At 44.5% G+C, this 72089-nt stretch overlaps 1 protein-coding gene, 1 long non-coding RNA gene and 1 pseudogene across 2 annotated transcripts; 2 read left to right on the plus strand and 1 right to left on the minus strand.

Moving 5' to 3' along the window:
* The first annotated feature begins 9340 nt into the window (after window positions 1-9340).
* LOC138919896 (olfactory receptor 2Z1-like) lies at window positions 9341-10283 on the plus strand (annotated as a pseudogene).
* A 9946-nt stretch (window positions 10284-20229) lies between these two features.
* LOC100070143 (cytochrome P450 4F3-like) lies at window positions 20230-36571 on the minus strand. Its single transcript, XM_070246080.1, is given in 14 exon segments — window positions 20230-20486; window positions 20868-20950; window positions 21130-21194; window positions 21291-21424; window positions 25738-25867; window positions 26017-26083; window positions 27075-27264; window positions 27266-27343; window positions 28146-28267; window positions 30107-30234; window positions 30325-30378; window positions 31721-31833; window positions 31835-31863; window positions 36031-36571. Coding segments are annotated over 14 exon segments (1569 nt in total). The 5' UTR covers window positions 36229-36571; the 3' UTR covers window positions 20230-20308.
* Window positions 36572-63243: 26672 nt separating this feature from the next.
* LOC138919794 (uncharacterized) lies at window positions 63244-64906 on the plus strand. The gene is made up of 3 exons (XR_011430357.1): window positions 63244-63337; window positions 63502-63688; window positions 64723-64906. It is a non-coding gene; the product is annotated as an uncharacterized lncRNA (long non-coding RNA).
* Window positions 64907-72089: the final 7183 nt, after the last annotated feature.

Below are 72089 nucleotides of genomic sequence, written 5' to 3' on the forward strand. Positions count from 1 at the left end.
ACTAGTTTTATGAATATCTCCTTTAAAATGCATCTGAAAATTCAGATTCACAGATTAATTTCCAGGGATGCATGGGGCATGAAGCTCATCTCTGCTGACAGACCAAGTCAGTGGATTCAAGGGAACTCCCGGAGGCTCCATTCAAGGTCAGAGAAGGGCCGATGAATTTCAGTTGAAGGGTTTCTCAATCTTGGAACCATTGAAATTTGGGGCCAGATAATTCTTTGTGGTGGGGCCATTTGTGCATTGTAGGGTATTTAGCAGCATCCCTGGTTGTTACCAACTAGATGCCAGGAATGCCCCCAATTGTGACAAGCAAAAATGTCTCCAGACATTGCCCATGTCCCCTGAGCAAGAAAAGGCAAAGTCACCTCTGGCTGAGAGCCTCTGCGTTAGAGTGAGAACAGGGGAATGGCCATTTCAGAAGAGCACAACTGAGAAGGAACTTGATGAATTTTTGCCGTGCAGCCGGACAAGTCTTATAATGTTGAAAAACCTCAACAAAATGGGCCAATATGTATTGAACAGTCTTGCTATCTACAGACACTGAGCTGAGCACCAGGCATCATTATCCTACCATACAAAGGGATTTTTTTTTTGGCAAGTCTTCTCTCTTGTTTTATTTTAATGATTTTATTTTTTCTCCTCAATTTCCATACCCCTTCCCATCTCCATCATAGGAACCTTCTTTAACATGTTTGGTGTCTGCATTTGTTATATGTATATTACCTTACAAAATCTTCCATATAGTTTTGTGAACACTTTTTGTTGTTTTTTCTTCAGTTATTTTATTGAGGTCACAGTGGTTTATAACATTGTGTAATTTCAGGTGTACATTATTATTTATAAGCTACTGTATAAACTGCATCGTGCTATGCACCAATAGTCTACTTCTTATCCATTACCATGCATATGTGCCCCTTTACCTCTTTCGTCCACTGCCCCCCAACCACTTCGCCTCTGGTAACCACTAAACTGTTCTCTTTGTCCATCTGTTTGTTTATCACCACATATGATGGACTCATGCAATGTTTGTCTTTCTCTGTCTGGTTTATTTCACTTAACCTCATATCCTCAGGTTCCTCCCATGTTGTTGTAAATGGGACGATTTTGTCTTTTTTAATGGCTGAATGGTATTCCATTGTGTATATATATATATATACGCCACATCTTATTTATCCAATCAACTGTTGATGGACACATGGGTTGCTTCCATGTCTTGACTATTGTGAATAATGCTCCCACGAACATAGGGGTGCATAAATCTCTTTGAGTTGTTGATTTCATGTTCTTTGGATAAATATCCAGTAGTGGGCTAGCTAGATCATACAGTGTTTCTATTTTCAATTTTTTTGAGAAATCTCGAAACTGTTCTCTATTGCAACTGCCCCATTTTGCATTCCCACCAGTTCTGTGTGAGGGTTCCCTTTTCTCCACATGCTCTCCATCATTTGTTATTTTTTGTCTTGGTAATTATAGCCACTCTGTCAGGTGTAAGGTGATATTTTATTGTAGTTTTGCTTTACATTTCCCTAATAATCAGTGATGTTGAACATATTTTCATGTGCCTGTTGGTCATCTGTATGTCTTCTTTGGAAAAATATCTGTTCAGATCCTCTGCTCATTTTTTGATCAGGTTGTTTTGTTGTTGTTGTTGAGTTGTAGTTCTTTATATATTTTGGAAATTAAAACCTCAGATATATGAGAAATATATGATTTTCTCCCTGTTAGTGAGCTGTCTTTTCACTTTGTTCCTGGCATCCTTTGCCTTGCAGAAGCTCTTTAGTCTGATGTAGTCCCATTTGTTCATTTTCTTTTGTTTGCCTTGCCTGAGTAGACATGGTATTCGAAAAGACGCTACTACGACTGATGTCAAAGACTGTACTGACTATATTTTCTTCTAGGAGTTTTACGGTTTCAGGTCTTACATTCAAGTCTTTAATCCATTTTGAATTAATTTTTGTGTATGGTATAAGGTAGTGGTCTACTTTCATTCTTTTGCATGTGGCAGTCCAGTTTTCCCAACACCATTTATTCAGGAGACTTTCCTTTCTCCATTGCATGTTCATGGCTCCCTTGTCGAAGATTAGCTGTTCATAGATGTGTTGTGTCACTTCTGGGCTTTCAGTTCTGTTCCGTTGATCTGTGTGTGCTTTTCTGCCAGTACCATGCTGTTTTGATTACATAGCTTTGCAGTATATTTTGAAGTGAGGAATTGTGATGACTCCAGCTTTGTTCTTTTTTCTCAGGATTGAGAAAATGTATCTTTTCTTGTTCCATACAAGTTTTAGGATTCCTTGTTCAATTTCCGTGAAGAATGTCATTGGGATTCTGATTTGGATTGCGCTGACTGTAGATTGCTTTAGATAGTATGAACATTTTAACTATGTTTGTTCTTCCAACCGATGAGCATGGAATATCTTTCCATTTCTTTATGTCTTCCTCTATTTCTTTCAATAATGTCTTATAGCATTCAGTGTATAGATCTTTCACTTCCTTGGTTAAGTTTATTTCTAGATATTTTATTCTTTTTGTTGCAATTGTAAACAGGATTGTATTCTTGATTTCTTCTTCTGTTAGTTCCTGAATAGTGTATAGAAATGCAACTGATTTTTGTAAGTTGATTTTGTACCCTACAACTTTGCTGTAGTTGTTGATTATTTCTAATAGTTTTCTGGTGGATTCTTTAAGATTTTTCTATATAGAATCGTGTCATCAACAAACTGCAAGAGTCTCACTTCTTCTTTTCCAATTTGGATAACTTTTATATCTTTTTCTTGCCTAACTGCTCTGACCAAAATCTCCAGTACTATGCTGAATAAGAGTGGCAAGAGTGTGTACCTTTGTCTTGTTGCTGTTCTCAGAGGCATGGCTTTCAGTTTTTACCACTAAGTATGATATTGGCTGTGAGTTTCTCACATGTGGCCTTTATTATGTAGAGGTCCTTTCCTTCTATACCCATTTTATTGAGAGTTTTTTATCACAAATGGATTGTGTATCTTGTCAAATGCTTTCTCTGCATCTACTGAGATGATCATGTGATTTTAGGATGTTGACCAATCCCTGAATCAACACTTGATCATGGAGTATGATCTTTTTAATGTATTGCTGTATTCAGTTTGACAATATTTGGGGGCTTTTTGCATCTATGTTCATCATCAATATTGGCCTGTTGCCTTCCTTCTTTTCATTGTGTTTGCCAGGTTTTGGTATCACAGTAATATTGGCCTCAGAGTGAGTTAGGTAGCATTCCATCTTCTCCAATTTTTTTGGAATAGTTTTAGAAGGATATGTATTAAATCTTCTTTGAATGTTTGGTAGGATTCTCCAAAGAAGTCATCAGGTCTTGGACTTTTGGTTTGGGGGAGGTTTTTTTGTTTTGTTTTGTTTTAAGAAGATTAGTCCTGAGCTAACATCCATGACCATCTTCCTCTACTTTATATGTGGGATGCCACCCAAGCATGGCTTGACAAGCAGTGCACAGGTCCACACCCAGGATGTGAACCAGCGAACCCCAGGCCACAGAAGTGGAATGTGCAAACTTAACCCCTGCACCACCAACCCAGCCCCATGGGAGGTTTTCATTACTGTTTCAGTCTCTTTATTCATGATTTGTCTATTCTGATTTTCTATTTCTTCTTGATTCAGTTTTGGGAGTTTATATGAATCTAAGAATTTATCCATTTCTCTTAGGTTGTCCAACTTGTTGAAATATAGTTTTTCACAGTATTCTTTTGTAATCCTTTGTGTTTCTCTTGTATCCATTGTAATATCTCTGCTTTCATTTCTAATTTTATTTCTTTGAGTCTTCTATCTTTTTTTCGTAGGGAGTCTGGCTGAGGTTTCATTTATTTGTGCTCTAATTTTTATTATTTCCCTCCTTCTGCTGACTTTGAGCTTTGTTCTACTTTTTTGAGTTCTACTAGGTGTAGTTTAAAATTACTTATTTGAAACTTTTCTTGTTTGTTGAGGTTGGCCTGTGTTGCTATGAATTTCCCTCTTACTACCAGTTTTGGCGCTTCTCATAAGAGTTGAGATGTTGTGTTTTCATTTTCATTTGTCTCCAGGCTTTTTTTGATTTCTCCTTTGATCTCCTCATTGATCCAATGGCTGTTCGGTACTATGTTGTTTAGCCTCCACATACTTGTGACTTTCTCAGATTTTTTCTTGTAGTTAATTTCTAGTTTCATAGCATTGTGGTCAGAAAAGATGCTTGATATGTATTCAATCTTCTTAAATTTATTGAGGCCTGCTTTGTTTCCCAACATATGATCTATGCTTAAGAATGTTCCATGCGCACTTGAGAAGAATTTGTATTCTGTTTTAGGGTGGAATGTTCTACATATATCTACTAAATCATTTAATTTAAATCCACTATATCCTTGTTGACTTTCTGTCTGGATGATCTATCCATTCACATAAGTGGGGTGTTGAGGTGCTGTGACTATTATTATATTGCTATTAATTTCTCCCTTTAGGTCGGTTATTAATTGCTGTACATGCTTTGGTGCTCCAGAGTTATGTGGATATATATTCATAAGTTTTATGTACTTTTGGTGGAATGTCCCTTTTATTATTATATAATGCCCTCTTTGCTTCTGTCTTTTTTTTATCTTGAAGCTGGCTTTGTCTGATGTAAGTATGGCTACACCTGCTTTCTTTTGTTTGTCATTTGCTTGGAGCACCATCTTCCATCCCTTCACTCTGAGCCTCTGTTTGTCTTTAGAGCTGAGATGTGTTTCCTGGAGGCAGCATATTGTTGAGTCTTGTTGTTTAATCCATACAACCACTCTGTATCTTTTGATTGGAGAATTCAATCTATCTAAGTTTAGTGTGATTATTGACATATAAGTGCTTAATACTGCCATTATATCTCTTGTTTTCTGGTGGTTCTATATTTCCATTGTTTCTCTTGCCTTGTATTTCTGGCTACCATTTCAGTTTGGTGGTTTTCTATGATTATTTTCTCAGTTTTCTCTTTATGAATTGTGGCTATGCTCTGATTTGTTGTTTAGCTGTTACTGTGAGGTTTGTATAAAAGATCTCATAGATGGGATAGTCCATTTTCTGATAACCTTTTCTCTCTATTAGCCTAAGCAGATGTCATCTCATTTCTCTTCCCTTTCAGAGTTTTTATTGTCGCAAATTATCATTTGTTGTGCTGTGAGTTTGTGACTAAATTGAAGTGTTTATAGTTATTTTTGATGCTTTCCTTCTCTTTATCTTTTATGTTATAATTTAGAGTTGTCTAACATGTTCTGGTGGAAAGCTGCAATTTTCTGATTTTGTCTGTCTGTTTATCTCCCTGCTCAAATTTTTGTAGATCTTTGGCTTTTGTTTCAGGTAGGAAGGCTTCCTTCATTATTTCTTGCAAAGGAAGATCTAGTGGCAATGAACTCCCTCAGCTTTTGTTTATCTGGGAAAGCTTTTGTTTCTTCATTGTATCTGAAGGATAGTTTGCGGGATAGAGTATTCTTGGCTGATAGTTTTTGTCCTTCAGTATTTTTAATTTATCATTCCATTCTCTCCTAGACTGAAAGTTTTCTGTCAAGAAATCTGCTGAAAGCCTGATAGTGATTCCTTTGTAGATTATTTTCTTCTGCCCTGCTGTCCTTAATATTTTTTCTTTCTCATTGACTTCTGCCAGTTTTAATAGGATATGCCTTGGAGAAGGCCTTTTTGCATTGATGTAATTAGGAGTTCTATTGGCTTCATGTATTTGTAAGTCCAGTTCCTTCCCCAGGTTTGGGAATTTCTTGGCTATTATTTCTTTGAACAATCTTTCTGCTCTCTTCTCCCTCTCTTCATCTTCTGCAATACCTATAATCCTTATGCTGCTTCTCCTAATTGAGTCAGATATTTCTCAAAGAGCTCCTTCATTTTTTTGAAAATCTTGGTTCTCACTCCTTCTCCACCTGAAGCATTTCTACATTTCTGTGCTCTAAACCACTAGTTCTGTCCTCAATAAAATCAGCTCTATTTTTTTAAGGAGTCTAGATTATTTTTTATCTCTAATTTGATTCTTCCTATCCAGAATCTCTCTTTGGGTTTTTTTACTTCCAATCTCTTTGGTGAAGTATTTCTACTGCTCATTAATTTTATTCCTGAGTTCATTGAACTGTCTTTCTTATTTTTCTTATAACTCATTGAATTTCTTTATGAAACTATTTTAAATTCTCTGTCATTTATATTGTATATTTCTGTGACTTCAGGATTGGTTTCTGGAGACTTGTAATTTTCCTTCTGCTCTGGATTGTTACAGTACTTTTTCACGTTTGATGAACCAATCCTTTCCTGGCACATTTGTGATAGTATAAGGTTGCAGATTCCAATTGCTACCACTGAGGGGAAGCAGGAGCTATGTTTTCTGATCCCACACCATCTGCTGAAAGTTGTGCAGGTACAGTTTGTGCTCCTGCAGGCCAGGATGTTGTTCACATGGGTGTACAGGTCTGCACTCACCTACTCTTGCAGTCGCAATGGGTCACATTCCCACTGGCAGGGCTGCAATGACACAGTGGCTGCTCCCCGAGGCCAGGATGATGTTCATGCATGTTCACAGGGCTGCCACCACTTCTTCTTACAGTCATGCTGGGGCGCATGCCCACTGGCAGGTGGTACAGCACAGTGTACCCTCCTGTAGGTGAGGATAGTGTTCATGTGCAGTCTGGGCTGTCCCAACCTCCTGTTAGAGTAGCAACACCTGCTATGTGAGATCCTGAAACCTGGCTTGCTGCTGCTATCCTGGGGATCCAGTCCATCCACCTTCAGAAGTATAACTGTGTAGGTCTCTCAGGCATCCTGTTGTGCTGTGTGGGTATCCCCGATCAGTCATTGAATGTTCATTTAGTTTAATTTAGAGGGGCAGAGACAAAGGGAACAGCTCACTCTGCCATGTTGCTGATGTCACTCCTCTGGAAGGGGTTTTAGAAGTCATCCAGTCTGTCTTTTTTAATGTTTACCCTTCCTCTACCATAGGACCACTAGTTGTGAACTTAAATCAAGAAATTACCATGTGGTTGTCATTGTGCTAAGCTCTTGAATTCATTATCTCATTTAATGCTCATAGCTACTCCTGTGAAGAAGGTGTTATTTATCCCCATAGACAGATGAGAAACTGAGTCCCAGGAAGATTGAATAATGCACCTGAAGTCACAAAGTTAGGATGCAGCTGAGTTGGCATTCAAATCTTGCTGTAAGCCCAGAGTGTATTCTCTTAACTATATGCCAAACAATCCACACACACCATATTGCTTCTCCTTGAAATGACCTTTTTCTCTACCTGCCTAAAAAATGACCATAGCTGACTTTCAACACAGCACAAATGTCTCCTCTTCTGAAAATCATTTCCTACTGTCCTACCCCTACAGACAGACTTGGGCACTAGACCACATTGGAACCCCCAGCTCAATACACATGTCTTTGTTGCATCCCTTTTCATGCTGTCGTAAAGTGATTTGCTTATCTACTTGCACCCCAACCAAACTCTAAGTTCCTTGAGGGCAGCACTAAGAGCTCTTTGTGTTTCCACCCCACACATCATTGAATGAATACAACAAACACTACCTCATGAAGCTCTCATTCCATTTGGGGTAGATTTCACTCTTAAAGAATTCCATGTCAGCCAGAACCATAATTGGCCTGACTCCTTCCCACAGGTGAAATGAGATAGTTACGGCTTCCCTCTCCTTCTTATAACAGTTTGATTCTGAGAGCAGCTCTCACCGGTGCAGAGAGGCCTCCCTCAACCACTTCATCCAAAGATGGTTTCTCTAGTGACTTCCTATAGGATCTCCCTGCTTATTTCTTTGTATTTATTTCTAGTAAAAACTATTTGTTTTACTTGTTTCCTTGTTTCTTATATCTCTCATGAGAGCAGTGACCTTGTCCATCTTTTCCACCACTGTGTCCCTTATGCCTCCTTCAGTGACTGGCACTTAAGAGGAACTTAATTTTCTTTGAATGAATGAATAAATGAATAGTTGTGGACAGGATAATGAAGGACCTTGATGTGATGGGAAATCTGGATAGGCAGTCATTTAAGAAAGCCTTCAATGTCAGCTTTAGTGTGACATTGAAATGGGCAATACAGAGAGAGAGAGATGGAGAGAAGGCAGCAGTCAGCAGTTAGGTAAGGGAAAAACCCTTGGCCAAGTTTCATGATTACAGGAAATCAAGTCAGAGAAGCTGAAAGACATGCAGGGTAAGTGTGATCAATGATTTGGGCATCAGAGGGTCTTGAGTAGACACCCGCTCAACACTGACCCTTCTTGGTCTCTAAGTAGCTCACTTCCTTTGCACATCCGATAAAGCAGACCTCTTCTGGATCTTTCCAAGGTAGAACCCTCCTGGTCTCAAAAGGCTGGCTCCTCTATAATTCTCTATACACTTCTTTGTGCTTCCCCACTGATGATGGTGACAGATGCCACTTTGGCCCAGAAGTTCTCAGTGTTTGAGGTGATGTGTGTGAATAGTATTCCAGGGCAATTTGAGTTTCCCTGGAGGTCACATTGAAGGTAGGAAGGTCAAGTATCAGTATTTTTGGTTAGGTGGGGGCAGTCCCTCCGATCCTTCAGACATCATCCTTGTCCACTAATTGATACTGCCGATTTAATACTTAATACACATTAATAAAAATATTCTCCACTCCCACCCTATGAAATCAAGCCTCAGAAAGAGGTCTGATATTCTGAATAACTTGTCCCCCACACCACACCCTTTTGTTTCCAACCTCATATGTCTCTTTATGGTATAGACACCTTGGGTCCACATCCTAAATGTCATCCCACCTATGACTCTTACCAGTCATTAGCCCTTCCTTTCTCTCATTCCAGAATTTGGAAATGATAATTTCCTCATGGTTTGGGACTTAATTTTTGATCCAGCCTCATCATCCCCGATCATCTTTGGCAATTCTCCAACTTCATATTCTAGTCTCTTCAGAATCCCACTTCTGATTTCACCTCAAGGCCTCTAGCATGAGGTGTAGTCCAATATACCACTGGGGCTGACTTGCACTGTCTATCTTGGGGACAGGTGGTTTAACTGCAAGTGGTGGTGGATGGTGTTTGCCCGAAGGGTGAAAACATGACTTTTATTAATAAATGACAAATGCAGACATCAGTTTGCTGTTCCTCATCTCCCGACCAGAGCAGACATAATGAATCAATCATGGTACGTTTTCCCTACTGAACCTGAATGTGCTCAGCATGGTTCTCAAGAGACTCCAGGCAGCCATTATCAAACGACTGCAGTTCTCATTTGAGATGAACCTAACCCCCAGTGAGATTCCTTGCCAAATATCCAGTTCTTCTTGCAGATGAATGACACTTCCTAGAGGATGAAGGAATCAAATCAGTCTGTGACCTCGACTTCACTCTCATGGGACTCTTCAACCACTCAGGACCACATCTGGTCCTATTCTCCCTTGTGGTCACCATATTCACCGTGGGCCTTCTGGGTAACGCCATCCTGCTCTTACTGGTCTGCACAGACTCCAGGCTCCACACCCCCATGTACTTCCTGCTCAGCCAACTCTCCCTGTTGGATGTTGGCTTTCCACTGGTCACCATCCCCAAGATGGCAGTCGACTTCCTGCAGGGAGAGAGTTCCATCTCCTTCAAAGGTTGTGGAGCTCAGATGTTCTTTCTGATGCTGATGGGTGTCTCTGAGGGTGTCGTGCTATCCCTCATGTCTTATGACCACTATTTTGCCGTGTGCCACCCCTTGCATTATCCCTTACTCATGAGACGTCAGGTCTGCCTGCTCATGATGTGCACCTCCTGGTTTTCAGGTGTGCTTGTGGCGTGCATCCAGACTCCCATCATCCTGCATTTCCCCTACTGTGCCTCACGCGCTGTGGACCACTTCTTCTGTGAACTGCCTGCCCTGCTGAAGCCCTCTTGCGCGGACACCTCAGCTTATGAGTTGGCGCTGTCCATCTCGGGGGTGCTGAGCTTGCTGCAGCCCCTGTCACTCATAGCCACCTCCTACAGCCAAGTGCTGGGGGCTATTCTGCGAATGCACTCAACTGAGGCCCGACACAAGGCCTTCACCACCTGCTCCTCACACATCCTGTGGTGGGGCTCTTTTATGGGGCAGCTCTGTTCATGTAGATGGTGCCAGGTACCTACCAAAGCCCACAGCAAGACAATGTGATCTCCCTCTTCTACAGTCTTGTCACTCCAATACTCAAGCCCCTCATCTATGGCCTAAGATATCGAGAAATTTGAATGGCTCTGGTCAAGGTCCCTGGCAGAACTGGCTTCAGATCAAAGAGATGACCTCAAGGGGGATGCTGGGTTGTCGCAGGGACCCTCTCTTACAGTAGAAACCTCTTTTATTCACAGTACAGGTGAAAGATGTACTATAACCAGCTCCCTTTCTCTTCCCAGGTTCACTTCTTATCTTGTGGATTTATAGAAAGCGAACATAATGACCCCAATCACTTAAACAAAGCGAGGGGTGTTTTTTAGTCTTAAACAGAAGGAATTTTTTACTAGAAGAAGGCCAACCCAAAAGCAGAGATGAACCCCAGCTTCTAGATATTTTGGCCACCTATTAGAGCCCTTCCTTACACTCCATTCTTATACATTTCATCACAGTGAGCAATGAGTCTGGGATCCAAACCTTGAAATAAAGCAAGAAAAAGGATCCAGAGGCTGTTACTCTGACAGTGATGCTCAGAGAGTCCCTGACCCTGATGGTTCTTAGCTGTGTCTTTGTTTGAGTCATAGTTTTAGATTTTACAGAAATGGAAGTCTGTCACTCAAGATGACCCTAACTGGTCAGTCCAAGTATATGTTACTTTTGCTGCCTCAATTATTATAGAGCAGAGATGTAAGATGTTGAAACCCACTCTTAACTGAACGTCAGGGCTGTCTAAGATTAGATACTGCCATTTTTAAACTTCTATAATCATCACCAAAAGGCACAAGAGTTAAGATTACTCAATTAATGATTTCCAGGGAATGATGTATCCTAATTCTTTATCTTTCAGAGATAGTTCTAATGTTTCTTTGGATTAAGAATTAGAGCCATTTCTATCCATATGAAGGTTGAGTTTACATGTCATCCTAAGCATTTTGAATGTCAAGTGCCAATCTTTGCGTGGGAGTATTGTGCGTGTTGAAGAAAGGGGTTGTTGAGTGGGGAGTTTTATTTTTTTATTATTTTATTGAGGTCACATTGGATTATGCCATTGTGTGATTTCAGTTGCACATTATTATATATCAGTTTCTGTATAGACTGCATTGTGCTCAACACCAATGGTCTAGATTTTATCTGTCACCATACATATGTGTTTTTTTACTCCTTTCTCCCATCCCCCCCCCACCCTCCTTCCTCTCTGGTAACCACTAATCTTGTCTCTTTATACAAGTGTTTGTTTATCTTCCACATATGAGTGCAATCATGCAATATTTGTCATTCTCTGTCTAGCTTATTTCAGTTATAATACCCTCAAGTTCCATCCATGTTGTTGGAAATGGGATGATTTTGACTTTTCTATGGCTCAGTAGTATTCCATTGTTTGTGTGTATACATATATATGTGTGTGTGGTATATCTTTATCTTCTTTATCCATTCATCAGTTGGTGGGCACTTGTGTTGCTTCCACGTCCTGGCTATTGTAAATAAAGTTGCAGTGAACATAGGGATGCATAAAACACTTTGTATTATTGATTTCATGTACCCAGTAGTGGGACAGCTGGATCATAAGATATTCCTATCTTTAATTTTTTGATACATCTCCATTCTGTTTTCTACAGTGGTTGCATCAGTTTGCATTTCCACCTGCAGTGTACGAGCGCTCCCTTTTCTCCACATTCTAATACTTGTTATTTCTCACCTTGTTAATTATAACCATTCTGACGGGGGTGAGGTGATATCTCAGTGTAGTTTTGATTTGCATTTCCCTAATAATTAGTGATGTTTAACATCTTTTCATGTGCCTGTTGGCCATCTGTATATCTTCTTTGGAAAAATGTCTGATCAGATCCTAAGCCCACTTTTTGATCGGGTTGTTTGTTTTTGTTGTTGAGTTGTATGAGTTCTTTTCTTCATTGAGGAAAATTGGCCCTGAGCTAACATCTGTGCCAATCTTCCCCTATTTTGTAGGTGGCCTGATGAGCAGTATGGAGGTCTGTGCCCAGGATCTTAACCCGTGAACCCCGGGCCACTGAAGCACAGTGCATGAACTTAATCACTGTGCCCCCAGAATAACTCCTGTATGAGTTCTTTATATATTTTGGAAATTAACCCTAGTCAGACATATGATTTGCAAATAATTTATCCCAGTTGGTGGGTTGTCTTATCGTTTTGGTCGTGGCTTCCTTTGCCTTGCAGGAGCTTTTTAGTCTGATGTAGTCCCATTTGTTCATTTTTTTTCTTTTGTTTCCCTTGCCTGAGTAGACACAATACTCAAAAAGGTGCTGCTAAAATCCATGTCAAAGAGTGCACTACCTGTAGTTTCCTCCAAGAGTTTTATGGTTTCAGGTCTTACATTCAAGTCTTTAATCTATTTTGAAGTAATTTCTCTGCATGGTGTAAGGTAATGGTCTACTTTCACTCTTTTGCATGTGGCTGTTCAGTTTTCCCAAGACGATTTATTCAAGACTTTCCTTTCTCCATTGCATGTTCCTAGCTCCTTTGTCTAAGATTAGCTGTTCATAGATGTGTGGTTTTATTTCTGGACTTTCAATTCTGTTCTTTAGATCTGTGTGTCTGCTTTTCTGCCAGTATCATGCTGTTTTGATTACACAGCTTTGTAGTATATTCTGAAGTCAGGAATTGTGATGCCTCCAGCTTTGTTCCTTTTTTCTCAGGATTGCTTTGGCTATTTGTGATCTTTTGTTGTTCCATACAACTTTGGGCTCAGTTTGTTCTTCAAGCTCTGCTAGCTGTAGTTTAAGATTACTTATTTGAGATTTTTCTTGTTTGTTGAGGTAAGTCTGTATTGCCATAAATTTTCTCTTAGGACTCCCCTGCACATCCCATAGGAGTTGATATGTAATGCTTTCATTTTCATCTGTCTCCAGGATTTTTTTTATTTCTCCTTTGATTTTGTCATTTATCAAATGTTTCTTCAGTAGTATGTTGTTTCTTCTCCACACATTTGTGACTTTCCTAGCTTCTTGCTTGTAGTTGATTTCTACTTTCACAGCATAGTAGTCATAAAAGAGGCTTGGTGTGATTTCAATCTTCTTAATTTTATTGACTTGCGTTGTTTCCCAACATACGGTCCACCTTTGACAATGTCCCACATGCACTTTAGAAGAATGTATATTCTGCTGTTATGGGATGGAGGGTTCAATAAATCTATTAAGTCCATCTGTCTAGTATTTCATTTGAGGCCACTTTCCTTGAATTTCTGTCTGGATGATCTATCCATTCATGTAAGTGGAGTGTTGAGGTCTCCTACTACTATTGTGTTGCTATCAATTTCTCCCTTTAGGTCTGTTAATAGTTACTTTATATGCTTTGCTGCTCCTGTGTTAGGAGCATATGCATTAATAAGTTTTATGTATTCTTGCTGGAATATTCCTTTTATCATTATATAATGCCAATCTTTTTCTGTCACTGTCTTTTTTCTCTTGAAGTCTGCTTTGTGTGATATGAGCACAGCTACACCTGCTTTCTTATGCTTGCCATTTGCTTGGAATATCATCTTCCATCCCTTCACTCTGAGGCTCTGTTTGTCTTTATAGCTGAGATGTGTTTCCTGGAGGCAGCATATGGTTGGGCCTTTTTCTTTAATCCATGCAGCCAGTGTGTGTCTTTGGATTGGTAAATTCAGTCCATTTACACTTAGAGTGATTACTAATATATGAGGGCTTAATCCTGCCATTTTATCTCTTGTTTTCCAATTGTTCTGTATTTCCATTGTTTCTTTTCCTTTGTATTTCTGAATACCATTTCAGTTTGGTGGTTTTCTGTGATGGTTTTCTCAATTTTCTGTTTCTTTATGACTTGTTGCTCTGCTCTAAAATACTTTATGGCATTCACCATGAGGTTTGTATAAAAGATCTCGTAGACAAGATAGTCCACTTTCTGATAGCCTCATCTCTCCATTAGCCTATGCAGGTTCTATGCCTTCCCTCCTGCCCATCTATGTTTTTGTTGTCACAAGTTATTCTATTTTGTGTTGTGAGTTTGTGACTCAATTGACGTGTTTAAAGGGTTTTTGTTTGTCTGTTTGGCTTTTTTGTTGAGGAAGATTTGCTCTGAGCTAACATGTGTACCAATCTTCCTCTATTTTGTATGTGGGATGTCGCCACAGCATGGCTCGATGAGTGGTGTGCAGGTCCATGCCCAGGATCCAAATCCACAAACCTGGGCTGACAAAGCACAGTGTGTTAACTTAACCACTATGCCACTAGGCCAGCACCATGAAGTGTTTACAGTTATTTTCCATGCTTTCTTTCCCTTTATCTTTTATGTTATACTTAATTACTTGCTCTCCTGAAAGAGAGCTACAGTTTTCTGATTTTGTCTATTTATCTCCTTGCTTAAACGTTGTAGACCTTTGCCTTTTTGTTTCAGGTATCATAGCATCCTTGATCATTTCTTGTAAGGGAGGTCTAGTGGCAATGAACTCCCTCAGCTTTTGTTTATCTGAGAAAGCTTTTATTTCTCCACTGTATCTGAAGGGTAGTTTCGCTGGATAGGATATTCTTGGCTGAAAGTTTTTGTCTTTCCCTCTTTTGAACATATCATTTCATTCTCTCCTACCCTCTAAGTTTTCTGATGAGAAATCGACTGAAAGCCGGATAGGGGTTTCTTTGTGGGTTATTTTCTTCTGCCTTGATGCCCTTAATATTTTTTCTTTCTCATTGACTTTTGACAGTTTAATAGTACATGCCTTGGAGAAGGACTTTTTGCACTGATGTAATTAGGAGTTCTATTGATTTCATGTACATGTATGTCCAGTTTTCCCCCAGGTTTGGGAAGTTCTCAGGTATTATTTCTTTAAACAAGCTCTCTGCTCTTTTCTCCCACTCTTCTCTCTCCAGGATACCTATCATCTTTATGTTGCTTTTCCTAATTCTGTCTGATATTTCTCAAAGATATTCTTCATTTTTTTAAAATCTTACTTCTCTCTCATCCTCCACCTGAAACATTTCTAGATTTCAGTCTTCAAGGTCACTAATTCTCTCCTCCATATGATCTACTTATTTTTTGTGCTTTCTACATTATTTTTATCTCATTAATTGTATCCTTCATCTCCAGAATTTCTCTTTGTATTTTTTGTAGAGCTTCAATCTCTTTGGTGAGGTACTCCTTCTGCTCATTAATTTAATTCCTGATCTAACTGAACTGTCCTTCTGAGTTTTCTTGTAATTTGCTGAGTTTCTTTATGACCGCTATTTTGAATTCTCCATCAGTCAGGTTGTAATCTTCTGTGACTTCAGGTTCTGTTTCTAGAGAGCTGTCATTCTCATTCTGTTCTGCCAAGTTACTGTAGTTCTTCATGATTTTTGATGATCTAAGTTCTGATGATGGTTTTTGATCCTCTGCTGGTGCATTTCTGGTAGTAACCACCTTTTCTTATTTGAGTACAGTTTTGGTTACTTTGGTTCTGGTCACCTGGGTCCCATGGTCCTCCACTGGGTCTCTGCAGGTTCACACACTGCAGTCCCGTACTCCACCTGTGTTGCTGTTCCTAGGATGTCTTGGGGTGCTGGTTGCACTTCTCCCAGAGGTGCTGCATTCACTGGTGTCACTGTTCTTGGCAGGAGCCTGGGGACTCAGGAACTTGTGTACAGCTGCTGCTGGTGGTGAAGGTGGTGCCAGGGATGCCACCACTGGGGACAGGGTCCCTGGTTCTGCTGTGCTTCTTGTTACTTCTGGTCAGACTCCCCCTGCCATTGTTGGGCTGCATTTGCTGTTCCTGCCTCATCTACTCATGGTTGTGTCTGTAGGATGCTCTGCATTTGCACCAGCCAGGCCACAGCCACTCAGCGGAGTGCCTTCACTCAGGCAGGTTAGGCCACCACAGTTGGGTGGCAGGTCCTGCTTGCAGAGGTGGGGCTTCACACGGGCTGAGCCACCACCACTCAGCAGAAAGCACTCAACAGGCTGGGCCACCATGGCACAGTGAGCACGCATGCAAAATTTTACTTTTTGTAAATTTTGTATATTTACATACAATGTTAAGATCAGGCCAAGTATAACTAAGCACATATGTTACTTTACATAAATATACTATGAAATGATATAAAAAAAGAAAAATGTTTACCTAAAGAAGAAGAAACTGGGAAAAGGACATATGGAGGACCAATAATTTTCACTGTGCATATTATGTTTTTATGTGAGTGAATGTATTCCATGTGAAAACTATTATATTTAAGAATTTAGGCACCACTGTCTCATCTAGGAATCCTGGAGTGCTTCCCCAGTTGATCTGATGCACCGAGGGCTGACATACACCTTGGAGATCACTTCCTTTGTAGGTTAAGGCATGCCTCTTATGCCAAGCTGACCAAATTCACCCCCACTCCACCACTCACTGAGTGACCTTGAGCAAGTGAGTTAATTGCTATCAGCATTTGTGGTGGGGAGCTGAACTATTGCCTTCTCCCTTCTCAGTGGTCTACCTCTGTTGATAGGACCAAAAACATCAGTATCTGCAGAGTCCATACACGTTCTATGAAAGGTCTTTGACCACACCCACATCTTACATAAATATCTGGGTATCTAGTGCTCTAAAAATGAAATTTGTACACGAAAAGTTATTTGATTAAGAACACCACAATCTATAATCCATAGCATATCTCAAGCCATCAATGTACACGATGGCATGATGAGAGTTCTTGCAAAGTGAGGCAAACTTTTGCTATTTTCAAACATGATTCCATTTTAAAAAGTAGAGAGTGGCTTCACACTTAACACTTAAACATTTTAAATACCAAGATGATCATTTTTGTGTCACGGTAAGATAATGTAATGTCATAGAAAGATGTTCACAATATATTATTATATGAAAAACCCAGATTAACAAATATATATGTGTATATCAAATGTATATAACGAATATATATCATATATATGAGAAAATATCATGTTTTGGTGGAGGTAAAATTCACGTAACATGGAATTCACCATTTTAGCCACTTTTAAGCACACAATTCTGTGCATTTAGTACATTCAGGATGCTGTGCAACCACCTCCTCTATCGAGCTCCAAGACATTTTCATCACCAAAAACCAGGCCTCATCCCTATCAGCAGGCACTCCCCATTCCCCCACCCTCCAGCCCCTGAGAAACACCAATCTGCTTGCTGTCTCTGTGGATTTGCCTATTCTGGACATTTCACGTAAATGAAATTGTACAATATGTGAGCTTTCGTGTCTGGCTCATTTCACTTAACATCATGCTTTCAATGTTCATCCAAGTTGTAGGTTGTGTTGGTGCTTCATTCCTTTTTATGACCAAATAATATTCCTTCCTGTGGATGAACCACATTTTGCTTCCCATTCATCTGTTAATGGATATTCGGATTATCTCCCAAACATCCAACTTCTGGCAATTGTGAATAGTGTCACTGTGGACTTTCATGTGCAAATTTTGGTTTGAACACCTGTTTTCAATTCTTTGGGGAATATACCTGGGCGTGGGTCATACGGTAATTCTAGGTTAAATTTATAGAGGAACCACCAAACGGTTTTTCCTCATGGCTGCATCATTTTACGTTCTCACCAGCAGTGTCTGAGGGTCCCAATCACTCCACATCCTCATCCACACTTGTTATTTTCCCTTTTTTATTTTCTTGCCATCCTAGTGGTTGTGAAGTGGTATCAATTGTGGCATTGATTGGCATTTCCCTAGTGGCTGTGATGCTGAGCAACTTTTCATGTGCTTGTTACTCAACCAGTCCAGGCCCTCGATCTGTGGGCTCCTGACAGCCTCTGAGACTTGTACCCTGTACCCCCGGACCCGCTGCAGCCTGACAGGAGCCAGTCCTGGGGCGGCCACTGTCCCAGGTGCTGAAGGAAACACCCTCACTCCCACCCGGTCCACATTCCTCTCGGTATTGCAGACCAGCGACCCCCGCTTCCTGGAATGTCCAGACTAAAATGAAGTCCGGGTCATGCTTCTCTGAGTAAAAAAACCATTTTCACTTCCTAGCTTCAGGCCAGCTTAGCATTGAACGCCCTTGTAATTTCTCAGGCATAACTATGGATATTTTGGACTCACTGAATCTTCTAATCATACTTCTCTTCAACAGCCGGTTGCCACATTCCTCAAAACTTAAATGTAACCTTCAAGACTTTAAAACATTTTAAATTTTAGGATGGGATACAAAAAGAGGGTCGAAAGGGAGGAAAGTAACCCTCACTGAGTACTGATGCCCACCAGATATTGACCCAGTCATGCCGCACATGCTTGCTTATTCAATCTCCACAGCAGTGCGGTAAAGTGCCTACTACTTCACAGGAAAGGAATTGAGGCTCAGAGAGAGAAACAATTCTCCACAAGCCACACAGCTGGTAAAGAGCAGACTGAGATTGTGACATTGGTAGTACAACTCCAGGGTGTGGTTGATCCAGGGTCATTTGACCCTGATGGCATCGAGGTGTCTGCTCCACCTGCCCCAAAGAGTAGTCTTGTCCTTGTGACCCAAGATGGAGCTCCAGTCACCACCTCAATGGTCCACGCAACAGGAAGGAGGAGAGGGGAAGACTGGACAGGGAGAGCATCTCAGCTGTCTCTTCAAGAAGGTTCCCGGAATTACTATGTAGTCTTTGACTTCTCCATATGGGACACGGTACAGTTCTTTCACCAGTCTACCTTCAAGAAAAGCCTTCAGGTATGATTTGTGTTACAGCCTGCCATGCACATACCTAAAAACAAAGGATTCTAAGAGAGCAAAATGCATATCCTGATACACAATTAGCAGTCCCCGAACAGGCCATCCTGTTGACTACCAAAACATCCCGTGTGTACCCTTCTTCCTATACAAGGAACACACTCACAACATCCCAAGGGAGTCAAACCCAAAGTCCACCTGCTGCCTCCATTCAGCCAAGAGTCCAGAGTCTGGGTGATGTGCAGGCCTCCCCTTAACCTGCTGTGGGCTCTTATGGCCTGGAAATCTATACGCTTAAAGGCAACCACCATTCCTACTACATGCAAGAGTGGAGTCATAACTGGACCAGGACCACTTAAAATCCCAATTGAGACTTCTGTTTTCCATGAATGGAAAGCCAGGCTACTTGGATTAAACTTTCAGGTTTCTAAAAACAACTCTCAAAGCTGGATACCTTCCCAGTTTCTTAAATGAATAACGACCTGAAAAGACAGTAAAGAATTAGGAAGACACTACTCAAATGAGAACAGAAACCCAGAGATAAAATGAACATTATTCATTTTATCACCCTGGAGGCATTTCTCCAGGCAAGAAAATGTGAATCCCTGTTTGGACGTCCTCATAGTGGGGAGAGAAAAGGCAGAGCCCAGGGAGAGGCCAGGAGGGGAACGCTCCTCACGTTGGTGGAGACCTCACAAAGCTCCACCCTCAGTGTGACAGCAAATGGAAGAGGAGGAGCCTGCAAGTGTCACTTCGCCTTGACTTTAATCTACCTGGTGGCCTTGGGCACCACGAGCCTTGAACTTCATTGAACTTCATCCTCACCCAGTAGGCCTCCTAGGATTCCTCCTAGAGAAAGCTGCCTTCTTCAAATTTGATGGATATTATTTCAAATATGGCAGCCACTACCCAGGCAGTGGTAACCAGGCACACAAGAACACTGACCCTAGGAGTGAAAACCAGCAAAAACAGCAGACACTGCAACAGGGACAGACAACACAACACACTATAAAGCATCCGGCTTGTCATGTTCAAGTCAACACAGTAACCAGAGATACATAGTGAAGGATTCTGAGGTGAGGAAAGATTGGGTATATTAGGAGATGGAACCGAGGTCAGAGTGCTCAGAGAACAGGTTCTCCTCCCTGGCTCAGAGCCTCAAATGTGCCCCTTACGTCCGTCCACCACCCTGGCCCCATCCTGCTCAGACACCTCCCACAGCTCCCTACTGCCCACAGGATGAACTCCCTCGTTGGTTTCTAGAAGAACCCTCGAGCGGCGTGGGGCCCTGTGGTCGGCGGGAGAGGCAGGCAGGATGTTGGACTCAGAGACACCGGCCCCGCCTCCACCCACCACGTCCCCTCCCCATCCTCCGCAGCCACCACCGCCCCCTGCTGGCTCCCGATAGGCTGGGGCAGAGGTGACAGCACAGATTTATTCCTGGGAATCTGCACAGTGAGGTGTGGGGTCGGGGTGGATCCTGGGTCGGGAGGCCGTGGGTCACTGGGGGCCCGCGCTCAGTGGCTCCACCCGCAGCCACAGTCCGCCCTCGGCGCGCAGGATCAGCTCCGGCTTCCAGCGTGGCTCCTCCCCGGCCGGCAGGACGCGGAAGCGCAGCAGCGTGAGCACGAGGACCACCTTCATCTCCGTCATGGCGAACGTCTGCCCGATGCAGTTCCTATGGGCAGGAGTCAGGGCTCGACGGCGCCCGGACCCTCATCCCCGCACCATTGCGCCGGAACCTGTCCTGGGAACCCCATCCCCACCAGAAGGCAGAGAGAAGCCTGGACCCCCCACGAGGGCTTGCACATCCCCTGGGCCTGGCCCACACCTCAGCCCGAGCTCAGACCAACAGACAGGGGGCAGGGGCTCTGAGCACACCGCGGACCCCAGGCCCCAGACCATTACCCATAACCTCCTGGGCGGCAGGGAAGGAGAGTTGGAACTCTGACCATCTTCAGTTTTCCCCTTTTCCCGCCCTCACAGTCATGTTGGGATCTCAGTCCCAGACCCCCGCCCCCATCAACACATCCCCACCTCAGATGCCTGCCACCCTCACCTGGGCCCCGCTGAGGAGGGAATAAAGGCCAGAGGTGACCTCTCCTTGGTGTTTTCTGGGTCGAAGCGAAAGGGATTATAGACCTGGGGGCGAGGCCAAAACAGGGCTGCTGGGTGGGGTCTCCCGGGACCGCCAGCCTTGGAGAGTCAGACGTATGTATGATGGGGGGAGGTGATGTCTGATTTGCCAGGTCAGAACACTGCGCCCTCCCCTGAGTCCCCTTAGAGGAGCAGGCAAGGATGAGTGTTGGGGGAGGCAGCACCTCAGGGTCTGGCCACACGGATGGGTTCTGGTGGGTCCCGAAAATACTGATGAGGCAGATAATACCTGTGGGAGAGAAAGGGCCGGTCAGAAAGAGGTCCCCTCCTGGCAGACCGGCCCCTCTTCCTGCCCAGATGCTCATCCCCTTGACGTTGAGGGCACCTTTGGGGATGACCCGGCCATCTGGGAGCACAATGTCCTGGGTGCAGCATCGGGAAATGCTCACGGCGGGGGGATGTAACCACAGACTCTCCTTGATGCTCATGGTCAGGAAGGGCAACTGGGCCAGGCCGTCCCTAAGGAAACCCCCGAACAATTATCCAGAGAGCCAAGACAGAGACCCCCCAGCCCTCCTCCTGCCCAGGTAGACCCTCTGTCCCTACAACAACAAAAATTTCCAGATGGATCACACATCTCCAAACTCACTAAGTTGTGCACATTAAATGTGTACAGCTTTTTGTATATTACCCATACCTCAATACAGTGGTTTGAAAATAAAAGAAAGAAAAGCAATATTACACAGTGCCAGACAGAGAAAATTTAGTCAGATATTTTTAAAAGCTTTTCTGAGCAAAACACAGCATCCAAATGTCAACCATGAAAAGGTTTACAAATTGGCATAAAAATAAAATATTCTCTACGGCAAGAGACCAAAATCAAAGGCAGATAAGTAAGAAAGAAGCAACAGAAGCAGATCCAATGTTTTCCTCTTATTTATCATCGTACTAGAGATACAAGCTAATGCAATTAGACAAGGGAAAAAAGGATGTAATGCGGTTTGAAATGTGGGGGTAATTGTGTCATTTTTGTCAGAGAGTGATTTTATGCTTAGAAAACAGAAGAGAATCCACTGGAAAATTTTATAAACAGTGAAAATTCGGTAAGGGGGCTGAATTCTTTTTCTTCAACCCCTTTCTTGTTGTGCTGTGATTTGAATTTTTAATAGCTGATACAGTTAACTGGTTCTACATTGGAAAACTACAACATACCGTCCCTATGGCCCAACACCACTCATTACACTCCTCACAGTTTGCTGAGATTATTTTTTTATGTATCCTTCTAGAGTTGCGATTTTTGCATCTTAAAAAATTACATAGTCGAGGGGCTGGCCCCGTGGCCGAGTGGTTAAGTTCGCACGCTCCGCTGCAGGCAGCCCAGTGTTTCGTTGGTTCGAATCCTGGGCGCGGACATGGCACTGCTCGTCAGACCACGCTGAGGCAGTGTCCCACATACCACAACTAGAAGAACACACAACGAGAAATATACAACTATGTACTGGGGGGCTTTGAGGAGAAAAAAGGAAAAAATAAAATATATTTAAAAAAATTACATAGTCAGGTTGTAAACTATCATAATCTCAATAAAAAGTTAAAGATAATTATATAGTAGCATACTATATATTATACACTGCTCTGTATCTTTTTCATTTAACAATATATCAATCTCTTCGTGTCTGTCTCCTGGGATTTGTGTCAAAAATACGGCCTTCCTGGGCCAGCCCCAGGGCATAGTGGTTAAGTCCAGCCTCCTCTACTTTGGCAGCCCTGGGACGGAGGCCAGGATCCTTGGCGGGGACCTACACTACTTGTCAAGCCATGCTGTGGCAGCACGCCACATACAAAATAGATGAAGACTGGCACAGAGGTTATCTCAGGGCTAATCTTCCTCAAGCAAAAAAAGAGGAAGATTGGCAAGAGATGCTAGCTCAGAGCGGATCTCACTCACCAGAAATAAAAAATAGCACCTGCCCCACCCTGGAACTATAAAACAATTTTCCATGGTTTCCTCTGGAGCTTTTAGACTCTTTTATTGTTTATTTTCAATCTTTGATTCATCTGTATCTTATCTTGTTATGAGATGTGAGAAGCAGGTTGAATTAACTGTTTTCCAGGTAGCTTCCCAGTTGTTCCAAGAGCTTTAATTAAATGATCGTGATTTTTCCTACTGACACAAGACTCACTATTTGGCATTTACTCTGTTCAGTAGGCACAAAATTTATATACATAAATGATTGGCTTTTCTATGTAGAAATAACAACCAGTTAGAAAAGATAAAAGAAAAGATGATAATAATAATAATAATAATAATAATAATAATATAAAATCTGAATTAAACAGCGATGAAATGAAATCTGTATATTCCAAATGAATTTATAAACTTCTCTCAGTCCAAATAGAAGATATGATTCACTGTAGCAACAAAAGATTCTAAGGGTTATAGTAACAAAATATGCAAAAAATCTCTATGCAAAAACGTTCGACTCTATTAGGTGACTAAAGATATTTTGAATATCCAGAAATGGATATCCATTCCACACTCTGGGATAGTGTGTGTTAATATTGTGCAATAATCCGTTTTCCACAGGCCAATCATACATTCACGTCAACCAGCAGAGTATATCCAATTCAAATGAAAATCCACCTGACCTTTTCAGAAACTTGGTAAACGTACTCTAAAAGTTTTCTTCTAGAAGAATAAAAGGTCATGAAGAGCTGGGTCAATTTAAAATTGAAAGATGAAAGAGAAGGAACTCTACCAGATATTAAGACCTATCACAAACAGGCAGTACTGAAAAAAAACAGTGTGGCACCTCTTCAATGATGGGAAAATAGACCCATGGAACAGAATAGAGAGCTCAGAGACAGACACGTGAATAAGTGAAAACTTCACATCTGGTAAAGGAAGCCCACAGAACCCTAGGGTACGCATGGAGGGAATGTCTGCAAAAGAAAATTCTGACAAGTTTGACTTTATGAAAATTAGCCAAAAGTACCCAAATAGATGTAAGGTGCAACACGTGAGTTTAGTTAACAATACTGTATTACATATTTGAAAGCTACTGAGAGAGTAGATCTTGAAAGTTCTCATGACAAGAAAGAAAAGTTTGTAACTGTGTGTGGTGATGGATGTTAACCAAACTTACGGTGTCAAGGATAACACTAGTCTTCTCTGTAATGTCTCGTTTAGTGCCATAAGAACTTGTTCTCATCATCGTTTATCTCATTCAAAACTACTTTTCCAAAACTCATTTTTTGTAAAAACGTAGAGAGTTCAAAGTTACACTTTCAATGTGCAGTCCTGAACTCCCACCTGGACAGAGACAGAAAGAGAGGAATCATATAAACGTGGAAATAAGGATAGATGTCTTCTAAAAGGAGGTACAGGAAATTCTTGACGGGAGTTGTTGCCAGGGTGTGGATAAAGAAGGAAGTTCATTTTTATTATAAACTCTTTTGCACTCTTCTTTTTTACCAAGTGCATAATTTTGGTTACGTCTTGGATTAAAAAGAATAAAAGTATTTCCCTACCTCACAGGACCGCTGTGCTGAGCAGGACTTGGAGTGAACACTTCCTCCAAAACGCCTGTCCAGTCCAACGTCTCCTCACCATCCCCCAGCCCCTGGCCTGGCTCAGGCCTCGGATCTCCTCCCTGGGCCCGATCCTACAGCTTGTCCTCTCCAGTAGGCCCCCCTAGCCCTAGAAATCTCTCTCTGCTACCCAGATCTCACCTGTCCTCCTCCTGCTCAAACACTTTCCTTGGTTCCCCATTGCCTTTGAGTTAAAAATTGAGCCCTTAACATTTCACTAAAGTCTTCCACAACCAGCCTCTCCTGCCATCTCCCAGCCTCATCATCTCACCATGAGTTAGTCTCTCTCGCTCTTTCTCCCACCCTTCCCGTCTCCTTCCCTTCCTTTGTCCCTCCATCCCCCACTCTCTCTCTCCCTCTCTTGCTCCCTCCTTCCCTCTCCTTTCTCTCTCTCTCCTTCCCCCTCCTCCCTTCTATCCCTCTCTCCTCCTCTTTGTCTCTCTTTATCTTTCCCTCTCTGCTACCTTCCCTCCCCTTCAATTTTCCCCACTCTATCTTCTTGAGAGAACCGCACACAACTACACCCAAATGTCTACTGATCAGCATTCAAGGTCTCAGCTGAGAACTCTCTACACCCTCAGTCTTGCCTGTCCTGCTCTGAACACAGGCCCTGCCCATGTGGACTGGGAGTGTCCTGACCTGGGACGATCCCCCTCCAGGCTGGGAGCTCCTGGAAGGCACAGGCCAGGCCTGGGTGCTTCCCAGGTCTCCAGGACACAGGATAGGGCTGGGAAGAGTTGGGGATGGCACAGAATTGGGGATGGGCAGGCAGTGTGGCAGTGTTTGCCTAAAGGGGACTGGATGGATGAAGGTGGAGGTGTTCGTGGGCAAGAGTTGAGTGACTTCAATCCTCAGGTGTCCCCTGTGAACCCTGGACTGAACAATATGATAGGAGTTAGGAGCCCAGCAAACATCCAGGTGGTGCAGATGTTTGAAAGAATGTGATTTGAGAGAGAAAAGTAAGGGAGCAGAAAGGAGGTTCACTCTCTGAACATGTCCTGAGGGGCATGATCTGCCCTCACACATTGTCACTAGTTCACTCAGCCACCCAGATCTTCTACTCAGAAGGCTTTTCCCTGTCCTTAACGACCCGCGTTGGGTACCTGACCCCACCTCTGGGCTCTGCTCCTATTCCCACTAAGCAAAAATCACAGAATGGATGATAAGACCTTCCCACTCCCAGCTGGGGAGCAGAGCCAAGGAGAGGGTTTCAGGAACAGACCATGTGCACCTGCACTCACCACTCAATCTCTTTAGGCTCGCGGTCCCTCAGGAGCTCTCGCACCTCCTGCCGGCAGCACTCCTGGTGCTCTGGGTGCCTCGTGAGGTTGTACAGGACCCAGGAGAGGCCGCTGGCTGTGGTGTCATGTCCTGAGAGGCAGCCAGACAGCTTTGGGTCTCTGGGCGGCTTCAGCACCCTGATTAATGCCCTCAGGGAGGATGGGGGACTATGGGCTGGTCCAGGGTCCACCAACCAAATCCCTGGAATAGAGAGACCCCTTCCACTTCTGTATTCTCACCCGCAAACATAAAGCTTTCAGCTTCAGCTCGGATGTCCTCATCTGACAGTTCCTTCCCGTCTTCATCCTGGAGAGAAAGCAAGACCCCCCACATCACCAGTTCCTAGGGGCCCTGAGGCAATCTCTGAAGCTCCATCATCCACCCAGGACCCCAAGCCAACCCTGCACTCCTGGACCTCCCTTGGTCCCTATCCCCAGAGGCCCTACCCTGCAGGCCTCCTCCTTGGCATCCTCGCCTCCTCTCTTGTCCCTGGTGGGGCAAATTGATGATCCATGAACATTTCCATTGTCCTACGTGATGAGGGGTTTCTGAGAAAAATTTATTGGCAACCCAGGCTGCAGGATGATTGACTGGCAACTTGCTTTGGAAGTTAGAGATTGACCATCGCTCCAGAGCCATTTGCTCACATTCTGGGAGATTCCTTATCTCCCCTGGAGATAACTCTACAGAACCTACAAAATTTGCCTTCTCACTGAAGATCTGCTTCTATTCCAGAACATCCCGTTTCTCCTCCTCTCCTTGTCTCTCTCACCATAAGGAAGAAAGGACAGATGAGTCAGCCCTCGTAAGTTCCAAGGTTCATACTGTGGGGACACCTCTCTCATGATGCAAGCATGGTGGCACGCACAGGCAAAAGCATCATGCCACCCTCAGAGGAACTTGGGAATGGGGAACCACAGCCACACTTCTTCTCTGGCTACTGTTACTGCTGTGGGCAATTCGTGGGCTGCTCTGACCCAGGCTTCTGAGGTATATATATGTGTAGTCTAATATATATATATTAGACTTAATAAGTTAGTTATATGTCTATCTATATATGACTAATGTATTAAGTAAAGTCCCAGGCCCTGCCCAGCATCAGTTTCAGACTCAGCAGTCCCCCGGAGCCTGCATTCCACACAGTCATCTCTAAAACATACTCCTGACCCATCCCTCCCTTCCTCAAGCACCTTCCATGCCTCCTCACTGCCCTCTGGATCAAGTCCAAGTTCGCCTATCTGACATTTGAAATCAAGGTCCATCGTCCCTCGTGAATTCAGGTCCCAGAGAAGCCCACCTTGGCCAGCAGGAGCACATCGATGAAGTCCAAAGTCTTGACCTTAGCTTTGGTCTTGAGGAGGTCATCAAGACCCTGATCGGGGAGGGTGCAATGCCACTCCTGGATGATGGCATCTGTGAAGTCGTGCACCAGGCGACAGGCCCTACGGAAGCACCGTCCGTCAGGGGTGAGGTGGTACAGGGAGTCCATACAGGAAGATCTGCACATTCCGCTTTGTCACAAGGGCACTGAGCTCCAAGATGGAAGAAATATATTCACTAGACTTCCTGCAGGATGCGGGCATGAAGAGAGGCAACGACTTAGCTCACCTGAAGCCCAGGAAGCACCTCTCACCAGAAACCAGGCCCTACCACCCATGGGGAAACTGAGTCTCCTGAAACAGATGGCCCCACAGATGGATGGTGGGGATGATCCAGGAGACATGGCTCTCCAGTCTTTCTTCTCTCCCTGCTTCCTAGTCTCTGTGAGCTGCCTCCATGTGCCAGGTGCCCAGGGCACAGCTGAGACATCACGCTTCTCTCCTCTCTCTCCTACCAGTATCTGCCCTTCTCCTTCCAAAGCTGTCCACACAGCTCAGACCTTGTCCTCTTCCAACTGACAATGGACCTAGACCCTCCTGAGTGTCCATGCATCCAGTGTCAACACCACATGTGTCTACATGACAGTCTGTCTTCTCTAGAGTCAGACGTCCAAGCTCAGCTTTGACCATGACCCTCATCAGCTCAAACACCTTCCATGGCTCCCTGGAAACCTCAGGATCAAGTTCATAGCCGTTTGCTTGGCTTTTGAATGTCATTAAGATCTACCCCAGCCTACACCTCCAACCTCGCTTCCCAGGCATCTCCTCATTGTTGCACACGCTCTGCTCATCCTAGCCTCCAGTCCTGTATCAAACATTTCTACCTACCCAAAAGGATTGCTCTCTGTTTTTTCCCTTTCCTGCACTTTGGTGTCCAGCTTGGACCCTTCTCACCCAGGAAGGCCCTTCTGATTGTCGGGGTCAGTCCTCCCTCCATCTATTCTCTTGCATCTATGGCCCATGTTCCCAGGCCCTGGGCAAGGACTCACTCCTCGCAGTTGCTGTCGAAACTGAAGACACATTTCTGCAGACTGTCGAGGGTCATGAGGCTGATGTGCTCAAACATGTCCAGATGGGCACTGCCCTCTGAGGCCAGGCACTTCCACTTGGCCTGGACACAGAAGGGGCAGAGGTGGGGCTGGGATGGGCCTCCCCTGAGCCCCGCCCCAACCCAACACCAGGATGGGCTCCCCTGACCCGGCCTCTTGGCCCCAGGCACCTGTCCCCTGGAGGACCAGGCATGAGTGCTAGTAGACACTGTTACTGTGAGGACATGAAGACCCCACAGCTGGGGGTCAGGAGACCTGTGTTCCAGTCCTGGCTCTGCCTGCTACACTCTGTGTGCCCTTGGCCAGCTCACTGCCTTCCTCTGGGCTCCACTTGTCAAATCCTCAGTGACAGGTCTGATAACATGCTTTGTTGTCAGACAAACCAGGTTGGAATCCCAGCTCCACTTGTTAGCTCACTTGCCGTCTGTGTGAACTCGAGCAACTCCCTAACCTCTCTCAGCATCAGTTTCACCATCTGCAATGGGGAAAAAGAATCTCCACCTCACAGGGCCGTGAAAATTAAATTAGACAGCACACATCATGGAATTGCCATGTAACCTCTGGCATATAGAATGTGCTCAATAAATGCTAGCTTTCATCATCTTATTGTTATAAATTGTCTAGGAGACTGTCCCCTATGTTGGTAGCGGTAGTCCTCCATGGGCCCTGAGCACCCTGCACATTCTTGCTGGGTATGCCAAAAACACAAGGCCCTGATGTTCTTTACCTGGGCCATTTCTCAGAGTTGTGTGTGCAGCAAACAATGTGGAGGGAAGAGGAAATGTCTCCCCCTGGGCAAATATCAGGCTTGCTTCCACTTGCTATGAAACTCACACTGTCCCTAAATCTAGTACTCCTCTTGTGCATTAAAACCTACTGCATGAGCAGGCATCCATGGAAGCCCACCTGCGCCATCCTCATGGGATTTGGTGATTTGGAGAAAGAGTGCAAACTAACAATAGGCACACGCCACTTGCTGAGCCATGAGTTGTAAAGTAAGAGTAAACTGTCCGTTGTCTGTGATTCAGGAGTCTCGTGTCTTCTGGCAGGATCCACAAAACAGTAATGAGCTTACTTGTCAGCTTGCAAGTATGGAAAAGTCCCAGGCACTTCACAAAACCCCCACCTCCAATGCTTCACCTCCCTACAACCACCCTTTGCAACATGACTATGAACTTCCATGAGCAGGAGGAGCCCAGTTCACCACCCTTTCATTCTTGACTTGCTTCAGCCAATGTGATAAGAACGATGAGTGATCATCCTAAATCTAGAGTTCAATAGGCATTGCAGCTTCCTCTCAGCCTCTTGGAACCCGGCCTCTGCCATGTGAACAGCCTGAAATGCTTTCTGGAGGGAGGGAACCACATGAGAGGATTGTCCCAGCTGAGAGCATCGTAGACCAGCCTGCAGCCAACCAAGCCCCAAACACATGAGAGGACTCAGCCCAGAACAGCAAAGCACCTGACCCACAGCTGATCACGGATACGTGAGTGACCCCATCCACATCCAGAAGAACAAGCTCACTGACTCGTAGACTTGTTAGCAATAATAAAACCTTATATATTGATAGGTGGTTTGTTACTCCATATTCAGGACTCAACATGCAATATTCATCACTATCATCAACAGTGTCTCAGGATTCCAAGGCTTCTGAGAGGGAAACATAGAAACTAGCACATGAGCACCTACTATGTGCCAGGGACGTGAGTCCATTACATCATGTTGACCACCCTGCAACGTGAGGCTCATTATCCCCAGTTTACAGCTGAGGAAACCGAGGCTCAGAAAGGAGAAGCAATGGCCCCAAAGCTACCCAGAAGAGCCAGAATTCCAGACAAGATGCCTCTGAGCCCCCATGGCCCCCGAGGCTCCAGGTAGGACCTTGGGTTCAAGAGACTCACATGCATGATGTTCACACTGTCATTGAAAATCCTCACGTAGGACTTCAGGATGTTGAAGTGGAAGGCGGGTGTCAGCAAGCGGCGGTGCCTGCTCCACTTGTCACCACCACTCAGCAGGAGCCCATCCCCTGGTAGGGGCAGCCACAGAGAGTGAGCAAGGGAGGGCCTTCCACTGGCCCCCAAGGTTGTCCCCAATCCCCTCACACGCAGTTACTCACCCAGCCAGGGCTTCAGGAATCTGGAGAAGATCATGTCTTTGGGTGTGATGGCAGCTGACATGAGAGATAAGCCATCAGGGGCCATGGAGAGGGGGAGGGGAGGGACTTTTGAGGCAAGGTGGAGCCCCAGCCAGGGGTCTGCTCTCCCCCTCCAGGAGCAGCATAGCAGGAGTGGGGCAAGGGCAGACAAAGCTGGGAGGAGCGGCGAGGCAAAGGGGGCCAAGACTAGGCTGCAGCACAGAGTAGAGCAAAGGCAGAGCCCACAGACACACCCCTACGTGCTTAGATGCACCCCAACATGGCACAACACACTCCAGCATGGCTCGGCATGGCTCCTAAGGGGTCCAACATGTTCTAAACACCCGAGCACAGCCCAGCACTCTACAAAATGCCTTCACAGGGACCTAGGACACTGTGTCTACCCAACACTCTCTCAGATCTCCTGGGACATCTGACATGGCCCCATCATGCACTAACATGTCCTGACATGAAACAACATGCATGACATACCCTCACATCACACAACATGCTCTGACATGGACCTGAAGATAACCTCAGTGTATCTCACAGATAGGACTGAAATGCAGTCCCATTAATGTTACAGACGTGGACCAGACATGACCCAGAAATATGCTAAGACCTGCCTCAGACAAGACTCACACAAGGTCTCAGGCATTTCTCAGAAGGACCGAGGTCCCAGACCTCAGACAAACCCCAAATGTGGCCCAGACCTGACCAGCAGGAGAACCAAACAATCTCAGGTGGCAACAGACAAGACCAGACAGACTGCAACACACCTCGAATGTCCTTGGCCACAGCCGAGCCCCAGACATGACTGAGACCATCACCATTTGATCCGAGGAGTAAGCATATACCCACTGTAACCAAGTGTAACATATACCAGCCATAACCAAGTGTAACATACACCAGGTGTAACCAAGGGTAGCGTAGATCAGCTGTGACCAAGTGTAACACATACCAGGTGTAATCAAGTGTAACATACACCAGCTGTAACTGTGTAACCAAGTGTAACATATACCGAGTGTAACCAAGGGTAACATAGACCAGCTGTAACCAAGTGTAACACATACCAGGTGTAACTGTGTAAACAAGTGTAACATACACCAGCCGTAACAAAGTGTAACATGCACCAGCTGTTACTAGGACCCAGGTGGAAACGCAAATGTGACTAGACATGGCCATACAGCAGACATCACACAGACACAGCCTCGGCGTGAGCAGACACGACCAGGGGTCATGCAAGTGAGGATCCAGGTAAGACAGAGGTAGTGTCCTCTCCACCACAACCCCTCCTGTCTGCACCAGGTCACCTGCCCAGCTGGAGGCAGCACAGAGACCTCAGCAGCAGGCAAGCTGTGGTCAGCAGGATGTCTACCTGGAGCAAAGAGCACCAGCTTGATGCAGGTGGGGTGGAAGATGCAGATGACCACATGCCAGGGCCCCACCCACCAGCAGCACACGTCCCCATAGGTCCTCGCCAGGCCCTGTGTACAGGAGACCTTCCTCCAAGCTCTGAATCTGGAGAGGAACAAAGAGGAACAGAACCACCCTTCCAGGTGGCCAGAGGGAAGGACCTGCAGGGCAGAGACCCAGACCTGAGCCCCGTGAATCCCACCCAACGGCTCATCCTCCTCCTGGGATTCCTCCCCACACCTTCCATACATGACAGCTGAAGTCCCTCAGTTACAGGGACACAAAGGGTACTTCCCCATTTGAATCCCAAATCCGTGTTCACCTGACTTCTCTACTATCCCCATTTTCCAGATAAGGAGACTGAGGCTCTGAACAATATGAAGTCACTTGCCCACAGCCTTCCAGGTCGTAAGTGGTGTGCCTGAGACCTGAGCCCAGGTCTGTCTGAATCCAGGGCCTGAGTTCTTACCCATCAAACTGCCTTGAACCCCAGAACAATAGCTCTGAGAACCCTATGCCTGCCGATCCAGGCAATCGGAGTCACAGTGACTGCATGAGGAACTGGTCCTGTGACCTAAGCAGGCAAACTAAAGTGAGTCCTGCAGCTCTTCCTGGAACTGTTGGGAATAAGCTTGTGTTTCCATGGGAGCTGGGCTTCTGGGATTCATCTTGACCAGCGTGAGAGTGAAGCCATCACAGAGGGACACAGAACTATCAGACGAAGACCGACTCCTGATGACACTGTCTGAGACCTGGATCCAGCCACGCCTGAAGACAAGATCCTTGGCCTGAACAGTCAGTCAGCTCCCTTTCTTTGCTTAGACCATACAGGGTAGACATTCTACCACTCACAGCTGAAAGAGACCCTGGCAGCCAGAGAGAGCTGGGGACCTGCCTAGAGTCACCCAGCCTTTTGGTATTGGAGCCAAGGTCCCTGTCGGCTGCTGCCTGTTCCCCTGTTCAGCCTGGTCCATCTGGAAGTGAGAAAGGCAGCGGGGCAGCAGAAGGGAGCCTGGCTGGGGTGGGGTCTGCTTGGGGCGATTCCTGGGGCCTGGAGCAGGAGGGCCATGAGCTTGAACAGGACAAGCCACAGGAGGGAGTAGAAGGAATCAACCCATCAAAGGTGGACATCATGAAAATAGCAGCCCAGATTCTGCACCAGCCTCAAACGCTCAAGCTCTGGCCTGGGGGTGGGCGGGGCCGAGGCCAGGCCTGGCAGTGGGCCTCAGATGCTATCTTGCCCACTGTACCCCTCTGCCCTCTGCTTTAGAAAATTTCTGCTCATTGTTTCAGACCCAGTTACAGAAGCCCCTGCTCCAGGAAGCCTTCCAGCCTGACCCAGCAGAGACCTTGCTTCTCCTCTGGGCTGCCTCACTCCTCGCCCTCCAGCCCATTCCTCACCACTCGAGGTCGGGGATCTCTCTGCCTAGACCTGTCTTCTACAATTGGGGATTCCCCTAGAACAAGGCCTTGGATTCAGGACTCTTGGGGACCCAGGGGTGCCCAGGACAGCAGGGCAGGGGGCAAACAGCAGTGGAGGGAGGAGCAGTGAGATGCAGGTTGGTGAAAACAGGAAGGAAAGAGGAAGATGACTGAGTGGCGGAGGGTCAGAGGGCCGGGGTCCTGAAGGGGCTGCACAGAAGCTTGGAGGGAGCAGCTAGAAGCCCTCGGTTGTGCCACGGCGCCACCACCACAAGCTCTGCATGGGTACCTGAGGCACTGAGGACAGTCCGGACCATGTCAGGGTGGCATAGAAAGACAGCAGGCATGATGGGGCCCAGCCAGGTCACAAACCCCTGGGGGTAGTTGGCCACCAGCTGAGTTACGACTCTCATGCCTTGCTCAGTGGGGGTGACCTGCAAGCAAGGAGGGGCCGTCACTCCCCAGAAGCAGCCACGGCCTCTCCCCCTGCCGCCTTTGCTGTGTCCAGATTCTGCAGGGATGGAGGAATCCCTGCTTCCTCCTGCTCCTTTCCTCTCAGGGCAGGAAGGTCCCTGAGGCCTCTCCAAGTCCCAAGGGTGCAACCCAGGGCACAGGGAGAAGACACGCTCTACACATAGAGTCCGACCTTGGCTCCAGAAGACGGATTTCCCTCATCCTTGGAGGGGTTGCAGCCACGGGGCAGCCACAGGGGGAGGTGCTCAAGGGGGAGGTTGGTGGGCAGGAGGGTGGACTCAGGAAGACCCAGGGGCTCATTCTCACATCCTTTTAAAGTCCTGACGTGTCTAGGGGGTCTCTGGTTGCCCCAGTGGTGATGGGTTTGCAGACAAAGGATGTAGCAGGCCTGGCAGACCCCAGAGAACACATGTCAACCCTGCGCATCAGTCAGAGGGCAGCTCCCACCTCTTCTGATGGCCAGGCTCTGTGCACACAGCTTCGCGCCTGTCCCGCTATCTCTCAGAGTGTGGTGTCTGTCTCTCCATCTCTCACTGTGCATTCTGTCTGTCTCTCTATCTCTCACTGTGCATCCTGTGTGTCCCTCTATCTCTCACAGTGCCTCCTGTCTGTCTCTCTAGCTCTCACAGTGCATCCTTTGTCTCTCTAGCTCTCACAGTGTGTCCTGTCTGTCTTTCTCTCTCTCACAGTGCGTCCTGTCTGTCTCTCTAGCTCTCACTGTGCATCATGTCTCTTTCTATCTCTCACGGTGTGTCCTGTCTGTCCCTCTATCTCTCACAGTGCATCCTGTCTGTCTCTCTATCGCTCACAGTGCATCCTGTCTCTCTGTCTCTCATAGTGCATCATGTCTCTTTCTATCTCTCACAGTGCATTCTGTCTGCCCCTCTGTCTCTCACAGTGCATCCTGTCTGTCTCTCTGTCTCTCACAGTGGGTCCTGTCTGTCTCTGTTTCTTACCTTGCCTCCTGACTGTCTCTTTTGAATGGTGGACACACACATAAATAGTGCATTTTACAAGTGAAAAAACTGAGACCATATCCTCTAAAATGGGAACTAGTGGAGGGTTGGCTCCTGGTAAAGTGTCCTCTCCAGTCCTTCAGGATTCCCAAGCCTGACAAATACCCCCGATGCTCCAGGCAGTTGAACTTTTCACCTCTGACCCCTCCCTGCTCCCATGGATGCTGAGGCAAACACTCAAAGCACTTCAGCGAATTGACCCAGAGAGGAATAGTCACTCAGCCAAGGTAACACAGGGAGAGGGGCTGGAGGTGGGAAGAGTGTCCATGACCAGCCCCCATAGCTGAGCCCTCAGAGCAGAAGGCAGAACAGCAGGAATCACAGCATTCCCGCTGCCCCCAGAGCCCAGAGAACATCCCAAGACACAGAACCCCAGGAATGCCTCACGATGAGTTTGGAACATCCCCATTCTGAACTTTGTCACGAGAACAGTGAAATCACAGGAAGTGCTCACCTGAGATGCAGCTCTTGCCCCGGGAAGGGAAGGAAAGCTGCACTCATCCCTCAGCTGGTCCAGGGGATGGGAGGAGTGGGCAGTCAGCTCTGTGGCTGTGAAGGAGAGGGGCGAAGGCAGTTTCTCCAGCCAGGTCATCAACACTTCCTGTGAGTAGCCGCTGTCCACCCGCCCCTGGGCTGACCCTGCCATGACTGCTCCCAAAGCTGCCATAGAGGTGGAGATAGATAACAAGTACTTGGACAATTAATGTTTAATTAAGCATGAGCAGGGCCAAGTGAAAGCTGAAGGCCTGGGTGTGGGCAGGCAGTGGAACAGGCCTCTGAAAGGGAAATGAGTGGCCTAGTTCCTCCAGGTTGGACAATGGGGCCCATTGGGACATCTTGGAGGGGAGAGTCAGATGAGAGGAAGGGATGTGGAGCTCTGCCCAGTGGGTGGAGGTGGGGAGGCCATATCTAATTCCTGTGGGGAAACTGCAGCCCAGCGTGAGCAGACTCAAGGAAACGGGCCAGGCAGAGTGGACCCTGGACAGTGCCCCCAAGGCCATCTCTAGCTCAGCGGTGGAGACTGGGAATGCCAGGGGTCTCGCTCTGTGCAGCCCGCCCTGGGAGCCCCTCAGAGCTGCACTGATGGATCCAGAGCAGGCTTGGGGTGGGGGACAAGGACGTGGGAGCCCCTCAGAGCTGCACTGATGGATCCAGAGCAGGCTTCGGGTGGGGGACAAGGACATGGGAAAGGCGTGGGATGGCAGAGCAGAGGAACGAGTGAGTGAGCAAGGAGGGGCTGCCTGGGCCCCCCTCTCACTTCTACTCTCCTAGACCCCAGCCCAATCCTGAGCCCCATTCCCAATCCCTCAGGAAGTCTACCCACCCTGATGCCCCAGACCCCTCCTGCTGCCACACTCACCAGGCCCAGGTGACCCCAAAACCAGTTCCGTTTGGGGGGTTGTGGGAAGCATTGCAGGCGGTGAACAATGTCATAGAAGGTGTAGGTCCAGGCCAGGATGCGGGCCAGGAGCCAGGAGGCCCCGACCAGCAGCAGGAGCAGCCACGGGGAGGCTGCCACGGGCCCAAGTCCCAGCCAGGACAGGCTCAGCTGCGGCATCCTGCAGGGCACACAGGGTGGAGGGCGAGCTCCTGGGGCTCAGCAAAAGCGAGTATTGGTGAGCTCTAGGCAGAGACAGACAGCTCATAAAGAGGGCAAGGACTAAGGGTGTGAGGAACAGGACAGGGAGAGGCAGGAATGGTGAGGGCTGGGGCCAGGGCAGGGGGGGCTCAGAGAAGGGCTCAGAGAGGGGAGGAGGTCCGTGGAAATCCAGAGGGAGAGGAAGAAAGAGACAGAAAGACAGACAGACAGAGACACAGAGACAGACAGAGGAGAAGAGATAAAGAGGAAGAGAGACAAAGGAGGAAAGGCCCAAAGGGAATCAGTGGGAGGCCACCAGAGACTCCAGTTACAGGAAGTCCAGGTCTGCTTGCTCCCTGGAGCCAAGCCTGCCATGGGCAGTGCCCTCCCCACTCCAAGCCGGCACCTCCTTCCCTGGACCCCAGCCAGCACCTCCTGTCTGCAGCTGCACACAGCCTTCTCTCCCCTGCTCCTGGGAAGTCTCAGCCCCTGGGCCCTGACCTGGGGAGGCTGGCAGGGCCAGGCTGGGCCAGCCTATCTCCACCTGTCTGCTTACTTCCTCCCCACCTGGCGGGAGGCCCAGGGGGAGGTGGGGGAGGGGAGCCAGTGTTGTCAAGAGGGGCTTATGAACCAGCTCAGGGTCACACAGTGTGGATGCTGGATCCTCAAGACTGAGCACCTTCCTTGTGGGGTGGAGTGGGCAAGTTGCGGGGCGGGCAAAGGTGACTCTGGGCCCCAAGTTTACAGCTGCCCCTGCCTTTCCCAGTCCAGGGTGTGGGAGGTAAAAGTTTGCAATTGAGAGTTCAGGTGCCAGGTGAGCAAGGCCAGGCCAAGCCTTGTCCCCACACATCTCCTGGGCTCTTGTCCACGTGAGGGGCCAGGTGGGCATCATACACCCTTTCTCGATGCAGAATCAGGAAGCTCAGAGAGAGGGAGGCTCTGGCCCCAGGACAGCACAGCCTGGCAGGAGTTCAAGACCTGCCCCCAGGCAGCCCAGGGCCTGCGTTGAGACATGAGTGCTGGGAGTAGGAACGAAGACACAGGCCTCCTGGGGGTTACCCACACCAGACTCTGGGGTAAGGAGTCCCATCAGGCAAGGGCACGTGGAGGAGTGGGGGATGAGGCTGCAGGGGGCCATGAAAGCACTGGGTGCAGACAGCGGAGGGCAGAGCTGAGAGAGCCTGGGTGGAGTCCTGCCCGTCCTCACTCTGACCGTGGGCTGTGCCGGCCCTCTCTGGGCTCAGGGTTCCATCCAGGAAATGGGATGTCAGATGAAGGCCTGAGGGGGGCAGAGGAGGGTTCCACAGGAAGGTGAGAAGGATCAGGAGCCCCAAAAAGACAGAATGAAGGGAAAGGGCCAGTAACTAGTCCTTGTGCTACTGTGTGCCAATACTCCACATAAAGTAGACCTACTCTGTGCAGAGGACAGTATGTAAAGAAGCCTACCATGTGCTGGGTACCTCAGAAAACATCCCTACAGCCAGTCAGGAGCTCTACATAAGGCACACCTACTGTGTGGCACGTATGCTATATAAGGGCATGTACCATGTGCCAAGTACTCTCCAAAAAGTGTGTCTACTGTGTGCCAAGTGTGCTACATAAATCCTGTCAACTGTATCCCAGGTGTTCGACATAAAGCATCCCCACTGGGTGTTGCATGCTGTATGTAATATACGCCTATTATCTGTGTCAGGTACTCTACAGAAAGTAAACCTACTCCATGCAAATTACATAAAGCATGCCTACTGTGTGTCAGGTACTCTTCAAAATGTGTACCTACTATGTGCCAAGTACTGTACATAAATCCTGTCTACTGCATGCCAGGTGTTCTACATATAGCATGCCTACTGAGTACCAGGTATACTACATTGTGTGCCTACTGTGTGCTGGGAACTCTACATAAAGCATCCCTACTGTGTGCAGGGTACTATATGTGAAATGCTCCTTCTGTGTGTCAGGTGATCTACACAAGGTAAAGCTACTGTGTGCCAGATGTCCTGCCAGCAGGATAAAGCATCACCCTCCCCTCAGCTCTCTGGGCCAGCCCCCTGGGATCAGGCAGAGAGACCCAGGCAGTGCATCTGCATGAGGGAAGATGCCTATTTAACTGAAGAGTGAATGGAGGCACAGAGGGGGCAAGCCTCAAGCCCAAGTTGCAGGGCTGGTCATACTCCCAAGCCCAAGCCTTTCGCTCTGCCATGCTGCTCCACCCCTACTCGTAAGGGACAATGCCCTATTAATCCAGGGACATTTGTGATGGTGGAATCTCAGGCAATATGGTGATCCCTGTCGTTGTCGCAATCCAATGTACACGTCAGGATAGATGTGGAGGGGGCTGATGGCCACTCTGAGTTTATTATAACCAGCGTTTCAATAATACATAGCTTACATCTGTTAAACATACACAGGTGTTCTGGACAAAGTAATTAGCGAATGCCAAAAATTCTTAGTGATTTCTCAAGGAGCCCTCCCTCGGCCTCTGTTTTGATATTATCATGTTTTTGCTGTGCTCGTATATTTTTATGTCGGAGCATGCAAGGCCTCCTAGGCAATGGCCCCTCCTGCTCCCAATATCGATATCGTGTCTCCATCTGTGCCCCCGGGAGACCACGCCTGGCTTAGGTTGCCTCCCCTGGAAGTCTTACCTGTCCTTGGCTAACTGGCCTTCTCACCTCCAGGTCACAGTTTGTTGGCAAGCCTTTTCCAGTGATTATTAACCCTTCCTGAGTCAGGGGCAGCTATATTTCTCCCTTTTTTGTTTTTTAAAGCAAGGAAGGCGTCATGATGTGCTGAGGCCAGAAGGCCCATCATAACCAGTGCTTGCTTTTGTTGACTTTGTTTTTTCAGGGAGCACAGCAGATGTAAAACATAAACTATTAACATGGATAATATCAAAATCACACCAGCATTAACAAATATGCATAAATTGAGGCCAGAGAACCAATTGGAGGGCTCTAACCAGTGTAACCCATTTTCAATGTCTTGAAATATTTTTTGAGAGAACACCTTATATACTTCTTGTAACTACCTCTCTAACCGAGCTTGTAGCCCAGTGATGTCATTGGCCAGGAAGGTATTAAACCCCCCCTGTAAATGTTTTTTATTTCTTGCCAAGATGTCAGTGAGCTATCATACAGTAGGGGGGTAACGCATTGCATGGTAAATTGCTAGGCACATTTTAGTTTCATATGCATATTTAATGCATCTTGCTGCTCTCCCAGCCACTCTACTGCTGCCTCTAATGCCTGCAATTGTGACATTAGCCCTTTATCAATATCCACATGTGTCTGTACATTTACCAAGATGGACTCTACCTTATGGGCTGTTTGAACACTGTTAACCAAGGCAGTAGTAGCTGGAGTGGCCGATGCAATGATAATCACCGTGGACACAATGAAAGTGATTAGCATAGCCAAAAACCACTTAGGGCGTAATTTTCTCTTGGACTCAAGGAGGATATGTAGAGCATGCTCTTCAGACCATGTCCGATTTAGAGAAACAGGTAACCAAATATGTGCTCTTCTTTTTAACACCATTACGTAGGTCACATTCAATGAGGTTACATTATAATGTGTTAAACAATCAGAATACCAATATGGGGGAGAAATATTAACCACATACATACCAGAAGATTATTGGATAGCAGGGACACTGTTTCCCCATGATAACACATAAGGATGGGTGGTACAAATCATAACGGTATCAGAAACATTTTTGACCAGTGTTAGTAAATAATTGCCAGTTTCACTCCCATATTTGCCATGGGACAATTGTCGTGGTATAAAAGGCAACCCGATCTTCCATATTCCTTTGTGAGGGGGCTGCACACTGCCTCATTGTAAGATAGTTGTAAAAGGGGTCCAGATAGGCCATGTTCGCTCCATGTTATAGGTTTCTGACTTGATCTGTTGAAGGTCCAAGTATGATTGTCACTCAAAAGATGTCCATGAGGTCCCCAATTCAGCACGTTGGCCCCAAAGATGTTGCCCTGCCTTGGATATGCTGTACGGCAAGGGGACCACTGTACTGAGTAATGTTTGTAACACCAATCAGTTTTTGGATGGCAAATTGGGATGGAAGGAACTTGTGTGACATTACTTTTGTCTTTGTAAGATGTTGATATAGCAGTAATGTATGTCAGATTGGCTTCCTGTTGTCCTTTCTTAGGTTGGTAATACAAATACATTTGTTCCTGAAAGGTGACACATGTTGTGCTTTTGTTTTGATAAACCATACAAAAAGGCAAATCATTAGCATACATTACCAGAGGTTCTTCTCCCTTTTGGTGCAGGCCTGTATGTTGTTGTGGGGGTACCCTGGTTCCTCCTGTCCAATCAGAATCATTAGAGGACAAAGAGGGATCGGCATGCCACCAAGTAAGCAGAGTAAAGAGAGGAGGATTAGGAATAAAGGCCCAATATGTGAGATTCTCATGCTCTGAAATCACCTCAACATGTATTGGAGAAGAAAAGAGGAAAAAGAAAAAAACTGATTTACTTATCCGTTTGTCCATTTTCTGGGAATTCCACAACAGGCCTTGCATGTTTTGATGGAATCCACTCAATGTCTTTATCCGTCAAAACACAAAGAGCTCCTCTCTTCCCACATTTAACCATAAAAAAGCCCTCCCAGATATCCGTATAAGGACGTTTTAATCCACACTTTGCCAAGATTTTGTGTTGAAACGGATGTGTGTAATGCTGACTTAGTTGGGCCATATGGATCTGAGTTTGACCCATATATCTTTCTGCAGCTGATGTGCCATCCTCTGCTAGGTTCAAAAAATTTAAAGTAAATCAGGCGTGATTGAGAATACCTTCGGATCATTCTTATAATATTCATTTCCCCCTTTCATTTTTTGTAAAGCAGTCTTTAGCATTCTATGACATCACTCAATAATAGCTTGTTCCGTAGAACTATAGGGGATGCCAGTTTTATGGATGAAAGTTTAAAACGGAGGGCAAAAGCGGGACAGCATTAGCTACATAAGCGGGATCCGTAAGAATATTCAAAGGAACAGAAGGAAAGGTGCACAGGGCTAGATACACAGCTGCCAATTCTGCAATTTGAGTAGTTGAATGTCCATGAGAGACTGGTCTGCCAGTCACTATTAGCAACCCAACCTATACCAGTTTTTCCGGTTTTCCCGGAGCAGTCAGTGAAGCGGAGTTTGTGTACAAAAATGAATGAGTGGATGGGACGGGGATTTAAAAGAAATCTCACCCATATAAGATTGCAAAGCCATTTGTATTTGTGAATTGATCATCATATCGTCACCAAATTGAGAAGATGTGCAAGGTAAAAAAATGGTCTGAGGGTCAGCACCTAGCAATTGTAAACACCGTAAACGTCCCCTTTGAATAACCTCCGTTATTTCATCAAAATGTGCATAGAGTACCTTAGCTGGTGTGTGGGGCAATTATATCCACTCCAAGCATTTTATAACCTTGCCCGCTTTTTGAAAGAGGATACCAGGAGGACTTTTAGGTGTGTTTATTCACATAAAAGCATAAGGGAATTTCCGGATCAAAGTGACTTAAGAATTGGGAGGTTAGAGCCTTGTTTGCTAGGCTTAGTTCTTGTTTTGCCTCAGGGGTAGGAGTGTGCGTAGAAGAGGGGGAAGAGTCACCATGTAGCAAGGAAAACAAGTGACTCAGAGAATGTGTCAGGATGCCAAGAAAAGGACGTATCCAATTGATATTTCCTAAAAGCTGTTGCAATGTAACTAATGTTAAAGTATTGGGTATGGAAATAGAGGGAATGCATGGCTTTACCAGGTGTCTATCAATCATTAATCCTAGAAATTTCCAGGGGGAGGTAAACTGTACCTTATCTTGCACCACAAGCAGGCCTTTGCCTTTTAGCAATTCAATTAATTGTTGGTATGCTGTTAATGATAAATTTTTAGTTGGCGCTGCTAATAAAATATCATCCATATAATGGTAAAGTTGTATAGTAGGGTATTTGCTTTGAAAAATTAATAACACATCTCCTACTAATTGTTGGCATACGGTGGGACTGTTCTTCATGCCCTGAGGTGAGACCTTCCACCAATATCTCTGGGGGACCTCTTGATTGTTATAAACTGGGACAGTGAATGCGAACTTTTCCCTATCAGCGGTGCACAAAGGTAGAGAAAAGAAACAGTCTTTAATGTCAATAACAACAATTTGCCAATTCTCAGGTATTAAAGAAGGGTTTGGCAATCCCTTCTGTAAAGCCCCCATAGGTTGCATGACAGCATTAATTGCCCTCAAGTCCTGGAGTAATCTCCATTTTCCAGATTTCTTTTTTATCACAATACCTGGGTGTTCCAGGGACTAGTTGAGGGTTCAATATGGCCTAATTTTAGTTGTTCCTGTCCTAGCATCTTTAAAGCCTGTAAGTTTTCTTTTGGAAGGGGCCACTGATGTATCTATACAGGCGTGATAGTTTTCCATTGAATGGGTATGGGAGGAATGTCAATAACATCAGTGGCCCCTAGGAAAAAGGCTTAACATTTAGAGATAGTTTCCATTGAGAAAGCAAATCTCGCCCCCATAGGGAGTATGGAGTTGGAAGAATGTAGGGTGTAATTAAGGCAATTCTGTTTTCAGGTCCTCCGAACTTGAGTACGTGATCACTTACCTCAGGCATCATAAGCCCCCTTACACCTTTTACAGATGCAGAGGTTTGATTTTTAGGCCAATGGGGAGGCCAAGTTGGCGAGGCTATAATGGTTTTATCGGCCCCCATATCCAGGAGCTCTTCAAAGGGAATCTCCTGTATGTATACTGTAAGAATGCACCAATTTAATGTTAATGACTGTATCCAGAAAGCACCGTCGGCAGTGTGGCTGAAGCCACTGGCCCCACTCTTGGCAGTGGAGGCATGAGCAGGGGACAAGTAAGGTATTAATATCAACCGAGCTATCCTCGTAAAAGCTTCTATCACATAATAACTAGATGAACGGACCATGATTTTTATTTCACGTTGATAGTGCTGACTATCAATTACCCTGGGAATGATGTTTAAGCCCTTCAAAGCTGAATTAGAGCGTCCCATTAATAACCCAAAATGTCCTGATTGTAAAGGTCCCCATACATTGGTAGGAACAAGAAAGGTTTTGTCAGCCCAATCTATGACGACTGTCTCTGAGGCCATGAGATCCACTCCAGCACTTCCTGACAAGGCCAGCACTAAGTCATTCACATAGAGTTGGCCTGATTGAGAGCTCCTCAAACTTGGTTTTTCAGGGCACTGGGGAGTGTGCCCCATTTCAAGTTTCCCGACGCCAAGTCATGGTTGATTAGATTACCATCTACATTAATATTAGAGCGACATTGATTCGCCCAGTGGAATCCCCTTCAGCACTGAGGACATGGTTTAGAAGGTGGCTTTTTAATATCGGCTGGCCCCGCTTTACCAGGGATATCTTTTGGACCGGACTTGGCATTGTTTTGCACGGTGTCTAGGTCTTCCGCACTTAAAACAGGCACTGTCAAAAAGCACCTTTGGGCAGCTGCAAAAATGCTGCCACCATTACTTTAGCCACGTGACTATGAGTTCCTATTTCCTGACAGGCTCGCAGCATATCCCCTAAGGTATGAGTTCGCCCTTTAAGGTGAGACATAGTAGACTAGCAATCAGCATTAGCATTTGCAAAGGCTACTTTCAACAGGATAATTTGAGCCGCTTCAGGATGAGCTATTTGTCTCTCAATTACCTGCTGGAGACGGTCAATAAATTCTATGTATGGCTCCTTTGGCCCTTGACGGACATTCACAAAGGAATTGGTGGCTCTGTCTGCCCCTGAAGGGGGAATTGCCTTCCAGGCTGCTAATGCCACCTCTGAACATTGTCTAGGCAACATTCCATCTGCCTCAGCCTGTGCTTGAGGCATCTCATATTGGCCGACCCCCTGTAACATGTCAGCACTGATTGGGAGAGGGGGGTTTAAAGATAGATTATCCATAGGTCGGGATACAGATATCTCGTTATACTCAGACTTGAAAAGGGTATATTCAGCATACGACAAAAGAGTATTTGCAAGCAAAAGCCAATCACAGGGTAGCATACAATAACTGGCTCCCAGTGCCTCTATCATCCCAGTGAAAGGTGACTGCACTCCATTCTCTCTAATGCTCTTTTTCAGCTCCTTAAACACCCAAAAAGGAAGGGATTTATGTTCTCTTCACCCATGATTGACCATTATGGGGAAAGCACGAGAAAAACATCAGGATCTCCATGATATAGTCCTTCCCAAAGGCAATTATGAACCACACTATACTGCCTGGAATCAATATACGGGGCTGGTGGAGTACAAAGAGGAGCAGTAGGCAAGACAGGAGGGTTCTTGAAGGCGAAACGCCTCTCTAAAGGAGGGGGCAATGGTAAATCATCATCATCTGAGGACGTTTGTTCAAAATTTGTCTGAGATTTACTAACGGCCTTTTTAAAAGACTCTCATGGTGGTGAGCAAGGTGGAGGGGGTAGTGGTGGCGCCTCCTCAGCTTTGCCTGAAGGGCGCTCAGGTGAAGAGGCCGATCTTTCCTCATCTGATAAATCCGACAAAGGGAACAGCGCAGTACGTACTGTTCCCCAAGTCGTTAAGATATGTACATCGTTTAAAAGGCCATGCTCAAAGCCAGACTTTAGTGCCTTACCAGCCATTTCCCACAACTCAATGTCCAAGGTGCCGTCCTCAGGGAAGCAGGGGCAACGTGTAGATATTGCCAGCAATAGCCTCTGTAACTCGGCGGGAGAAAGTGAAACTGAAATCACCTTCAGCAGCTGGTGAAGTGTCTTAAAGTATAACTTCTGCTGGGTCATCAATTGTTGGCCCATCGTTCTCACGGCAGACTGCCGAAAGGCGGTTGAAATTCCCCCATATCATTACACACCAACAATGCCGCTGATGTTAGATCACGTCGGGATCACTGTATGTCAGTGTTGCAATCCACTGTACACATCAGGATAGATGCAGAGATGGCTGATGGCCACTCTGAGTTTATTATAACCAGCCTTTCAGTATATACATAGCTTACATGTGTTAAACATACACAGGTGTTCTGGACGAAGTAATTAGTGAATGCCAAGAATTCTTAGTGATTTCTCAAGGATCCCTCCCTCAGCCTCTGTTTTGATATTATCATGTTATTGCTGTGCTCGTATGTTTTTATCTTGGAGCATGCAAGGCCTCCTAGGCAACAGCCCCTCCTGCTCCCAATGTTGTGTCTCCATCTGTGCCCCCAGGTGACTGTGCCTGGCTTAGGTTGCCTCCCCCTGGAGGTCTTACCTGTCCTTGACTGACCAGCCTTCTCACCTCCGGGTCACAGTGTGTTGGCAAGGCTTTTCCAGTGATTATTTACCCTTCCTGCATCAGGGGCAGCTACAATCCCAGAGGGGACATCATAAGGCCCTGTGTCACCACAGATCATCCTCCCAGATCAAGGAGGTGCCACGCAAAGGATCTAGTTCTTCCCTCCTGGGCCTCCCCTGCTCCTGTCCAGAAGTGCCCAGTGGGATGGTCTCAGGTGAGGAGCTCGAAGGATGGGGATCCTGGCAGAGCTACTGAGCAGGAGAGTGGGGGAAAGACAGTCTTCCTGACACTGGTGGGGTGTTGGGGAGACCCCTAAACTCCCTCTCCCCTTCACACTGGCTGGGGGATTCAGGTCCTAGAGCCCTCAGTGCAGTGGGGTGTGCTGTGCCCCCCAGAATCTCCTCCCTCTCACTTGGGCAGACCCAGGTGCTGGCAGGTCCATCCATGTCAGGATCAGGGGGACAAGGTCATATGATGATAAACCAGGCAGAGTCCTGGGACACACAGTAGAAAGAGCCCCCAGTGCCCAGAGGGGCTCAACTCACTGTGGACCTATTGTGTGCCAGGAATATGCAGGCAGCCTAGAGCAGGAATGGTGGCCACTACCAGCATTCTAGTAAAGAGAGTGGAAGGTGGAAAGTGCACACTCTTAAATACAACCAGAACAGCTTAGATCCAAAGCAACCCCAGCCATGCCCAAATAAGAAAGATGGTCACTGGGACAAATGCACAGACAGAGGATCTATTCATCAACACCATGGAGAAACTACAGTAAAACCACAGAAAGCAGAATGACAGCTCCTCAAAAAATAAAATTGAAGTCAAAGACGATTATAATCTACCTCAAGAGAATTCAAAATAGCTGTCATAAAGAAACTCTTTGAGTTACAAGAAAAGTCAGATAGACAGTACAATGAGCTCAGGAATAAAATTAGTGAACACAAGGAACACTTCAACAAAGAGTTTGAAACTCTAAAAAGAAGCCAAACAAAAATTCTGGATATGAAGAACACAATTATGAGGAATAAAATGATGTAGAAGGCATAAACAGTGAAGCAGACGTTATGGAGGAGAGAACCAGTGAGCTAGAGGATAGAAACCTACAAATGATCCAAGTGGAAAGGGAGAGAGAACTAAGAATTTTAAAAAATGAAGGAATTCTTTGTGAAATACCAACCCAATTAGGAAACATAACATAAGGAATATAGGTATCCTAGAGGAAGACAAGAAGGAGAAAGGAGCAGAGAGTATATTCAAGAAAATAATAGCTGAGAACTTCCCGCCCCTGGGGTGAAATTGGACATACAAGTACACAAAGCTAATAGAACTCCTTATTAAATCAACGCAAATAGGCCTTCTCCAAGGCATTTAATATTAAAACTGGCAAAAGTCATTGACAAAGAAAAAATACTGAGGGCAGCAAGAGAGAAGAAAATAACCTACCAAGGAACACCTATCAGGCTCTCAGTAGATTTCTCAGAAGCTACCTAAAAGGTGAGAAGAGAGTGGAATGATATATTCAAAATACTGAAAGACGGAAACTATCAGCCAAGAATACTCTATCCAGTGAAATTATCCTTCACATATGACAGAGAAATAAAATCTTTCACAGACAAACAAAAGCTGAGGGAGTTAACTGCCACCAGACCTGCTTTAAAAGAAATGATGAAGGATGCCCTCCCACCTGAAACAGAAAGGCAAAGGTTTACAAAGCATTGAGCAAGGAGATGAATAGACACAAAAAATCAGAAAAGTGCAGCTGTATGTCAGAATAGGTTAGCAAAGATTTAATTATAATATAAAGGATAAAGGGAAAGAAAGCATCAAAAATAAACATAGCCACCTCAATTTGGCCACAAAGCATCAACACAAAAAGAATGATTTGTGACAACAAAAACAAAGAAGGTGAAGAGGAATGTAAAGGAACCAGCTAGGCTGATGGAGATAAGAAGCTGTCAGAAAATGGACTATCCCATCTATGAGATCTGTATACAATCTTCATGGTAACCAGAAAACAAATAATGAGAGCAGAGTCACAAATCATAAGTAAAGAGGAAACTGAGAAAAACATCACAAAAAAACACAAAACTGAAACACAAGGGAAAACAAACAGTGGAAATATAGAACAACCAGAAAACAAAAGCTAAAATAGCTATATTAAGCCTGCACAAATCAATAATCATTCTAAATATAAACATGTTGAATTCACCAATCAAACGACACAGAGGAGTTAGATGGACTGAAAAACAGGAACCAACAACATGCTGCATCTGGGAAACACATCTCAGCTCTAAAGACAAACACATTCTCAAAGTGAAGGGATGGAAGATGCTACTCAGGACAAACAGCAAGCAAAAAAAAGCAAGTGTTGCCACATTTACATCAGACAAAGCAAACTTTAAGATAAAAAAGATGACAAGAGATAAAGTTGAGCCATTATATAATTATAAAAGGGACATTCCACAAAGAAGACATAACACTTATTAATATATATGTACCTAACACGGGAGCACCAAAGTATAAAGCAAATATTAACAGACCTAAAGGGAGAAGTTGACAGCAACACAATAGTAGTAGGGGATCCTAAGACCCCACTTATGTCAATGGATAGATCATCCAGACAGAAAGTCAACAAGGAAACAGTGGCCTTAAATGAAACGCTAGACCAGAAAGACTTAATAGATACACATATAAAACATTCCATCCAAAAAGAGCAGAAGACACATTCTTCTCAAGTGCACATGGAAAATTCTCAAAGATAGACCATATGTTGGGAAACAAGCCAAGCCTCAATAAATTTAAGAAGATTGAAATCATATAAAGCATCTTTTCCAACCACAATGCTATGAAAGTAGAAATCAATGATAAGAAAAAAGCTAAAAAGTCACAAATACGTGGAGACTAAGCAACATGCTACTTAACAACTGCTGGATCTATGAAAATGAAAACACAGCATGCCAAAACTTAAGAGATGCAGCAAAAGTGGTACTAAGAGGGAAGTTTATACCAATACAGGCCTCCATCAAGAAACAAGAAAAATTGCAAATAAATAATCTTACACCGTACCTAAAAGAACTAGAAAAAGAAGAACAAATGAAGCCCAAAGTCAGTAGAAGGAAGGAAATACTAAAAATATGAGCAGAAATTAATGAAATACAGACCGAAAATACAGTAGAAATGATCAATGAAACTAAGAGCTGGTTCTTCAAGACGATAAACAAAATTGACAAACCTTTAGCAAGACTCCCTAATAAACAAAGAGAGAAGACTCGAATAAATAAAATCAGAAATGAAGAGGAGAAATCACAATGGACACCACAGAAATACAAAGGATTATAAAAGAAAATATTATGAAAACCTATATGCCAACAAACTGGATAACCTAAAAGAATTGGATAAATTCTTATCATCATGCAACCTCCCAAAACTAAATCAAGAAGAAATAGAGACTCTGAATAGACCAATCACAAGTAAAGAGACTGAAACAGTCATCAAAAACCTCCAAAAAAATAAAAGTCCTGGGCCAGATGCCTTCTCTAGTGAATTCCACCAAACATTCAAATAAGGTTTAGCATCTGTTCTACTCAAACCATTCAAAAAATTAAAGAGGAGAGGATGCTTCCTAACTTGTTTTACAAGGCCAACTTTACCTGGATACTAAAACCAGACAAGGACAACACAAAGAAGGAAAATTACTGGCCAATATAGCTAATGGACATACATGCAAAAAGCCTCAACAAAATATGATCAAATTGAATACGACCATACATTAAAAGGAACATACACCACAATCAACTGGGATTTATTCCAGTGATGCAGCAGGGGTTCAACATCTGCAAATCAATCTATGTGATACACCACATTAGCAAAATGAAGAATAAAAATCACATGATCATCTCAACAGACGTAGAGAATGCATTTGACAAGCTCTAATAACCATTTATGATACAAACTCTTGATAAATTGGGTATAGAAGGAAAATGCCTGAACATAATAAAGGCCATATATGAAAAACTCACAGCCAACATCATACTCCATGGTGAAAAAGTGAAAGCTGTTCCTTTAAAATGAGGGGAAAGGTGAGGAAGATCCAACATGGCGCCGTGAGTAGTCCTCTTTGTCTCTCCCCCTTTGAGTCTACAATTATTTGGACACTTATCGCTTGACAAAGGATATCCAGACAGCATCTCAGGACGTCTGAGACACCCACGCGACTATACATCAGAAGGCGTACGGACTTTCCTCCGGGAGGATGTGGAAATAGGTGAAAACTCTCCGACCCCGACGAGCAGCCTAGTACCCGCAAGCGGCTTTCTTCCAACGGACACTCCCAGAGGATCTACACACATCTAGGGCAGGAGCGAGCACACAACAGAGGAGCGACGGTGGAAACAGGTGACAAGAACCCTACCTAAACCCCCCGCAATTACTCCTAAATGCAGAGGGAAACTTTGGAGTTGCACACCTGAGCCCGCGGCGAGAGTCTCTCCCCGCCATTGGCGGGGAGACCCCGCCTGGTGTTCGTGGTGCCCGGAGGGTCCCAGAGAGAGTCGCGGAGGGTACAGAGGTCTCCCAGCTGCCATTGCCCGCCCTGTGGGAGTAGGGATTGCCGGAGATCTCGGAGAGGACCGGGGCTGGGAGAACTTTCAAAGGCTGGCTCTGCGACCCAGAGGGGAAGCACCAGAGGTCCGCCCGGGCAGCAGACAAAACTCTCTGTCTGCCATTAGCAGAGGGGCCACGCCCAGCATTCATGGCTCCAGGAGAGGCCCGGAGAGAATCCCAGAGGGCAGGGCGACCCCCAGCTGCCGTTGCCCGCCCCGTGGGACTAGGGATAGCCGGACATCTCGGAGAGGACTCGGGCTGGGGGGAGTTCCAGAGACCCAGCTTCGTAGCCTAGGGGGAACCCTACAGGCTCACAGCAGCCTTAGGGAAAGCCTCTGCACAGCACCAGTAGAAGGCACCCAGCTGCCAGCCACAAGGTTGGAAGACCCCAGTGCAAAAGCACCATAGCTAGGTGAACTAACCACAGACTGTAGAAGATGCCAATAGCTCTCCTGCAACCCATAGAGGACAAGTGAGATTTTGTGGGTGCTGACAGCAACGGAGCGACAAATATAAGTGATCCCACCCCTGGCCGCTGGAAAAGCCCATAACACCATTGCAGACCCCAAGGAGAGAGAACATCTAGGTGGGCTGCAACAGTAGGCACCAGCAGCCTGAAGCCCCCCTGTGACGGCCCCCACGGCAGAGGAGGGAATCCAAAGGGCCACTGTGGCTACGAGGAGGGGCCCAGGCACAGTTAGCAACTGCGGACAGGGTTCCTGGTTGGTGCAGTATAAACAGCTGCTCCCCCACCGCAGCAGCTGAAACAAGTGAAAGGAGCAACTAAACTCTATCTCCATGCGGAGGCACAAATCAACAATATCAAGCAATATGAAAAAATACATTAAATCTCCAGAACAGAAAGAAAGTAACAAATACACAGAAAACAATCCCAAAGAAAATGAGATATATAACCTAAATGATGATGACTTCAAAACAGCCATCATTAAGATTCTCAATGAGTTAAGAGAGAATTCTGACCGACAACTCAACGAATTCAGGAGCTATGTCACAAAAGAGTTTGATATGATAAAGAAGAACCAAACAGAAATATTGGAAATGAAGAACACAATAGAGGAGATTAAGAAAAATCTAGATGCTCTGAACAGTAGGGCCGATAATATGGAGGAAAGAATTAGCAATTTGGAAGATGGCAATATAGAATTGCTGCAGGCAGAGGAGGAGAGAGAAGCAAGACTAAAAAGAAATGAAGAAACTCTCCGAGAATTATCAGACACAATTAGGAGATGCAACGTAAGGATTATAGGTATACCAGAGGGAGAAGACAAGGAGGAAGGGGCAGAAAGCCTATTCAAAGAAATAATGGCTGAGAACTTCCCAAATCTGGTGAGGGAGATGGATCTTCAGGTGACAGAAGCCAATAGATCTCCAAACTTTATCAATGCAAGAAGACCAACTCCACGGCATATAGTAGTGAAGCTAGCAAAAGTCAATGACAAGGAGAAAATACAAAGGACAGCCAGGCAAAAGAAACTAACCTACAAAGGAACCCCCATCAGGCTATCAGCAGATTTCTCAGCAGAAACTTTACAGGCTAGAGGAGAGTGGAATGATATATTCAAAAATATGAAGGACAAAAATCTACAGCCGAGAATTCTCTACCCAGCGAAAATATCCTTCAAATACGATGGAGAAATAAAAACTTTCCCAGATAAACAAAAATTAAGGGAGTTCATTGCCAGAAAACCTCCTCTTCAGGAAATCCTCAGGAAAACCCTCATTCCTGAAAAATCCAAAAAAGGAAAGGGGCTACAAAACCAAGAGCAGAGGAGATAAGTAGAAGGACAACAACAGAGAGTAGCAGCTCTACATCAGAACAGATTAAACCATGGGACGAGAAACAAAGGAAACTGAAGAAAACCGGAAAACAAGACACAAAATGGTAGTGGTAGGCCCCCACATCTCAATAATCACTCTAAATGTAAACGGATTGAACTCCCCAATCAAAAGACACAGAGTGGCAGGATGGATCAAAGAACAAGATCCAACAATATGCTGCCTCCAGGAAACACACCTCAGCCCCAAAGACAAACACAGACTCAGAGTGAAGGGATGGAGAACAATACTCCAAGCTAATAATGAACAAAAGAAAGCAGGTGTCGCTATACTAATATCAGACAAGGTAGATTTCAAAGCAAAACAGATAAAGAAAGATAAAGAAGGGCAGCATATAATGATAAAAGGGACTCTCCACCAAGAAGACATAACACTTATAAATATATACGCACCGAACACAGGAGCACCAAAATTTGTAAAGCAACTCTTAATAGAACTAAAAGAAGACATCAACAACAATACAATAATAGTAGGGGACCTCAACACACCATTAACACCAGCGGACAGAACATCCAGACAGAAAATCAACAAGGAAATAATAGAATTAAATGAAAAATTAGACCAGATGGACTTAATAGATATATATAGAACACTTCATCCAAAAACAGCAGGTTACACATTCTTCTCAAGTGCACATGGAACATTCTCAAGGATTGACCATATTTTGGGAACCAAAGCAAACATCAATAAATACAAGAGAGTTGAAATAATATCAAGCATCTTTTCTGATCATAATGCTATTAAACTAGAAATCAACTACAAGAAAAAAGCAGAGAAAGGTGCAAAAATGTGGAGACTAAACAACACGCTTCTCAACAATCAATGGATCATTGAAGAAATTAAAGAAGAAATCAAATTTTATCTGGAGACTAGTGAAAATGAGAACACGACATACAAAATCATTTGGGATGCAGCAAAAGCAGTCCTAAGAGGGAAATTCATCACAATACAGGCTCACCTCACTAACCAAGAAAAAGCTCACGTAAGCAACCTCAAACGACACCTAACAGAACTAGAAAAAGAAGAACAAACAAAGCCCAGAGTCAGTAGAAGGAGGGAAATAATAAAAATAAGAGCAGAAATAAACGATATTGAAACAAAAAAGACAATAGAAAGGATCAATGAAACAAAGAGTTGGTTCTTCGAAAGAATTAACAAAATTGACAAACCCCTAGCCAGACTCACCAAGAAAAGAAGAGAGAAATCGCAAATTAATAAAATTAGGAATGACAGAGGAGAAATCACAACAGATACCAGTGAAATACAAGAGATCATAAGAGAATACTATGAAAAACTATATGCCAAGAAATTGAACAACCTGGAAGAAATGGACAAATTCCTAGACTCCTACAATCTCCCCAAACTGAATCAGGAAGAAATGGAGAATCTGAATAGGCCAATCACAAGTAAGGAAATAGAAACAGTAATCAAAAACCTCCCCAAAAATAAGAGTCCAGGACCAGACGGCTTCTCTGGAGAATTCTACCAAACATTTAAAGAAGACAATACCTATTCTCCTCAAACTGTTCCAGAAAATTGAGAAAGATGGAGAACTCCCTAACACATTCTATGAAGCCAACATCACTCTGATCCCCAAACCTGACAAGGACAACACAAAGAAGGAGAACTACAGGCCGATATCACTGATGAACATAGATGCAAAAATGCTCAACAAAATTTTGGCAAACCGATTACAGCAATACATCAAAAAGATTATACACCATGATCAAGTGGGATTTATACCAGGGACACAGGGATGGTTCAACATCCGCAAGTCAATCAACGTGATACACTACATCAACAAAATGAAAAACAAAAACCACATGATCATCTCAATAGATGCAGAGAAAGCATTCGACAAGATCCAACACCCATTTATGATAAAAAAAACCCTCAGTAAAATGGGTATAGAAGGAAAGTACCTCAACATAATAAAGGCCATATATGATAGACCCACAGCCAACATCATACTCAATGGACAAAAACTGAAAGCCATCCCTCTGAGGACAGGAACAAGACAAGGGTGCCCACTTTCACCACTCCTATTCAACATAGTATTGGAGGTGCTGGCCAGAGCAATTCGGCAGGAAAAAGAAATAAAAGGAATCCAAATAGGTAACGAAGAAGTAAAACTCTCGTTGTTTGCAGACGACATGATCTTATATACAGAAAACCCCAAAGAATCCACAGAAAAACTATTAGAAATAATCAACAACTACAGCAAAGTAGCAGGGTATAAAATTAACGTGCATAAATCAGTAGCATTTCTATACACTAACAATGAACTAACAGAAAAAGAACTCAAGAACTCAATCCCATTCACAATCGCAACAAAAAGAATAAAATACCTTGGGATAAACTTAACCAAGGAAGTGAAGGATCTATACAATGAAAACTACAAGACTTTCTTGAAAGAAATTGACGATGACATAAAGAGATGGAAAGACATTCCTTGCACATGGATTGGAAGAATAAACATAGTTAAAATGTCCATACTACCTAAAGCAATATACAGATTCAATGCTATCCCAATCAGAATCCCAAGAACATTCTTCACAGAAATTGAACAAGCAATCCTAAAATTCATATGGGGCAACAAAAGACCGCGAATTGCTAAAGCAATCCTGAGCAAGAAAAACAAAGCTGGCGGAATCACAATCCCCGATTTCAAAACATACTACAAAGCTACAGTGATCAAAACAGCATGGTACTGGTACAAAAACAGGTCCACAGATCAATGGAACAGAATTGAAAGCCCAGAGATAAAACCACACATCTATGGACAGCTAATCTTCGACAAAGGAGCAGAGGGCCTACAATGGAGAAAAGAAAGTCTCTTCAACAAATGATGCTGGGAAAACTGGACAGCCACATGCAAAAGATTGAAAATTGACCATTCTTTTTCACCACACACCAAAATAAACTCAAAATGGATCAAAGACCTAAAGATTAGGCCTGAGACAATAAGTCTTTTGGAAGAGAATATAGGCAGTACACTCTTTGACATCAGTTTCAAAAGAATCTTTTCGGACACTGTAACTCCTCAGCTGAGGGAAACAATAGAAAGAATAAACAAATGGGACTTAATCAGACTAAAGAGCTTCTTCAAGGCAAGGGAAAGCAGGATTGAAACAAAAAAACAGCTCACTAATTGGGAAAAAATATTTGCAAGCCACTTATCCGACAAAGGGTTAATCTCCATAATATACAAAGAACTCACACTGCTTAACAACAAAAAAAACAAACAACCCAATCAAAAAATGGGCAGAGGACGTGAACAGACATTTCTCAAAAGAAGATATGAATATGGCCAATAGACACATGAAAAGATGTTCATCATCGCTAATCATCAGGGAAATGCAAATCAAAACTACACTAAGATATCACCTTACACCCGTTAGATTGGCAAAAACATCCAAAACCAAGAGTGACAAATGTTGGAGAGGTTGTGGAGAAAAAGGAACCCTCATACACTGTTGGTGGGAATGCAAACTGGTACAGCCACTATGGAAAACAGTATGGAGATTTCTCAAAAAGTTAAAAATAGAAATACCCTATGACCCAGCCATCCCATTACTGGGTATCTATCCTACGAACCTGATATCAGAAATCTCAAGAGTCCGTTGCACCCCTATGTTCATCGCAGCATTATTTACAATAGCCAAGACGTGGAACCAGCCTACATGCCCTGAAACTGATGATTGGATAAAGAAGATGTGGTATATATACACAATGGAATACTACTCAGCCATAAAAAAGACAAAATTGACTCATTCACAACAACGTGGATGGACCTCGAGGGTATTATGTTAAGCGAAATAAGCCAGTCAGAGAAAGACGAACTCTATATGACTCCACTCATAGGTGGAAATTAGTATACTGATAAGGAGATCTGATCGGTGGTTACCAGGGAAAAGGGGGGGTGGGGGAGGGCACAGAGGGGGAAGTGGTGTACCCACAACATGACTAACAAAAATGTACAACTGAAATCTCACAAGGTTGTAATCTATCATAACATTAATAAAAAAAAAAAATGAGGGGAAAGGTAAGCATGTCCACTCTTGCCACGTTTATTTAACAAGTAATAGGAGTCCTAGCCAGAGCAATTAGGCAAGAAAAAGAAATAAAAGAGATCCAAATTGGAAAAGAAGAAGAAAAACTGGCACTATTTATGGATGACAGAATTCTATATATAGAAACTCCTAAAGAATTCACCAAAAAAACTTTTAGAAATAAGCAATGAATACAGTAAAGTTGCTGGGTACTAAATCAACATAAAAAATCAGTTCTGTTTCTATACACTAACAACAGACTTGTAGAAAGGGAACTCAAGAATACAATCCCATTTACAATCACAACAAAAAGAATAAAATCCCTAGGAATAAGTTTAACCAAGGAGGTGAAAGACCTATACACTGAAAACTATAAGATACAATTGAAAGAAATCAAAGAAGACATCAAGCAACGGATGTTCCATGCTCATGGACTGGAAGAGCAAACATAAGTTAAAATGTCCATATCACCTAAAGCAAACTACAGATTCAGTGCAATTCCAGTCAGAATCCCAATGACCTCCTTCACAGAAATAGAACAAAGAATCTGAAAATTCTAATGGAACAGCAAAAGACCCTGAATAGACAAAGCAATCCTGAGAAAAAAGAACAATGTTGGAGATATCACACTTCCTGAACTCAAAATACGCTGCAAAGCTATGGTAGTCAAAAAACATCATGGTACTGGCAGAAAAACAGACATGCAGATCAATGGAAGAATTGAGAACCCAGAAATAAAATCACACAACTATAGTCAGTTCATCCTTCACAAAGGAATCGAGGACAAATAATGGAGAAAGGAAAGTCTCTTCAATATGGTGTTGAGAAAACTGGACAGCCACGTACAAAATAATGAAAGCAGACCATTATCTTACACCATACACAAAAATTAACTCAAAATGAATTAAAGACTTGAATGTAAGACCTGAAAACATAAGAAAAAAAGAAAGAAAGAAAACATAGGCAGTTCACTCTTTGCTCTCAGAATTAGCAGTAAGTTTTCAAATAGCATGTCTACTCAGGCAAGGGAAACCGAAGGAAAAGTAAACAAATGGGACTAGATCATACTAAAAAGCTTCTGCAAAGGAAAGGAAACCATTAGCAGAATGAAAAGAAAGTTCACCAAATGGGAGAGAATATTTGCAAATCTTATATGGGACAAGGGATTAATTTTCAAAATATATAATCTCCAGTACATACACATCTCACAAAAAAAAGAACTCAATCAAAAAAAGGGTGGAGGATATGAACACTTCTCTAAGAAGATATACAGATGGCCAACAAACAAGTGAAAAGATATTCAACATCAATAATTATTAGGGAAATGCAATGCAAAACTACAAATGAGATGTCACCTCACAACTGTCAGAATGGCTATAATTAAGACAAGAAATAACAAGTGTTGGAGAGGATGTGGAGAAAAGGGAGCTCTCATACACTGCTGGTGGGAATGCAAACTGGTGCAGCCGCTATGGAAAACAGTATGGAAATTTATCAAAAAATTAAAAATAAAAATACCATATGATCCAACTATTCCACTACTGAGTAACCAAAGAACACGAAATCAATAATTCAAGAATATTTACACACCCCTATGTTCATCACAGCATTATTCACAATAGTCAAGATGTGAAAGCAACCCAATCTCCCATCAATGGATGAATGGATAAAGAAGGTGTGTATACGTGTATACACACAATGGTGTACTACTAGCCATAAAAGGCAAAATTGTGCTGTTTATGACAATATTGATGGACCTTGAAGGTATTATGCTAAGTGAAATAAGTCAGACAGAGAAAGACAAATATGGTATGAATTCACTCATATATTAGAAGATAAACAAACACATAGATGAGAACAGGTTAGTGGTTACCAGAGCGGAAGGGGGAGAGGGAGGATGAAAGGGGTAAAGGGACATGCACGTTGGGTGATGGGTAAAAACTAGACTCTTGGTGGTGAACACAATGCGGTCTATACGGAAACGGAAACATAATAATGTATACCTGAAATGTGCACAATATTACGAACCAATAGGACCTCAATAAAACAATATTCTTTTAAAAACAATGGAAACATTTAAAAAGTATATTTTTATACTAAATGTATATAGTTTTAATAAAACTGTATAAATTTTATAACGCATATAAATATTATATCACTATTTATAATACATATTTATTTTAAATTTGTTAATTATGAGTATTTCATAAATGTTTATTCATATTTAATATACATTGACTCTTTGAAAATAGTATTCCTGTATGAGGCCAAAGAATCACTCAACAAATCCCAAAGGATCCATACCATAGTACCTATACTCTGACTGCAATGAAGTATATTGAAAAATAACAACAAACTTCAAAAATATGCATGACTGGAAAATAGGTCAATGGAATCATTTTGGAACCAGCAGAGGGGCAAGTCTTGGGTGGAAATTAGGAGTTCAGTTTAGACATATTGAGTCTGAGTTTCCTGTTTGAATTCACATAGGAGAAGTCCCATAGCAGCCTTTACTGGGCTGATCGAGACCCTGCTGCCCTCTGCCTTCTCTCTGGGGTGGAAATGCTAGATGTCCTATTATGACACACTGCAGGTGTTACTCAATTTCGCTTCATTGGGAGATAACTTGATCTACCACTTTTCTGGGCTGTTTTTTTTTTTTTTTGGTCACACTTTCTGTTCTAATTGACTTCCTTCCTCTTTTCCATAATCTTAGATTTCATATTCATTTTAATTTAGCAATATATGAAACCTGGTTTTAAAAATATCAGACATAAAGGTTGACCTCTGGCATGATAGCATGAAGAACTCTGTGTACCTATTCTCTTGTGAGCAGAGTGAAAATTATAAATGCACATCCATTTTAGATCTCTGGAAATGGTCCTAGAGACAAATGAAACATTGTTGAGAAAATCTACAGCCTGGTGTCAGTGCAAATAACCAATGACCATTCTACAGACAAGAGAGATAAGGTGACATTAACTTGACCCAGGCTGAGGACTATAATCCAGGCAGGCAGTCTCCATAAAGAAAGTGTTCCAGAGAAACATGGTTTTCAGCATAGTTTTATACCTTTTTAGAACAAGAACATGAAATATGCCCAGAATACATATTCATCAAAGTTTCAAGTAGATTTTCAGCTGGAAATTAGCAGGTCTACATGATGCTGATGTCCAGGAAAGGGAATTTACCCTTAGGTGTTCTGTTATGGGCGTTACCAATACTGGCTCTGTCTTTTGGGGGTTCAAGTCCACTCTGGCTGTCTTTTCGGGGTTCGAGTCTCCTCTGAAGTAATTGAGGGATTGCACGACCCGGCCATTGGAGAGGCCCAGTACTTGGGATCTGGCAAAATGGGAGCAATCTGACCCTTGATGAGTCATTAGTGGAGTTTGAGTCCCCTCTAGAGGTTGAGTCCCCTCTGGAGTGATGAGGTGTGGATTTGCGGTGCCCCTGGAGTCACTGAGTCTGTCTTATGTGTGCTTGAGGCCCCTTGGAACTGCTGAGTTTGTGTAGCCACTGAGCATGAGGTCAAGTCCGTCTTGTGTTATGTCTGTGACAGGAGGAGGGGTCCTCTTAGGTGGGGTTAAACTTGCTCTGGAGTGGTTGAGTCTGTCTTTGTGGTTGGGGATGCCTGACGTTGATCTAGTTTTTCCATGTCTGGCTTTCCAGACTCCTACGTTCCCCTCTTTTCCTTGTCCTCTTGATGCATGGTCCCTGGGTAAAACCCAGCTTCTATCACTTTTCTTTTCCATTTAAGGATTTTGTTACTCGGCTTGGGTCTGCTTTCAGGATACTACGGTGCTAAACCTCCTGTGAGCAAAATTTTGTAGCATCTCCATCACCACTAACCATTATAAGCTACTCCTGGGAGGTTGGAACAGGACCATAAGAAAAGACCCCAGCATATGGGGGGTGGGGGCACTCGATAGCTCTTTCCGCCCTTCTACAGAAAATCTCCAGACACACCCCTCGTAGGTGGTGGCACAGAGGGCAAAGCATCCAGGATGCAGCACAGGGTGGCCTGGTGCCCCCCTGCCCCATCACTGTAGCCACGGTGGAAGCACAGTTCATGCCAGGGCTGGGAGTGGGGGTCCCAGCTGCAGTAGTGGTGGGGTGGCAGCAGTGGGAGAGGCAGTCTGAGGCCAGGCAGGTGCCCTGCTGCAGGGGCTCTGCATTCCCCCTGGCCCAGCTCAGCCCTGGTGACGTGAGCAGCAAGAGTGGCAGTGGAGGAGGCTTGGCGTCCAGTCACTTCTCTACAGGCTGGACACCGATACAAGGCTGGAGCTGGAAGAGCTGTCAGCACTGTGCAGTACATGCAGGCTTCTAAAGCCAGGGGTCCTTCCAGCCCTTTTATTTACAGTGGAAAGCACACGCTAGATGGAGGGCTGACCCTTGGGAATTCATAAGCCTGACAAAGAAAAGCTTTTCCACACACGCTCCTACCTGGGCGGATAGTCAAAGGCTGTTACCCATCCTCCTCAAAGCCAAGGGAAAGTCAGCTGTGCTGTTAAACCTGGGACATCTCAGGGTCTTCCTTTGAAAGCCACGCAAATGGTAAGCCAGCCTTCCATTAACTGGTCTAAATTAAGAGAGGTCCAACAAGGTCCTGAGGAAAACCCCTCCACCTTTCTTTCCAGAGGCTGGGGACTGCTCAGGTGATGTACCCTGAGACCCAGGGTGGTACAGTGGTTCTTAATACCTATTTCATATCTCAGAGTGCTCCAGACATCCTTAGGAAACTCCACAAGTCAGCCACAGGTCCTTAGACTGATTCTGCACAGCTAGCAGAGGCTCCTTTGGGGTGTTAAAAATTGGGATGTAACTTAGGATGAAAAAGAAGGCAAGATGAGAAGTCATGCCATCCTGTTAGGTTCGGCCCTCAAGACTGCTCAAGGTGACCTGAGGGAAAGGAAGATGCCATGTGTGAGTGACCCCGGCCCCCACCAAGGGACCACAAGGCCACCAACAAAGTTGAGGCTAAGCCATGTGCATACTGCTGGCAGGAAGGGCATTCTAAGTGAACATAAGTGAGGCCATCTTGTTACGCTGCATGACCTCAGCCCCTCCTCTGTGTGAGCACTCGCTGCTCTGCATGTACTCCAAAATAATTCACATGATCTCCAGATTTATGGCCTCCACTTACGTATGTACTCCCCTATAGCTTGATAAATTAAAACTTTTTTCTGTGAGTTTCTCTCTCAGAAGAGGCTGATCACAGGCAGGAAACACACCTATCAGAGACTCATCATGACTGACAAAAGAAAAGAACAATGAAAGACCCCGGAATCTGTCATACCTGAAGGCCAGCATTTCTAAGCCCCTCTTACTGCCCATTTTCCCTATATAACTGCCTCAAGATTCCATAATGCTTGAAGATGGTGTTTCAGAGACATTAGTCTGCCGTCCTCCTAATTATGCCGGCTAATTGAAGTACAGGTGCCTTTCTCGATCCCTAGCTCATTGTGATTCATCAGCTCAGATCAAAGTGAGCAGAGCAAGCCCACTGCCAGCATTGGCATTGGTGGTGGGACTGTCTGAACCGTCCCCAGAGAGGGAGGGCATTGTTCAGGAGGGGGTCATGCCAACATCCCTTGACTACTGATGAGATATGACGGGGCCATGGAACTCCCCAGTTGGCTCCAGGAGCCTCAGATTACCTTGGCAGTGGGAGGAGAACATGTTGAATTTTTGCTCAATACTGGAGCCACATTAAAGGAAAGTGTGACATAAAAAGATATCAGGAAAAAGAGACGAAAAGATTTCCAGAAACCTTGACCTGTGAAATAGAATGAAAACGCTGAAGCATTCTTCTCTACATATCAGAATGTCCTGTTCCCCTTCTAGGGAGGGGCATGCTATCTAAGTTAGTGGCGTCAATAAGCTGGGAACAAGACAAAATAGAGACCCAAGTTCCTAAAGGTCAGAGAATTGAGCTCATGGCCCTCCTGCAAGATACACCAGCATCTGAGAAGGAAGAGATTCTCCTAAATGTATTGAGCTTAATTAAGTTGGAAGTATGGGCACAAGGACAGGTGGGAAGAACAGACAGTGTTACTGCACAAAGGGCACAATCAGCTTGCTGTCAGACAAAAGCCATTGTCAAGAGGCAACATGGTGGCAGAGAAAGGGCATTTTATTACAGCTTGCTAGCAAAGGGGACGATGCCAACTGAATGTCCAAAAGAACCATCTTAAGGGGGAACAGAATCTTGAAGCAGTTATATAGGCCAGTGGGATACAGGGGAGGGGGTGGCAATGTTGACCCTCTGGTGTTACAGACTGGGAGTCCCCACACCAGATCTTTCAGTTGTCATTGATGATGGCTGTCAGCTTAGACTCTCTGTTCATAGGTCATCACGTTTCTAAGGAACTCAAAAGAACAAAGTAATTGTCTTATCACAGCTGGGAGGTAAATAGACAAGGAGGGGTCATAAAATCTGCAGAGCAGTTGGCTCTCCTGGAGGGTGCATATCCAGCCGGGTTCATTAGTCAAAGGTCATTCAAAGTTACAATATGGTCTCTTTTCTACACTATGGCTTCCCTTATGTCAACCTTGTGTTTAGTCAGTATCACCAGTGCCATGCCAGTAAAGATAAAATCGAAGCAGATAGATCACTGGCCCTGCATGAAATACTACCCTTGAAGCCAGAAGCCATAAGAGGAATCTTACCTGTGATCAATAGGCTTTTAGAACAAGGATTGATCAGGCCACGGAGACTTCCATGAAACACTCCCATTTTACCAGTTAAAAGGCTGGAAACAGCGAAATATAGATTTCCTCAAGAGCTCAGGGCTGTCAAGGTGCGTTTGGATCCTCATGCCCCACTCCATCCCCCCAGGTGATGTCTGATCACTCTGCCCTGCCTTCAGCAGGAATCCTGTTAGGTTGGTGAGATATTGTGATTTATAATAAGAAATATCTTCACTTCACTTCTGGAGCAGAGCTTCTAAAACTCTTGTAAAGTTTCTGATATGGGAGCTATAGGGGCATCTTTTGTTACAATAATTACTTTTGTCCTCAGTTCCAGAAATAGCTCCAGAGAAATAAAGGTGAAATAGATATCTTTTGTTATTCATAACAAGTCCTTTTCAACCACACCTGAATTTATGTTAATGGGGTGACTTCTGGAGAACCTTAAGGGTGGGGGCTGGTTGCCAGGGGAACCAATTGTGTGATAGGTGGGTTGGAACTCTTAGCCCCATCACCTTCACCACATCTCCAAGGTGGGGAGAAGGGCTGGAGATTGAGTTCAACATGGGGTTCAAAGAACTCCCAGGTTGGTGAACACATGGAAAATTTGGGGAGAGTGGCATACGCAGAGGGAGCCTGGGAGCTCCACATCCCTTCCCCACATGTCTTGACATCTTGGAAGATCATTCCGAGGTAGAAGTTCCCACTGTCAATCCAGAGTGACAACGGAGCTGCATTTCTCTCTCCTAGAACCCAGGAAGTATCAAGAGCCTTGGACATCACTGGGAAACTCGATGCCTGACGCTGGCCCCAGTCCACAGGAAAGACTGAAAAGATGAACCAAGAAACTACTTAACCTGGGACAAGGTGTTGAGAAGATTCTTGGCTTCACCCATGGGGGAGATTACATACAACAGAAGGAAATAGCGATCAGACGGTGCTTAAAATTTTTAAATGAAATTCTAACTTCTGTTCATGAGTTTGCCTCTCACAGGTCCGTGTTCCCATCAGATGTTGCACTCCACCACACCAAGGCAGGTGACCAGGTTCTCCTTAAGTCTTGGAAGGAGACTTCCAGAGGATCAACTAACCCCCAAGTGGACCAGGCATTATGAAGTCCTCCTGACCACCCACCCATCAGCCAAACTGGCCAGAGTCAAGCTGAAGACACATCACACCTGAGTCAGTCCTGGCTCCCCACCCCATGACCAGAGCACTCAGAAGCTGAAAAGAAAAATACTGGTCTTTTGAGCTGCTGAAAGACCTTCAGCTGCTGTTCTGGGCTAGGACAGCTGACACCAAACAGTCATATAAGTAAAATGAGTCAGGTTCTAGCATTTCAGGTTCTGGAATTTCGGGTTAATCAAATATGGAATAAGATGCTGTTCTAAGACTGTAGAGAAAGGCACTCAGGTAATGGTAATGCATAATATAACCCGGTACCTGAGAGCATTTTAAAAATTTCCTTCCTCAGTTTAGCCATCTTTGCCCCCTTTCCGGGAGGAAGTAGCCTGAATGATCAATGCCCTGTTTCCTGCAGGAATCAGGATGGAAAAATGACAGTGGAGATTGAAGCCAGGTACCTGAGGGTTACTGTAGATATTCCGTGAGAATATGATTGCCCTTGACCTTGTTCCCAATGCAGACCTAGATGAATCTTGTCGATTGGCTGTTTTCTTGTTTAGCTTGTGAGGTGACTCAGGTCTCGAGGATTTGTGAGCTTGCTTTGCAGAAGAAAGAGAATGCCTTTGGGGAGGATGTTGGGCCCTCAGCAAGTGCTGATGCCCAGAAGTCAGATTGCCCAGGGGCTTATCAGGAGCGACCCCTTTGTTTCTCCAAAGCTCCTCCTGCCAAGACCCTTAGCTCCATAAAACCCCCTGCTTTCAGTTCTTGGGGATGCAGATTTGAGCAAACCCAGGCTCCCACCTACTCGTTTTGGCCAGTCTGAGTAAACCCTTCTCCATCTCCTAGCACCAACGTCTCAGTGCTTGGCTTGCTGAACATCAGGCACGGGAACCTGAGATAAGAAGTTTGATCACCTCCACTAAGTCCCTAGCCGACTAAAGACTGAAGGACATCTCTTGGAAAGAGAGCCTTTGTTTAACACTTCATGGAGACTTTTAAAGAAGGGGCACATTGTCCTAAAGTGTTAAAACGATAGCTGTGGAGTCTTTGTTGATGCGTGTCTACATCTATGTTACATATGTGTGATGTTTTACCTCCAGATGGTATAATTCTTTTAAAACTCCATTTAATTGGCTTAAAGTAAGCACTTATATAAATTATTTCTAAATATAATAGGAACTAACCCAAATGTCTTTCAGGTTAACATGATGTGAAATAATCTTTGGTAAACAAAAGCTTGTTAAACTTTGTTGGTTTGATTAAATAGGCATGTCCTCACAATTATCAACATTGGTTATAATACAGACATGCAGCCTGGGTTTACTAGTCAAATAAGCTCAGGTTATCTCTGTCACAAAACTGGTTAGCAATAGCAATCACTTAAAGTGATAGTTAATTTTGTCTGATGTCTCATAAAGTTTTGTGGGTAATCTAAACATAATTGCTGAGAAGAAATGATTTAGATGTAAGTGAGATAAAAGTTTATAGATAAACTTTTAGCAATAATTGTATTTTATGGCATGTGTCTTTAAAACAACTTCCAAAATCTCTTTGGTAATTTGAAACTTTGAAATTTTGCTATGTTAAATCAAATGATGGGAAATTCATTGAATCATCTCTAAACTAGATAAAACATTAGACATTAATTAGTAAATATAAGTTTGTCTACTTTTGGCTTCTCATTACAGAGAAACTACAAGATGTTTGGGTCTGCTGGTAAACATGTCTTGTACTTTTATTAGAAGATTGTACTGTGAAGTAGCATGTTCCTAGAAATTATGAAAAGTAATTATAAGTTTGTAAAGTCACAGAATGCTAATGTAAAAGATAGTTTATAATAGCTTACTTCTTAGTTTTCACTGAAAAGTAAGGCCTATATAGGTTAAGAATTCTAATTAATGTTAGTGATTAAAACTACTAAAAATTAGGGGCCAGCCCCATGGCCAAGTGTTTAAGTTCACGTGCTCTGCTTTGGTGGCCCAGGGTTTCGCCGGTTCCGATCCTGGGTGCATCGTGGCACTGCTCCTCAGGCCACGCTGAGGCGGCATCCCACATGCCACAACTAGAAGGACCCACAAAAGAAGAAAAATACACAACTATGTACCGGGGGGCTTTGGGGAGAAAAAAGAAAAATAAATCTTTAAAAAAAAACCTAGTAAAAATTAATAAGAAACACATCTTTGTATTCAAGAAAAGTAAGGTGTGTGTTTTCAGTAAAGAAGGTATAAAGAATGGAAATATTTCTGTTGTTTTGTTAAGAAAGATAAATTTGTCCTAAAATACTAGAAGAGAAGAAGAGGGCATGGGACAAGTTCTGAATGGAAAAAGAAACTTATAAAAGGTTTGTGGAAGAGGAACCCTGAGGAGAAAGTTTTGTGAATGGCCAAGTTGGCTAAGATTAAAATGAATTTAATTAAGGGAGTGAGTTTTAGTGTCAAAAGCAGGCCAGTACAAAATTAGAATTTGGTTCTTTCCCTCTCTTGAAAGGATAATTTTCCTAAACTTTTAGTCTGCTCTTCATAAAGAGATTACGATGACGCACTCCTACCCCTAATAAGAACCATAAAAGTTAGAACGGCTAGCTTACTGTGGAAGGTTACAGATAGACATACAGCCGTTGGTGGTCTTCTCCCACATCATGGCAGACCCGGGAGGAGTCTTAGCTGATATGTCTTGCTGTCTCTATGTTAATACTAGTGGCACTATAGAAGAAAGTGAAATCGACACTGGAAAAGGCCACTTGGCTGACAGGAAGAAGCCAGTCAGACCACCTGCTCCTGAGCCCCTGAACAACTGTCCTTCTTCTCCTGCTCTTTGGACCCTGCATATTCAATTGTCTGGTAGCTTATTGAGGCTGTGAAATTACACCTGGTTGTTACACAAGGATACAAACAACTGGGGGTTATGCCTGGTGACCCACAAACCTGTCATAGATTAGCTGGGGAAAGTTCTGCTCCTCTAGTGGTCCCTGTGACAACATTCACACCCAGCAGGAAGCCATTACAGAAATGGAGGAGCAGGATCAAACTAGAGGAGGGCTCTTGTCACTGACTAATTGCCTTGAGGAACTCAAGCGTGATTTCAGAAGCATGTTTTCCTCCTGAGCCTGAGCAAGTGAATAACCACCTCTCCCTTTTTAATGTTCATTCCACATCCAAAATAAAAGGCCCTTGCTGTCCTGTGCTTGGGGAGCCACGACTTTGGAAAGGATTCCATGTGGTCGCCTTATTTGCAGCAAATAAATTTTACTCTGTGTAACAACTACATCTGATGAAGCCTCTGATTTCAATTCACTAAGAAGCAGACCCTTTTTGGTTTGGAAACAGATCCACATCAGAAGAAGCAAGCCACGGAGACCTGCAGCTACTCCCCCCACCTCCACTGAGCATGCAATTCTAGAGTGGAAGTGTCACTCAGTCATAAGTGTGCCCTTGTTCTCATCCACAGGTCCATGGCTGGCTGGGATACTTTACCTCAGTGGGGAAGCTCCTAATCTCTTCCCAGAGGAACTGCCTTCATCTGCAACACGGCACGGAGAAGTTCAAGCCTAAGTTCAGTCTCATAAATAGTGGAGGTTGCGTTGAAGGGCAATTAGGAGGAGATTGGTAGGTTCTTGGAGTACATAGGCGAAAGTGTAGGCCCACTAGTTTTCACGAGAGAAGCAGGAAAAAGACAGCTGAGAGGAGCCCTACTGGGGTCAGAAGAAATCTCCAATGCTCTTCTCAGGAACTATTCCTTCAAAGGACACCAAATTTGATTGCGTACCTCTGCAGAGCCACTTACGCCACAGGGCATCGTTGAAAACACAGTCATGTGCCACATCACGACATTTTATTCAATGATGGACCACATGTACAAGATGATCCCATAAGAGCACAATGGAGCTGAGAAATCCTCTTCACCTAGTGTCGTGGCCATCTTATCATCACTGTACAACACATTACTGACGTGTTTGGGGTGATGCTGATGTAAAGAAACCTTCAGGTCTTTAGAAGATATTCTAGAAGAAGCCATTGTTATCATGGGAGATGATGGCTTCATGGATGTTTTGCCCCTGAAGAACCTCCCAGTGGCACAAGATGTGGAGGTGGAAGACAGTGATACTGATGATCCTGAACCTGTGGAGGCCTAAGCTAATGTATGTGTTTGTGTCTTAGCTTTTATAAAGTAAAAATGTTACAAATAGAAGAAACCTTATAGAATAAGGATATAAAGAAAGAAAATATTTTTGGACAGCTGTACAATGTGTTTGTGTTTTAAGCTAAGTGTTATTAGAAAAGAGTCAAAAAGTTAAAAAAAATTAAAAGATTATTTGAAAAAAGTTAGGGTAAGCTAAAGTAAATTTATTATTGAAGAAAGAAAAGTGTTTTTTGTAAATTTAGTGTACCCTAAGCGTACAGTGTTATAAAGTCAACAGCAGTGTCCAGTGATGTCCTAGGCCATCACATTCACTCAGCATTCACTCACTGACTCACCCAGAGCAACTTCCAGTCCTGCAAGCTCCATTCACAGTAAGTGTCCTATAGAGGTGTACCATTTTTATCTTTTATACCATATTTTTACTGCACCTTTTCTATATTTAAATGCACACATACTTACCACTGCATTACAATTGCCTGCAGTATTCATGACAGTAACATGCTGTACAGGTTTGTAGCCTGGGAGCAATAGGCTAGCCCATGGAGCCTAGGTGGGTAGTAGGCTATACCATCTAGGTTTGTGCAAGCACCCTCTGTGATGTTTGCACAATCACAAAATCGCCTAGTGACGCATTTCTCAAAATGTATCCCATCTTTAAGGGATGCATGTCTGTATACTCTTTTATAATTATACAATTAACTTTACCTGTGGAGTTTTTTTTACTTTTTCCTTTTTCACCTTGCATTCACATTACTATCTGGAGTCAATTGTTTTCAGAATGAAGAACTTCCTCTAGAGTTTCTTGTAAGAGGCCTCTGTGAAAAAATTTTCCCAGTTTTTATCTTGGAATGTCTTTATTTCACTTTCATTTTGGAAAGATGGCCTTGCTACATATATGACTCTCTCTGTCTCATTCCCTGACCTGGTAGTCTCTCCCATGAGGCATGGGCAGGTCCATGGAAGCATAAAAACAAATAACTACTAAGGAATTACTCCTGGGGTTCCCAGAAGAGCCAATGAATCAGGAGCTTCTCTTTGGGCTGAACTTGATCTTCGTGGTTGAGTACTCCCTTATTATCCTCTCTGACTCCCACCTCCATGCTCCCTTGGGCTTCGTCTTCTCCAACTTCTCGCTTGTTGACATCTTTTTACCTCCACGAGGGTCCCCAAAATGCCAGAGAACATCCAGAAGGGTACAAAGCAATTGCTCTTACAGATTACCTCACCTGGATATCCTTTGCCTTGGTTTTAGTGGGATGAGCAACTGACTGCTTGACTATGATTCATGTGTAACTGTTGGTCTTGCTGCCTTTTTGATGTTATGAGCTTACAGTTCTGGACCCAGCTAGTTTTGTGTCCTGGTTTGTTACTCCTGTGTACTCTCTGCTTCACCACCTGATTTTGGTCTAGGTATGACTGCATACACACTAAGCCCTTTCCCATTTCTTCAGCAACCTTGCCAAGGTCCCCATGGAAACCAAGACCTCCAGTGTTTACTGATTGCCCTTGTGTCTGTGAGTTCTGTGAATAGTCTCAGAGAACATGGATTTGAGAATAGAATTACTCTAGAATAGGTGGAGTAAGAAAGCTGGGCTACTTCCTGTCTGTCCTTCCAACATCACAGCTTCATTATTTCATTCAGAAGAGATTCTCTGAAGATCAGAAAGGTTATTTTGTGTGTGTGCATATGTGTCCATGACTAAAAACGATTCTCACATCACCTTCTCCACAAAAGGACAAATAAAGTCTTGAATTACCTGACACAATAGTTTGGATTTGGAATCTCTGGAAAGTTCAGTCACCCATCACACCACTTCCCACCTTCCTGGAATAAGATTCCCACACTCCTCGAGGGATAACTCCAGTCTCCAGGGCTCTAGCTCCCATGGCTGTTAATTTCCCCTCTGACAAAAAGGGACTTTCTGATGCAACCCTGTCCCCCAGAGCCTCTATCCTCACACAGTTTTGTCAGTCATCCCAAAGGCCAAGCAAGATTCATTAACCAAAGATGCTGGATTCCAGGGAGGTTTTACCAAGAAGGCGTCCCAGGAGGAGGAGAATGGAAGTGTGTGTAAAGGCCACAAGGGAGTCTCTCAGACCCAGACAAGTAGGGGTGAGAGTCTGGAGCTCCCCTGCTTGTGGGGCTTTCTGGGGTCTGGACATGATTAGAGAGAACACACTCAAGGCAAGAAAGAGCCCTCGGAGTTGATGATTTTATATTCATTTTCATGATCCTGTGGAGTCTGAGTCTATGAAGGCAGTTGGAGGGAAAGACAGATTGTGTTTGCCTCTTAATCTCCCCCAGCTCTGAGGTGGGCATCTGACCATTTGTTTTATCTCAGTCTGTCAGCCCTGCACGAGCCTGATCAGGCCAGACCCTCAGGGGATGTCATCTATTTTAAAGTCCCTGTTTGAACCTCCATAGCAGCTGCTGAGTTGGGAAGGCCTGGAGCTCTGGCCGTTGCTGAGAGATTGGATTTACGACCTGCTCCCTGGCACAGCCCAGAGACACCTTCGGCTCTCCTTCCAGGGCAGACTAAATATCGGATGCTCTGAAGCAGTTTTCAGAGATCAAATCAGACTAGCCTGGAGAGCCAGAGGAGAAGGAGCCAACCCTCCGTTCACTTGGCAGAATAGAGAGGACACATGACTAGGAATCAGTCAGGGTGGGTTTGACTCCCAGCTCTGCAGTCAACCACACTGTCACCTTAGACATGTCATCACACACCCCCCATCACCTTAGACATGTCATCACACACTCAGATTTTATTCATACAGAAGTTGCTTATGGAGCACTTGCTATGCACCTGGTGCTCTGTGGCTGCGAGTGAGGGCAGAATAGACAATAAAAGAGCAAGAGCTCTGAGAACTGGGTCTCAAGGACTCATTGTTTGATTAGCAAACTAGCAAAGAGATGAAAAGGCAGAATTGCAGGGTAACTTGGATGGGCCAGAGGAACTTTTGCCTCTATGGCTCTTTCTTCTATAAAATATATATACATATGTATGTATATATATTTAAAAATATATTTTATAGCTTGTTTTTGGTATAAAGACACATACTCCAGTTTGCATAGAGTCATCTCTGTTCTTCTGAATTTAGAAGAAATCAGAACATTTTCACTGGGCCTGGATCTCCTCTGCCAGATGGAGGAAGGATTCGTCCATGCTCCATCACAGGTGGGAGATGCTAGGAAGGTTTTATTGGCTATAGAGACACAGCTAACCCCAATTCCTCTTCTCTCATCTCTCGTTTTCAGCAAAGGGCATCAGATCTGAAATACAAACAGCAACAAGGAGAATATGAAAAGGAGGAGTCTTAAAAGACAACTCAAAAAACGGGTTGTAGAGACTCCTCATCCTGAGGTGTGAGGGAGGTGATTTAAGACAAGGCGATAACCCACCTGAAGCCAAGCCTTATCTGGGTCCAGCCCTGCTCGCCTGACTGGGGAAGGTGGGTTTAGTGGAGGGAACCGCCTTTTTCCTAAAATGTCCTGAAGGAAGAATATGTGTGAAGCCCAAGGCCAACCATGACATAGGGATCCAATCCTATTGGAGAAGCTGCTTGCAGGAGATTCCAAAAGCCAGTGAGGGGAATGCGCTGTTCTGTGGATGCATCAGTAGTAAGGGCACCACTTGGTAATTCTGGAAGGGAGGAGGAGGTCAGGGAAACACAGTGCTGAGTGCCCAATGGAAGGGAGGGGGCCTTCAACGGCTAAGACATTGGGGAGATACCATATAGTCTGCAGTGGTGGAAGATCTGAAGGTCCCAGGCCAGTGGCTTTGAGTTCACTTTCTATTCCGGACTAATTGACAGTTCTTGGAGGTAAACCAGAGTCAACCTGCATGGTATCTTCTCGAGGTGGAGACTAGGGGGCTGTTGAGCAATCAGCTGAAAGGACCAGCATACCAGAGCCAGGTGAGTGACTGGGTGTGTGCCAGGGCAAGAACATCCAAGGGGATCCTGGACCTGTGGCTGGTGAGGTGGCTTCTGCCCCAGGCCAGGCAGTAACGCAGTCATCAGACAGAGGAGATAAACACACCATGATTGGGGCAGAAGAGCCAACAGTTTCC

This window comes from Equus caballus, chromosome 21, assembly GCF_041296265.1.
Source record: "Equus caballus isolate H_3958 breed thoroughbred chromosome 21, TB-T2T, whole genome shotgun sequence".
Taxonomy (NCBI): Eukaryota; Metazoa; Chordata; class Mammalia; order Perissodactyla; family Equidae; genus Equus; species Equus caballus.